The sequence below is a fragment of the Lepidochelys kempii genome, chromosome 3, assembly GCF_965140265.1.
Source record: "Lepidochelys kempii isolate rLepKem1 chromosome 3, rLepKem1.hap2, whole genome shotgun sequence".
NCBI lineage: Eukaryota > Metazoa > Chordata > Testudines > Cheloniidae > Lepidochelys > Lepidochelys kempii.
This window is the reverse complement of record NC_133258.1, coordinates 113,739,617-113,811,705: the sequence shown is the minus strand read 5'-3', so window position 1 is coordinate 113,811,705 and position 72,089 is coordinate 113,739,617. Positions and strand designations below refer to the sequence as shown.

Here is a 72,089-nt window from a genome sequence, read left to right as displayed (position 1 = left end):
AAGACCCTGGAAAGACAGTGCACCTTTGAAGAGTAAAACATAGACCAGGGCCCTAAAAGTTGTAACCTTTACCCTCCTGCCCCTCTAATGGGTCTCAAACATGACATAAAGGGAAAGACTATTATCATAAGGAATTGGGGCATCGGGGCAGAGGAAAGAAGGTCAAAGAGTGACCCACTTTTAAAGCCCATTCAATCTTTTTGCTCTGCAGAGACTGCCAATTATTGCCAGTTGTGATTGAAAAGTGTTCACATCAGAACACATCATTAGCAACTTCATGGAGAGAAACACTTCAGTTCACTGAGCCAATGGCAAGATGTAAAACAGAAACAACTGACTTCAGTGGGGCTCAATGCAGGCACAGGACTTTGTCTACATGGAGATCATTGCAGAACTGAGGTCATTGATTTCAGTGTCATTATTAAGGAGGCAGCTACACTTGATCTACTGTAACTACATAATGTAACCAGACATTTAACAATGCCACTGAGGTCAGACTCAGGAAAAAAGACTAAACAGCATTAGATGAACTGGAGGTTTAAATGACCCATGTGTGAGGATGCAGCTAGCTGCTTTTCCTTTCCTCCACCCCCTCCTGTTACGAAGCCAATGCAATCTGTTTAGCTGTCTTGCTCACATTTTGGAGGACAGGACCTAGAGTATTATTCTAGGATCACTCTCTGATCCATAAGGAGAGATGGAAATACACACTTTCTTTATGTCCAGTGTCTGACAACAGATAGAACAGAAAGAGAGGATTTTAAATGAGAATAAGAAAGCCAATTATTATGGATGGCTGTGGTAAGCAGTTCCATGGTAAAGGAACTGCTGAGACAATACCTTCTAGTACAATTCATAGTATATTCTGTGTGGAACTGTGCAGTTAGATCAGAAATCATAGCTGAAAGTGAACTTCTGCCTTAAAAATGGCTATACTGAATTTTAAACTGCACTTTTCCTCTTGATCAATGTACATCTGTCTGGTTAGCAGTTCATGATTGAAATCCACCCACACATACCCTCCCATAACAAACATCTCCACCTACCATCACTTCCAGGTTAGTCATAGGTCAGATGAAAGGACCTTCCTTCCCACTGGGCCATGCAACAGATCATGACTCATTGAACACGTAATAGATCACTTGTCTTCATCTCAGAAAGTGACCTGTAGCAATACAAACACATAATTAGGTTTTGTATCAGTGGAACTCCATCAGCAGTAAGTACATAGCTTAGCTCAATATCTTCGGTGCTTCTCTTGCTGTTCCCCCTTGGAACAGCCATTAACAGCTTATGGGAATTTTTGTTTGGTACTACAAATTCATGTTCCACTAACTGTTTTTAAAAAGAGGTTATTTTTAAAAGCTACATTTATATGTTTGTTAGGAATCTATCAAACAAATTAAATATTGGGTGAAATTTTTCATAAAACCTAAGAGTAAGACCAGCAAATGAATTGATTTCACACATTTCTTTTAAAAAAGATTCTAACAAAACAAATGGTTTTCAAATTAATAGACATTTCTCTGCAGTGTCTGAAAGCCAAACATGGCAGCAGTAACACACTGGAAGTGAAATTGACTACAAATGAAAGAGAAATTGACTTCATTGATTTTAAATTGCCTAAGTTGAGGGAAATGCAAAAAACAAAATTGATCATTAATATTGACAAGTAAATGAAACTTTAAATTTTTAACTTTTATTAATCCAAAATTTTTGGTAATATTGGCAAAAATTTATGTATCAACTTTATTTAAAGGAACAATTCACTTAAAAGTTATTAACTAAAGCATAGAACTACATGTTATAGTATGATTTTAAGTCTTTGGCCTTATGCCTGTCATCACAGACTTCTCTCCACACACTAGTTTGCTTTGTACAACATTTAGATCTGGATCCAGCTTCCATAAAGTTAAGTCTAGACCATATTGTTTACATTGTCCCCATTTCCTACTTTAAGCTTTTTAGAGGTGAGACACTTAGTTGTCCCTTCTTAAGTTAATTTAGTTTATGAATAATATTCTTCAAAGGTGGATCTACTGGTCATATAGAACTTCAGTCTTCACAAGCAGCTTCTCAGACTCTCTAGTTTATAAGCGGTTTATTTATAGCAATATACACAATGTGATCTGGTGCTTCCTAAGAAAACTGTGTGGTATCAGTGCAATTTTATGCCCTGTGTCTTTCCGGGTGACAACTCCTACCAGGATTTCAAAAGTAGATACTTTAACAACAACAATATACAGTATATCAGAGTGACTCATTTTAATCAGCTGAAAAAACACTTCCCTTATCCCTTGATGATTCATTTGATTACGTTTCAGTAACAAAGTATGAAAGTCAGAACCTTAGATCTTTCAGCCATTCAAACTCACAGGTTTGTGCTGTAGCTGTACTGCCTGCCAAATAATTAGTTTCTCTCCATTATTCCCACTCTGCAATCTAACAGAACAATACAGACACCCAACTCAGTACATTTACCCTGGACTTATCATTATAACTTCTACATTGCCAGATGCCACACTCAGAATCTCTGGAATCCTGAGCTTTATGGCTCAGCTCCTTCATCACCTAACGCCTGGGTAATAGAAGCTTGAGAAGCATCAGGTACAGTGGCTGCAATAAGAGCAAACCTCCATGGGATCTGGCACCTGAGAACTTGTCAAAAGATTAAATGTCAGTAATTGTGTGTGTGCACAAGTTTGTTTATATGCTTTGATGTGGGAGGGGAAAAAAAGGTTGATGTCATTAGTCATTTGTATAAAACCACCATGCTGGCCATGCTAGAGAGACAAAAATGAAACATGGAACTGGAGCTGTGCACTAGTTCCTTAAAAAAGGTGTCCGCACAGAGCCTGTTCCAACACTGATAGGAAGCTCCCATTGCTGTCAATAGGTATTAGATCAGGCTCATGGTGAGAAGTTGTATTCATTCTTCCATCAGTCTGTTACAACTGAGTTTAGAATGGCACTGGGCAAAGCACTTGGGGAAAAAAAAAAACTATGTAGGAAACAACCATTCACTAGCCAAGTGATAGACTAGGTCAGCAGTTCTCAAACTGTGGGTCGGGACCCCAAAGTGGGTTGCAACTCTGTTTTAATGGGGTTGCCAGGGCTGGTGTTAGACTTGATGGGACCTGGGGCCGAAGCCCAAGCCCCACCACCTGGGGTCAAAGCCAAAGCCTGAGGGCTTCATCCCTGGGTGGCAAGGTTCAGGTTACAGCCCCCCGCCACCTGTGGCTGAAGCCCTTGGGCTTTGACTTTGGGGGGGGGCCCAGCTCGAGGCAGAGAGACTCAGGGTTTGGCCTGCTTAGGGCGGCAGGGCTCAGGTGGTCTTGGGCTTTGGTCCCCCCTCCTGGGCTCATGTGGTAATTTTTGTTGCCAGAAGGGGGTCACGGTGCAATGAAGTTTGAGAACCCCTGGACTAGGTCACCAAATGGGTCTATTCTCTACCTCTGCTTCTGTTATTCACTATGGAAACTGTACGCACGAGTCAGCTGTTCCAAAGCATGTTGCACTAAGGAAGACTGAAGTGTTTAAAAAAATTCAAAGGGGAAGGGGGGAACTGGAGGTTAGAGGGAAATTACAGTTTTAAAAAACATTCAGGAAAAGTGGAAAAAAAACCCATAGAAAGAGTTCCTTTCGCTGAACAGGACTATTCACTGTTTTATACTCAAGCAATCTGTCTTCCCCCAAAGGACATATTTGCAGTCTAAAACTATACAAGGAGACATAGTCCTATTCATACTGTAGGGCCATTCATGAAGGATATTATAAAATATTGGCAACTGCCTCTCTTATATCCTAAGAAGGTCAAAGACATTTATTAAAATTGGTCCATTTGAAAGTGAAGACCTCCAGACATGTTTGGAGAGGAAATAAGAACTATTTTCTTTTATTGCAGTGTGGCCTCCTCTTGACCATATACCTTTTAGAAAAAAAAACACAGCTTTCAGTTCCTGTGCCACTCTGGGGATATTAAACACTTTGTGCATTGTTTCATGCCTTGCCAAGCAGCTAGCATCTCAAAACCTCTTCTCCCCAGCCCTCACATGGTGCCAAAGAGTATCCAGCACTCAACCACCAACCTGTAGCAGTGTGGAAAACATTGAACCAGTTGAAAACCTTGGTACTGAAAGAGAGGGGAGATTTTAGAGACCTCTTTGCTGAGTGACTGAAAATGCCTGCTGAAGAAACTAAAACACCCATTCTTTTGGGATGGATCCTCAACTTAGTAAAAGATGCTTTTATAAATATTTAAACTTGTTGCATTTCTTCATCAAAGCCCCAGTGCAGCAAAGCACTTAAGCCCAGGCTTAAGTCCCATTGAAATTCAAGAAAGACGAGATGGGTGAGGCAATAGCTTTTATTAGACCAACTTCTGTTGGTGAAAAAGACAAGCTTTTGAGCTCCACAGGACTCTTGTTCAGGGTAAGAAGAGCCTGGAGCTCAAAAGCTTGTCACTTTCACCAACAGAAGTTGGTCCAGTAAAAGCTATTACCTCACTCACCTTGTCTCTTTCATATCCTGGGACCAACATGTCTACAACAACATTGAAATTCAAGGCACTTGCATGTATGCTTAAGTGTCTTGATGACAACGATCCTCAAACACAAACACAACTCCTTCATTACCCAGCTAGCACAAACAACACGTTACAGCCAACAAGTACTCATCTAAGCAGAATACAAGCAGGGTAGGCTATATTCATGTTACAAAGCCTGGCCCAATTTTGAAAAGTTGGGGTTCCAGCCATCCAGAGCACAAAAAGGGGGATAGGAGAGAGAAAAAGGAAATCAGACTAAGATGAAATGGAGCCTGACTCACAGAGAGAACAGTACTATTTCTACCTGGATTGGATGGGGATGGGTGGGGGAGGTTCTTCTAGGTTCCAAAGCTTTACTCTTCTCTTCTCCTCCCACCCAAGTGGCTTGACAATAACTTCCCGCAATCTGCTCTGCATGAATCTGCAGCCAGGGTGGATTAGGAGATGACAGGCTTTCCTACCCACTTTCAGATGTCACCAGCTTCCAATTAACAGATAAGAGTCTGTCACTATGTTATCTCTTCTCATCCCCTGCCACCCTCTCTGGCAGATCTTGTTCCTTTGCTCCCCACCGTAAGATGGGTTTGTGAGATATGAAAGCAGAATAATTTTTTACACAAATTGAAGAAGGAACTGGGGAGCCTGGCCTTGTGCCTAAGACTGGGAGAGCAGAGATCTGGGTTCTCTCCCAACTTTGCAACTGGTTAACTTATGACCCGGTGCAAGTCACTCAGCTGATCTAGACTTCTGTTTGTCTTTCTGGAAGACAAGGAAATCACCTCCTTCCCTCCCAGCGGTTCATTCACTAATGGTAATTTAGCATTGTGAGATCCACAGATGGGAACCTCTATAGAACTGAAAAGTCCCATTACTATTGTTAGAGTGTTCCTACATTCACCATAATGCCCTGAATCACCTTCTCTCATGAGAGGGTGCTCTACTGGGGTGGAGGGTGGAAGGGCAGGAAGACAATGCCTTAGGGTTTTCTTAGGAACTTTCCCAAACCACAAGGATCCTGAGAATGCTAATACCTTCTGCATCTGATCCCAGGGGACTCCATACACCTGCAACTCCCTGACAACATGGCTCCCAGGCTACCAAGTTTCTCCCCACCTGCATCACGGTGAGTTTCCCCAGGTTCGAGGGAGCCATAGAAAAGTTAAGCCAGCCCAAGGCTGCATTAATTCCCTGCTAGCTTTTCCACAATTTCAAAGCAGAGGTAACAGTGCATTGGGGTTGACCGATCCCGCTCCACTCCACACAGGAACTGGGAACGGGGATCCTCTGCAGACCTGATATTGGCCAGAAGATCTGGCCTAGAATCTATGTGAAATAATTATAGGGGTACACCAGACACCTGAATGCAGATACACTTCTCTCCCCTTTGCAGTGACATCAGCAGTTCCCAGACAGGAGTAGAAAGCATGGACGTTTGCCAGTTTCATGTGGCCCGATACTCACTCAGAAACAAGCATTAATGTGACATGGTTGCTGTATCAGCAGATTTTCTTATAACAGTTCTAACTAGAGACTTTTCCTGCAGGATTTACCCACAAGGTCATCTCTGCACAGATTGCTGCTACTTCTGCAAAAGCTTTACACGTTTTAAATGACAGAGTGTCTCCATTGGGTCAATGGCTAGGGAAGGATGGGGATCAGATACATTGGGAGTTGGAATCTAACCTGGACCCTTTGTGTTTGCCTTCCACCAAATGTAATTAGTAGAAACCAGGGGCAGATCTCTGTCAGGATCAACCACTCAGCACCGTGAAAGGTTAAGAGCTACATTTTCAAAAATGATGAAGTGCAGGTGCGTAAGAGAGAGAAAGCAGGGGCTGACCATCCATTTTGAGAAGGAAGAACGTGGGGACAAACTCTCTGATCAAGTGCACCAAAATTTGTATAAGTGCAGTATGTGATGTACCAATGCAACCAGTTGCACCCAGCAAAAGTGATGGTTTCTGGCTTAACACGAATAATGCACCCACAACAGGAGGTGTAATACCGGCAGAATTCCCAAGCTCCTGGTCACACTGTTTGACCAAGAAATATTTCCTCCCAGTGCCATCAGAAAGGACATGCATTTCAGAACCCATCCCCAGCATCAAATACCAGCTATAGGAGAAGCCAAAAAGGAAAGATAAAGGAAAGACAGCTGTCTAGTACCTCTTAGCTGAGCTGATAACTGATGGATCCTGAAAATGAAGAATCATGTGACCAAATATGACGGGGTGTGTCTCACCGGCTGGCTGTCTTGGGGATTAGCTCTGCCTGCCAGTGCGCCCTCTTCTGGTGGTATCTCGCTGCCATCACTTCTGCTCCAGGACCCACATCACACCCAGGACTGTGGTGTCCTCTACAATGACACAGCCCTCCGGCCGTGTCACACTCTGTTCTCTCTCCTTCCAGGGGACCTGCAGTCCGCTGTCCAGTCACTTCCCTCAGTGGCAACTGCAGCCAATTGTCTGGCCACTTCTCAGTGGCAAGTGGGGGAAGGGAGTGGGAAGAGACCCAGGCCTGCCCGCTACTCCGGGTCCCAGGCTAGGGCCCCTCTCAATAGCTGCCACTGACTGCGTCCCCTCCAACTTCCCAGTTCATTTCCTTGGGCCACTTCCCTGCAGCCCCCAGGACTTTCACCTCAGGGCTTAAGTCTGCCGGTCTTGGCAACTAGCCAGGAGTTCTCTCTAGCTTCCTCAGTTCCTGCTGGTGGCACTGCTCTGCCCAGGGTGTTGACACGCCTTCCTTGGGCTAGGAGCCTGATCTTCCCTCCTCAAGCTCCAGGCAACCATTGAAGCTGCTCTGCCCTGCAGCTCTTCTTATACAGGCCTGCCAGGCCCTGACTGTCTGCTCCTCTCAGCCCTTCCTGATTGGCTGGACTTCACGCAGTCACCCTAAGATGCTATTAACCCCTTAGAGCGCAGTGTGGGGTAGGCACCCCATCACACCAAAGTATATTCCTGGAATCATTTGGCAAGTCAAATAACCAGTAAGAGCCCATTTATTCTGCAAATATAACAATATTTTAGCACAACTGGCTGCACGGTTAATGTTGGACAACATTATATTTGCTAATGTGGATGGGAAAGGAGGGTTCTCTAGTTATGTTATAGAATCCTAGGTGTTGATCAGAGTACCACCAAGCACTTACACTGGCATTTGCTTTGGAGAGATGTACCAAAACCCCATGATTCAGATGCAAAAATGAACGTTCCGCAATGGCTAGGGTGAGTCAGTGCCATCTGTCTTTCAAATGGCACCAACATTCCCTTTCTCTAAACTCATGATTTGAGCTGTCAGAGGCCAGGTATATTGGCCCCAACTATTGGTGAAACAATCCATGACCTGTCACAGTTAATGGATTCAGTATCAGAGCAAGACAAATACTGCAAAAATGTTTCTGCAAATACAGAAAGCAAGTTAATTTAATAAAGTTGAGTGGCCACTTGTGCCCCTTCCATATTCACATTCCATGAACATTCCCTCTGTCAAACTTAATAGCACGAATGTTCACAAAAATAAATTTCAATGCTGAATGCATGTTTGATGAAATTAATTTTTAAATTTCTGTTACTCATGGTAGCGTGCTCACCAACCATGGAACCGTCGAAAAAAAATCGGGCGGTTTACCTGCCTAATTACAGCTACGCAAAATAGCTTGAATTTTGAAGATTACGTATTGAATGTTTGCAGTGATCTGTTTGCCTTCAATATACAGAGTGAAAACATTCAAACACAAAAACTGAATAAATTCAAATAATGATTAAATTCAAGGAAATTAGAATTTGTTTGCACAAGCAGCTACCTTCATTAAATAATTCATTTCAAATTGTTTGTTCAGCTCGCATCAGAAGGTGAGAGAATTAAAAACCCAAAGGGAGAAAATGTCAGGGAGATGATACAACCTGTCAATCTCAGAGCTATTTATGTCTACACATACAGTGCTGCAGTGGCTCAGCCAGACCAATGCAGCTGTGCTGCTGTAGCACATCTGGTGAAGACACTCTGTGCAGACAGGAGAGAGCTCTCCCACTGGCATAATAAAACCACCTCCCTGAATGGTAGAAGCTATGTCGGTGAGAGAAGCTCGCTCACCGACATAGCACCATGCAAACAAGCGCTTATGTTGGTGTAGTTTATGTTGCTCATGGGGGTGGTTTATTCACATCCCTGAGTGACATAAATTATGTTGACATAAGCTGTAGTGTAGACATAACCATAGTCTATATGGCAAAGTGACACTAAGGATCCATTGCTACAAGTACATGTATCTTCACAATATTTAGCTCTTCAATAAACATAGTCATGAGCTGTAAGAAAGTGCCAGAATGCAGATTGCATTGAAGTTGTGGATTTTAAATATCATCCAACAGGACTACATACAACTCAGACTCATTATGCTCAAAGCAGGCTGCTGGTTGGAATAATGCCCAGTGACCTTGTAAAATTACGTAATACTGGAGGCCTTCTCAGGACTTTGTCAGGGACCACAATGTTTCCCCCCCACGACTGTCAAGAATTGGAACATAATCCCAGGAAATCCTGTACTATTGACAAAAGATGTTGTCATTGTAACCTGCACTTTACAGCTCCCCCTCAGATACGATTGGACATTTCCAGATGAAGTCATTGGAAGTGCACGCAGCATGTCTCAGCGCTGAATGGTGATCTCTAAATATCTTCTTATTCCTCTAACGTGAAATGCCAAGAGGTAGGAACAACACAGGATATTTATTCTACACATCCCGACACCAGTATGACAGATCATGCAGCCAATCCCAAATAGTCAGCTACTGTGTAAAAATACAATTAATCAGTTGACAATGTGTTCATTAAAACGGCTGCAGACTCGACCCTGACTGAGAGTGAGAAATGCTAGGCTGTACCAGTGCTTGTCTGACCAATCCCAAAATAATGGCCTGGATCACCACCCCTATTATGGTAAAAACCTATAGGAAAGGATTTAGGGGGATGCAATGTCCATAAAGAGCAGTTGTGGAGTTGCTCCCCGGCCATCGCTGGGCCAGAAAGTGAGTGAGAAAATGATTCTGAAGCTCAGCGGTCAGGGCACCCACCTGGAGAGTGGGAGCCTCTGGGTCCAGTCACTCAAATTATTTATCCAAGTGGAACAACTTCAGCATGAAAGATGGAGGAAGCCCCACATCAAAATATCCCATAGCCCAGTGGTTAGACCATCCTATGGTAGGAGATCCTTGTTCAAATCCTCTTTCCTTTCAGGCAGAGAGGGGGGAACTGAACCTGGGTCTCCCACATACCAGGGAAGTGCTCTAGCCTCTGGGCTAAAAATTATATTTTGGGCACCCCCACCTCTTCAGTGGAGGCCAGATTTTGAACAGGGCCCAATCCAGTTGGCAGCCTCTGAGTATGCCTACCAATTGGGCCTCATATGCGACTTAGGGAAGCAAACACCTATCTTTCCTTGTTTCTTAGATTGCTCTGGGCCTTAGGCAGGCAATGGGGAGGTCAGATGCCTAGAGGGTGGCAGCATTGGGCATGCCCAGAAGCAGAGACATAGGTGCCTAAGAAACTTTTACCTTGATAACTTATACTCCTGGGGGAATTCTGTGCCACTGTGCAATGCAGAATTTCACAGAATTCCGTTCCTCCTGCAGAATTTTCGCCTGCCACTATGGGCCGCTGGACTCTACAGGCCTGGCTTTGCATGAGTAATTGGACATGGGTGAGACCTCAGTTCTTGGGAGACCGGATAAGAGAGGTAAATGGATCAGCAGTCCGGAAGCAGAATGTCTGTACAGAATGCTAAGATAAGGGGGAACACCCAGGGAACCATATACAATGGACAAGATAAGTTGGAAATGCAAAGAAGAAGTAAAGAGTAAGTTGTGCCTGGACAGCATGTGGGCAGAGCGTGCTGTACAGAGATTGGTTCCTACAAAGTGACCAAGCCAATTCAAAAATGCGTGATGCAATGTAATGTGTACAAGTAAGTAAAGGAAGACGTTTGCTGTGTAATTTTGGATGTCTGGTATGCCCTATACCCACACCCTACAATTAAGCGTGATCAACTGAAGTGTAGTTTGATTGTATGCCAATAAAGAAACTTCTTTGACGAGTTTGGAGTCAAGCTCCATTCTTAGAAACAACTGAGTGGATAAGGTCTCAGAAGCCACCCCAAAACTCTCTACAGCTTACAACAATGCCACTACAGTGCCTAGGAAGATTACCGCAGTATTATTGGCATAGGATCTTTCAGGTCTGTTAATTAGCTTGGGGAATCAAATCTATCACCTCCCTCCTCCTTCTCCTCCCTTCCACCCAAAGCCATAAATTTGTTCTTTTCTTTATCAAACTTACAGTGCTCAGACTTCCCAGACAGACTTTCCTCTTTAGCAACTATTTCACTGGTAGAATGAAAAATGAGTTCTACTTTCCTTGCAAGCCTGCAAACATTTTTCCCTTGTTTGTCTGCACGGCCCATAGTGGCAACCAAGCAAAGCATGCAAGAATCAGTTAATCAAAGTACAATACAAGTAACTTACAAAGATCATACCTACCTAAGCATCATTCATGCAGTATTGTAAGTGTCCTTTTGCCCTATTCATGGATGATGCCTTTTACTGTACTGTTCCAGCCAATGGCTGTCTCATACTAATAAGTTACTGTCCTCTTCATGAAAGACAGGACAACAACAGACTATAGATGAGGATTATTTACCATTTTGTATTAAGTAGAAATCTGAAATCACCCTTGGAAAGAACCAAAATGCAGAGCAAATAGCAGTCAACAAGGATTTTATGTTCCCACCTACATGTTTTGTTCCCCTCTGTGCACAGAGTTCATTGCTGACAGAGTGTGCATGACGTTAAAATATTTCTGAAGTGTTTATCCACTCCTTGTTGGCCTCCTACATTTCCAGTATTCTTTCAGTATCTATGACTTTTACGGGAAGAACATGTGCGTGATTAATGAGCACACAAAGACAAGGCTTAGGCACATACAACACAGATATGAAATCTGGAAAAACGATGTGTGCAGCAAAAGTGAGATCAGGAGATCATTTGTGTTTCAAGGACTACTTTGTTATTTTTTTCTCCTGAGTTTCCTATGTGGACTACTCTTTGCACTCAAACATGCTTTCCAGTAACCATATACAGAAGGATAAAGAGAGGCACAAAGATGTTAAATGATTTGCTCAAGGTCACAGAGGGGTCAGGAATAAATCTCTTGGCTCCAAGTCTTGGGTCTTAACCACCAGGCTATCTTCCAACCTCAACTACTGTACTTTGTGTATTACATCTACTGTCTACCATTAAAATGTACAGAATGTGTGATGGGAGTTCATGTAGAATTCCTTAGCTCTTAAGGAGGGGCAGAATCTTTTCAAAGGCACAGAAGGCAGGTAGGCAACCAGCTCACATTGACTTTCAGTGAGAGCTGGGTACTAGCTCCCTTAAGCCTCTTTCAAAATTCCAGCCAACATACACTGAGTACTTAATTTCTCAACTTTAACATTATGTTAAAGATAGTTTGCATGTGTCATAAATATAAAGGGAAGGGTAAACACCTTTAAAATCCCTCCTGGCCAGAGGAAATATCCTTTCACCTGTAAAGGGTTAAGAAGCTAGGATAACCTCGCTGGCACCTGACCAAAATGACCAATGAGGAGACAAGATACTTTCAAAAGCTGGGGAGAGGGAGAAACAAAGTCTCTCTGTCTGTGTGATGCTCTTGCAGGGGACAGAACAGGAATGGAGTCTTAGAACTTAGTAAGTAATCTAGCTAGATATGTGTTAGATTAAGATTTCTTGAAATGGCTGAGAAAATATTCTGTGCTGAATAGAATGGATATTCCTGTTTTTGTGTTTCACTGTAACTTAAGGTTTTGCCTAGAGGGATTCTCTATGTTTTGAATCTAATTACCCTGTAAGGTATTTACCATCCTGATTTTACAGAGGTGATTCTTTTTACCTTTTCTTCTATTAAAATTCTTCTTGTAAGAAACTGAATGCTTTTTTCATTGTTCTTAAGATCCAAGGGTTTGGGTCTGTGGTCACCTATGCAAATTGGTGAGGATTTTTATCAAGCCTTCACCAGGAAGGGGGGTGCAAGGTTTTGGTGAGGATTTTTGGGGGAAAGATGTTCCCAAACAACTCTTTCCCAGTAACCAGCTAAACGTTTGGTGGAGGCAGCGAAAGTCCAAGGGCAAACGGTAAAATAGTTTGTACCTTGGGGAAGTTTTAACCTAAGCTGGTAAAAGTAAGCTTAGGAGGTTTTCATGCAGGTCCCCACATCTGTACCCTAGCGTTCAGAGTGGGGAAGGACCCTTGACAGCATGTCTCATTGTATCCATATACCCAAACTGTATTTCACCCCCGGCCTCCTCCCATTTTAGGCCATCTTCAGAAAAAAGGCTGCTCTGTTCTAGCTCTTAAGACCACTGAAGTTTGTAATATAAAGGAAGTTACGTCTTAAACTATTTACTTAAAGCCATAGGCCTGATTCTCATTTACAGCAAGGTTGATTTACACTCTTTCTGGCAGTGGAAAGGAGTCTTAAATGAGTGTAAATGTACCATTTTGCCCACTCTAAAGCCCGTTTACATAGCCAGAGTGGCATAACATTGTTCTTTAGTGTAAATGAGTTTGCATTGATTAATAGTAGTAGAACAGTGGAGAAAATGTTTAACTGCAGATAATGTTTTCCATAATTAATTAACTGACGATAGCAGCATCCAAAGAGAGGTGAATGCCATCACAAGTAGGGAAATCACTCCGAAAGATCTTTCAGTCACGTGGCAGAACTGTAACATGGGTCATCACCAGCCATAGCACATCCAGGCTGAAATGGTTTATGATGTACATTTACAAGTGAAGTCTTTTGAATTAGCTAGCATTGGAAAAGTTTGTGTGAAGAAATTGGCCAGCTGCTATTCTCTAACTCCAAATAGGATAGATCTGAAGAGATTTGAGTAGGAGTTGTCATAAATATAAAGGGAAGGGTAAACCCCTTTAAAATCCCTCCTGGCCAGAGGAAAAATCCTCTCACCTGTAAAGGGTTAAGAAGCTAAAGGTAACCTTGCTGGCACCTGACCAAAATGACCAATGAGGAGACAAGATACTTTCAAAAGCTGGGAGGAGGGAGAGAAAAAAAGGGTCTGTCTATATGCTGCTTTTGCTGGGGATAGAACAGAAATGGAGTCTTAGAACTTTTAGTAAGTAATCTAGCTAGGTATGTGTTAGATTATGATTTCTTTAGATGGCCGAGAAAGGAACTGTGCTGAATAGAATGACTATTTCTGTCTGTGTGTCTTTTTTGTAACTTAAGGTTTTGCCTAGAGGGATTCTCTATGTTTTGAATCTAATTACCCTGTAAGGTATCTACCATCCTGATTTTACAGAGGTGATTCCTTTACTCCTATTTACTTCTATTTCTATTAAAAGTGTTGTAAGAAAACTGAATGCTTTTTCATTGTTCTCAGATCCAAGGGTTTGGGTCTGTGGTCACCTACGTAAATTGGTGAGGATTTTTACCAAACCTTTCCCAGGAAGTGGGGTGCAAGGGTTGGGAGGATTTGGGGGGGAAAGACATGTCCAAACTACGTTTCCCAGTAAACCCAGTTAGAGTTTGGTGGTGGCAGTGGATATTCCAAGGACAAAGGATAAAATTAATTTATACCTTGGGGAAGTTTTAATCTAAGCTGGTAAAAGTAAGCTTAGGAGGTTTTCATGTAGGTCCCCACATCTGTACCCTAGAGTTTAGAGTGGGGGAGGAACCTTGACAGGAGTATAGAGGTATAAGTGGGCACTAGGGAGACGAGTGAAAATAAATGGGAAATATATTATACAAAAGAATAACCGGGCCCTTTCTTGGTTAGGATGTACCGCAGAGGGGAAATAGATGATGATGCTTTAATAAATGTCTATGTGACAGTCTGTTTGGGTGACTAACTCAAAGCCCATCTATATTTAGTTTATCTACCAAGCATGAAGTTGAAATGAAATTATAAGGATTTATAGTCACAGGAAAATGAAATCTCAAGTGATTTAACAATATGCCAATTTTTTAATTACTGTGCAAACCCTTTTTGACCTGGCACCCAAGAGCCCATGTTTCAAGTAGTGTAATTATGCCATCTAGTGGTCTCAAGGTAACAACAATTAATTCAATTCTTGTTAGTGCATTATTTTGCACATTTCCTTGTTGACAATTAGAAGCAGATAGAGATGGAAAATCATTAATGCTACACAAAGGACAATTGAACAGTTAACTGACAAGTGCCAAGGCTTTATTTAGGAAAATAAATTGGAAAATAACTAATTAAAATCTAGCAACTTCTTCTGACGTTTAAATAGTGCTCCAGTTCTTAAAAAGCACAACAAACATTCTTAAACAGCTTTGATGTTCAGAATCTAAGATGCATGGAGAAAAGATCCATTTATATATTTTAATTGCCATTGCTTATGGAAAGGTAGTTTCGGTTAAAAAAAATTACAGTCATGTAGAGTACAATCCTATTATTATAAAGGCTGCTTCACACAAAATAACCCACTGCATAGATATTTTTTCCCCCAACCCAACTACTTGATGCCATGGGATCTTTGCAACTTGAAACCCATAGGTTGGAGTGAAAGAGGTACAGTTTCACTATTGTGGAGTGGGTAGGAAGCGTGATGACCCTTCAGTCAGGAGGTGATCTTGAGTTCTGCAGGGAAAATTCCATAGACTTTGGGCCTTTGTGCAGTAGGGTGTTCCTCCATGCTGCTCCTGGGTCCCTGATCATAGCTGGTCCACTCCACCTCCCACATCCAATAGGGTTTGAAAGCATGAATAGTAGCAGGTCAGCACTAATGTGTCTGAATTCTGAAGTGAATTTTGATTCTATCACATTTGCAACTCTTTCACATTTGTTTTCCACAAACATTCAAGCATTCAACCTTTACTAGTACAAATACACATGAAAAACTAGTGTTTAGCTATTTGATCATAAAATCTGCAAATTCACTCTGGATTAGTTACAGAGGTCATGTAAAAAGAAAAGGAGTACTTGTGGCACCTTAGTTGCGAATACAGACTAACACGGCTGCTACTCTGAAAAAAGGTCATGTAGTATTGCTTTTCTACACTGATTGGATGACTTGTATCTAACCAACACAGCACAAGGTTAGAATATTGCAATCAAATTTACCAAGGACACGGTGTTATCTAATTACAGCATGAATTGCAAATTGTATGTTCAGTTGCAATTCAAATGATCCACAGAACATCAATTATGTGCTAAAGAAATTCATTAATAATTCTGAGTAATGACTAAATTCATGAATTTCACTGTTCATTCCCGGACAATTTACCAACACAAATCGGAAGGTAATACTCACCAAATAAGTTATTCAGTTCTATTCAGAGGAGAGGAGGATGGTTTCATGCTGAAAATTCACTGCAGGCACTTAAAGTTGACAATTGATGGGTAGATGGTTTGCTGTTTCCTTATTACACGGCTCATAACTGTCTTGCTGCTACTTTGTGCTTTTTCTGATTGTTTCTTGTACCAAGGTGCTGTATCTTGTCTTAAGTTTTAATTGTAAGCTCTTTTGGGCAGGGACCATCTAATACCATCTCATACTATGTTAGTAAGAGACAGTCCCTACGGTAGTTTGAAGATCTCACTATTGTGCAATCAGCTATACTTTACATGCACAGGATTTCTTGTGAGTTTTGATTAACAGAATATTTACAATTGTTTTATTCAAAGCGTCTTAGCTATCAGACATGTGCTCTTTAAATGGAAATAGTTTGCACAGGGAAACTCTTGTCTTACTGAGTTTTGAGGGCTGAGCTCCTAACCATAAGTAGGAAACAGTCACCACCATCTACTGTAAACATGAGAGTAATTTAGCTCTTTGGGATATGTCTACAGGCTATTTCCTCCCATTGTTTAAAAAACAATTGTGTACTTCCAAATTGCTTCTACAGGACAGTCTAATTTGGATGATCAATTATAGGTACACTGCTCCTAAACCTAAGCATGGCATTTAAAGATAAGCATCTTTTTATTTATAAGAAATGCAGAAATTTTCACATGTTGGTATGATTTAGCATGTTGAGAGTGACCCATTTATCTGTGACATCAGCCTAAAGCTCCTACAACTTGATAGCCCCACTTGATCTTATTAAGATTGCTCATGGCTTGTTACTCCAGCCGTAAATCCAGAGGAAAACAAATATCAATTCTCCTTAGACCAGCATCTCTACATTCATTTCATGTTCACTAAGCCTGTTACTTAAGAGGATTATTCAATTTTTTTTTACTGTGGAAATGTGGCACCAGAGGGGTTTGACTTTTCAAATCTTCTTACAAAGATCCTTCCAAAATAGCCACCTTTGGTCCTAAGTTTACGTAGAACTTGTTCCATTATAAAGATCAAAAGAAGAATTGTAGTTGTATTGCCAGTAATCAATTTAGCCGAATAGGATTTTACCTTCTAACCCTTGTGAAGTAAGGTTCTTCTCCTAACCCAGTGCTACCTAGCATAGGCATCTTGACATTTAAAAGAGCGGAGAAGCATCCTGCGAAATTTACACTTACCAAGATGTTCATAGTTGTGGTTCTATCTGATGGAACGGGTAAATAGAAATAGATCTAATAGATAAGGCATTGGTGGGAAAACTCAGCTTTGTACAGAAAGTTATCAATGGCAATAAACAAACTTTGGAATGGAAAGGAAGCGGCCAACGGCAGGGGTAGAGAACAAGTTCAATAGTGAGAATAGAATTTAAAAAGTGGGGGGGGGGCGAGAATCTCTCTCATCTTTTAATACAAGATTTTCTTAGTCTTGGTGATTTATTGTTTATCATTCTACCCTTGGCATTGTGCCAACACAGGTTTAAAATGGGACAGCTCAGCCTGTCCATTAACAGAAGGTGGTGGGATCCAAAGTGACAAGCAGCGTTACATAACAAGGAGCAGCTGGGAGCTATGTCTGCTGTCTGAGCCACAGCAACGGGTCACTCACGTCTCCTCTCGAAGTCTCCACCATGGAGGTGGGAGGGTCCCAGAGCTCAGGCTGCAGCCCTAGCCCAAATGGCTAACACTAGTTAAACAGCCCCTTCGCCCGAGCCAGCTAAAACAGGCCAGCTGTGGGTTTTTAACTGCAGTGTAGACATACCTTAAGAGAACAGTTCAACACAGTTAACAGGCATATAATGGCACCTATATTCTTGAAAGCTATGTTTTGTCTTTTTGTAGAAGGGGGACAAGCAGGGGAGACAACACACTACTTTCTGTTCAGACATTTAGCAAGACCCAATCCCTGCCCTGAGAAGCTTACAACCTAAAAAGACAAGTGAGAAATGCAGAGTTGAAGAGGGACAAAATATTCACAGTTTTATATATATATATTTATATAACCTATCCTTCTCACTTAGCCATTAGTAATTGGCTAATTACTTGTAGGCATCACAGCAGAGGTAGGTCTGAGGGAGAAATTTGAAGAAGGAGGTGATTTTATTAAGCAGTTCAGGGAGGGTCTTCCATGCAATTCACTGCTAATGGAACAATGCATTGGATGGTAGGTAGAGTTTATGAATGGCGCTGAGAAGATATTCATATGATTAGTTGCTGATACCCTGATAGGGCTATTGGGTTCCTTGTGGTGTCTGACTGTTATCTAAGCTATAGTATCCATTTCACCTAATTACTGTTCCACTTTTATAATAACTCCTACTCTATCAAGTTAGTCAACCACCCTCCCTTCAAAGCTCAGTAGTCTCTCTACCTTACTAGCAGTTAATCCAAAAAGTTTCCTGGGGAGGAGGGAGAAGAGTCTTCAAAAAATTTCTTCTTCCCTTGGGGCTTTTTTTCCCTAGAGTGATTCTGTGTCTTCCAAGAATAGTGTCTCCCTAAGAAAATGGGAGCTCTTCCTTTCTAGGAGAGTGCTTGAAACCTCTTGTAGGTGACTGACCATTCAGATACCACTCAGATATAATTCTTCTATGCCTTATGCCATTGCATACTACAGCTGGAGTTAGTAGTGGTGATCAAGTAACCATCCTTTATATTCTAGTCTTCTGATGATCTGTTATTTGCAGTGGAACTCCAGCAAAAGGGGAGCTAGTGTTAAAGACACAAAATTTGGTCCAGATTTAAGCCAGTCCTAAGGTTAGAGGTGTTTTGGATCCCAGGTTTTGTTTCTCTGATGAGTTTTAAAGGTTATACAGTAGGTTTAGTAAAGCTTTTGATACTGTCTCGCATGACCTTCTCATAAACAAACTAGGGAAATGCAACCTAGATGGAGCCACTATAAGGTGTGTGCAAAACTGGTTAGAAAACCATTTTCAGAGAGTAGTTATCAGTGGCTCACAGTCATGCTGGAAAGACATAATGAGTTGGGTCCTGCAGGGATCCGTTCTGGGTCCAGTTGTATTCAATATCTTCCTCAATGATTTAGATAATGCCATAGAAAGTACACTTATAAAGTTTGTGGATGGTACCAAGCTGGGAGGGGTTGCAAGTGCTTTGGAGGATAGAATTAAAATTCAAAATGATCTGGACAAACTGGAGAACTGATCTGAAGTAAATAGGATGAAATTCAATAAGGACAAATGCAAAGTACTCCACTTAGCAAGGAACAATCAGTTGCACACATACAAAATGGGAAATGACTGCCTAGGAAGAAGTACCACAGAAAGGGATCTGGGGGTCATAGTGGATCACAAGCTAAATGTGAGTCAACAGTGTAACGCTGTTGCAAAAAAAGCGAACATCATTCTAGGATGTATTAGCAGGAGTGTTGTAAGCAAGACACAAGAAGTAATTCTTCTGCTCTACTCTGTGCTCATTAGGCCTCAGTTGGAGTATTGTGTCCAGTTCTGGGTACCACATTTCAGGAAGGATGGGGACAAATTGGAGAGAATCCAGAGAAGAGCAACAAAAATGATTAAAGGTCTAGAAAACATGACCTATGAGGGAAGATTAAAAAATTGGGTTTCTTTAGTCTGGAAAAGAGAACACTGAGGGGGGACATGATGACAGTTTTCAAGTACATAAAGGGTTGTTACAAGGAGGAGGGAGAAAATTAGTTTTTCTTAACCTCTGAGGATAGGACAAGAAGCAACAGGCTTATATTGCGGCAAGGGAGGTTTAGGTTGGACATAGGAAAAACTTCCTGTCAGGGTGGTTAAGCACTGGAATAAATTGCCTAGGGAGGTTGTGGAATCCCCATCACTGGAGATTTTTAAGAGCAGGTTAGACAAACACCTGTCAGGAATAGTCTAGATAATACTTAGTCCTGCCATGACCTCTGAATGTCTCTTCCAATCCTATAATTCTATAGCAGGCCTATCTACTCACAATGGGCCCTTAAGGTTATAAATTAGAACAGCATTAGAACTGCATTGTGATGCTCAAATCCTGGGCTGACACCCTGGCATAGCAGTACATTTTGGAAATACTACTTCTTGTTTCAGGAAAAGATTGAAATATGCTTTTATTTAAACACATTCTTGGTATAAAATGAATCCTACATAGCTTTACAATTATTCCACTTGCACATTCTTGCTGGGTTATTCAAAAGAGCACAGTCAGTCACCCAACTCCTCAGTTCCTCTGACAATTCCAGCTGGTAGTTAGTACTTCTAGTGACTTTGTTTTCTAAATACATCTTACAATAATAAGTATTTAAATTCTTTGTTTTGAAGTCAGCCAGCCACTACCCAAGTTAACTGACACTTCACCCTGGGTTAAAACATAGTGACTACGGCTATACTTTATACTCTTATGAAACTCTACAAGCTATAGCTATGTATTTCTGACACCTTTCAACGCATAAGGAGGTCTTGTATTGTTTTCCAATAATCTATTTATATTATGCATTTGATCAACATTTATATTTGTCTGCATTGCAATTATGGTGAAGTAGGTTTTCTATATACATCACCTGTACAGTAACATGACACAAAAAACAAAAATTTTGAAATAAAACACATATTCTGAATCTGAATCTGCTACTGAATTAACTCTGCAAAGCATTTGAGGATATAACTTGTATGAAAGATTCTATACCAGCAGTTCTCAAACTTTAGCAACCCAAGGACCCCCATTTTATTTAAAATTTTTCAGGGACCCCCAAGTTCCCCCGTTCAGCACTTGCCCCACCCCCTTCCCAGAGGCCATGCCCCTGCCCTGCTCCTTCTCTGAGGCCCTGCCTCACTCACTCCATCCCCCACCACTCTCCCTTGCTTGCTTTCCCTCACCCTCACTCACTTTCACCAAGCTGGGGCAAGATGCAGGAGGGGGTGCGGGGTGCAGGCTCTGGGAGGGAGTTTGGATGTAGGCTCTGGGCTGGGGCAGGGGTGCTGGAGAGGGTGTGGGCTCTGGGAGGGAGTTTAGGGGCAGAAAGGGGTTCAGGCTCTAGAAGGGAGTTTGGGGGCAGGATCTGGGCTGGGGCAGAGGGTTGTGGTGCGGGAGAGGGTGAGAGGTGACGGCTCCAGCCAGGATATGCTTACCTAAGGCAGCACTTACCTCGGACAGCTCCTGAAAGCAACCAGCACAACCCTCTGGCAGCAGCTCCTAGGCAGGGAGGTTAGGGGGTCTGCCCCTGCTCACAGGCATTGCGCCTGCAGCTCCCATTGGCTGCAGTTTCTGGCCAATGGGAGCTGTGGAGTCAGCGTTCAGGGTGGGGGCAGTGCACTGACACCCTCTGCCCTGACCCAGGGGCTGCAGGGACATGCCGGCCACTTCTGGGAGCGGCACGGAGTCAGGGCAGGTAGAGAACCTGCCTTAGCCCCACTGGACTTTTAGCACCTAAAATCTCCTGATTTGGCTTCAATAGCCTCTGGGAGATTGCACCTGATTCCAGGAGACGCTGGGAGGGAGGGGGAGAAGTTGATCAGCAGCGCTCTGGGACCCCCAGAGTACCCTCGGGGACCCCCAGGGGTCCACGAACCCCAGTTTGAGAGATGATGCTCTATACAAGATAAGAGTTGCATCATAATAGTTCAGATTGGTAGTAGCTAAATAAGGCTTAGGATAAGAATGGCCATACTGGGTCAGACCAATGGTCCATCTAGCCCAGTATCCTGTCTTCAGACTGTGGTCAGAGGCAGGTGCTTCAGAGGGAATGAACAGAACAGACAAACATTGAGTGATCCATCCCCTATCATCCACTCCCAATCACTGTCAGTATGGTTCTACTACTTAATCATTTTGAATTGCATACATTTTCAATAGTTTCATAGTACCCTCCTGCTGAAATGTTAGAGTCAATTCTCATATTTTAGGGTGTCCAGGCATATAACTGGATAGAGGGAGGAAGAAAGATGGGTCAGATGGGGCCTATTTATCTGAGAAAGTCATATGAAGTAAAGTGGACTCTTTAGAACCCACCCCATTTCCCCGTGTTTATAAAATGCACCTCCTTCCACTCTGGTGAAGGTGCAGGAAAGCTCCTTTCATCTTCAACCCCTTCCTCCCCTTGCAAGGCTGCTCACGGACTAGCTACTCTCTGACTCTTCATCTCTCTGTGCCTCAGTTTACTCATTGATAAAGCATGGATAACCATTTGCTTAACTCACCAGGACACTGAGGTTCCATTCTTATGTAAAGCATATTGAGATCCTCTGGGGGAGAGAGTACATATACATACAAAATACTGTTAATTTATCTTATGGGCCAGAAAACTGACCAATTAAAACCTTGCAACACCACTGAATTGACCTCTCTCCAGAGCACATTTTCACACTTAAGCTACCAGACCCTCATTAACCTGAGTCAGCAGGTGCTGTATATTATTAACCTTATTTAGTCCTTGAGTAGGACATGTGAGCTTGTGGTAGAGAGCAGCCGTAGCTTTACATACTGGAAGAGATTGTTTTTAGTGTTTCTTTTCCCTGCTGCTAGTTTATAGTATTCTTGACTTCATGTACATGCTCAAGGCTAGACAAGAGGAGGCTCAGGCTGCAACCAATAAAGCCAGTGAAGATTTCTACAGAGAGAAAGAATTGGGCTGTGCTTGGAACCAGAGCCTGGTAAATAGTGCAGGTAGGAAAGGGGTAAGCCCTGGAAGCAGTCTCTAGGACTCACCTTGCATCACTGGGAGAAGTAGCTACTAGCCCAAGATTTCTTTGTATCTTTTTTTTCTTTACACCATTCCAACTGCCAAAGCTGCTGTTCACCTGCAGGGTGTCCTTAGGAGTGAGCTGGTGGGGAACATGCCTTTTTTATAAAACAAAGTAGAGGGGGCAGGGTGAGTGAGCTAGCCCTAGTCCCAACGACAACTGATTATACAAATGTCTATTGCAAGCTGCAAATTGTTATATTTATGGCTTTGAGCTAGTTGGATAGTTTGAAACATACTAAGCCTGGAGAGGTTTGGGCAATTCACAGCACAGGGCATGAGACTGTCACAAAAGTAGCACTGGAATTCGACAAGTAGCTGGGGATCACCGCTATGGAGTTGCACCTGGACCATGTGTAATCAATCAGCTGATTAATGCAGACCCTACATTTAATGTGTACTTTTATGACTATCAATTTCTTTTAGCATCTGCATTCACTCTTCTATAAATAAAAATACTGTGTAGCAAGTGTTTTTAAATTGGGTTGCTGCTTGGGACAACTCTAGTGGCAACAGTCACTTTGGACGATAAAATGAACGAACATACAAACCACCCAGCCTGTGAACTCTTGTCTCTGCCTTCCAACCACAGCAACAGCCTTACTCATTCACTCGCAATCCTTTTCTGAGGTGGCTGGTGTGGGAGGAGCTTTCCAAACCAGTCCTTGTTTTTAAAGGCTTTTAAAAGGGTGCTATAATGAGTTTCTTCCATAAACTCTACCCAAGTCACAATACTTGCCTTAACTCTGGTCATCCTTCCTACATTCCCTATGTGCATCTGGAGTTCCCCCTTACATCAGAAAATGAAGCCAAGACTTGTACCAATGTCCCTTTGACTATAGTAGAATGGTTGGATGGATTCCCTCTGCTCAACTGGTATCGTGATTGCCTGAAATGCAAACTGACCCCCCACTATTAATCCCACTCTCTATTCTGTATGCAGTTCAGACAGTTACATACAGTGCCACTTAATAAATATGTAAGCAAAAGTTCAGCTGGAGCAGGCTTTTACTCAGTTCACAAATAAAAAGGCTGCTAGATGGACCTATGGGTGACAGTGGACGAGAAGCTGGATATGAGTCAGCAGTGTGCCCTTGTTGCCAAGAAGGCCAATGGCATTTTGGGATGTGTAAGTAGGGGCATTGCCAGCAGATCGAGAGACGTGATCGTTCCCCTCTATTCGACATTGGTGAGGCCTCATCTGGAGTACTGTGTCCAGTTTTGGGCCCCACACTACAAGAAAGATGTGGAAAAATTGGAAAGAGTCCAGTGGAGGGCAACAAAAATTATTAGGGGACTGGAACACATGACTTATGAGGAGAGGCTGAGGGAGCTGGGATTGTTTAGTCTGCAGAAGAGAAGAATGAGGGGGGATTTGATAGCTGCTTTCAACTACTGAAAGGGGGGTTCCAAAGAGGATGGATCTAGACTGTTCTCAGTGGTAGCAGAAGACATAACAAGGAATAATGGTCTCAAGTTGCAGTGGGGGAGATTTAGGTTGGATATTAGGAAAAACTTTTTCCACTAGGAGGGTGGTGAAACACTGGAATGAGTTACCTAGGGAGGTGGTGGAATCTCCTTCCTGAGAAGTTTTTAAGGTCAGGCTTGACAAAGCCCTGGCTGGGATGATTTAGTTGGGGATTGGTCCTGCTTTGAGCAGGGGGGTTGGACTGATGACCTCCTGAGGTCCCTTCCAACCCTGATATTCTATGATCCTATGGAGGAGGAGGAAGGGTAGTGCTCTGAGAGTGAGGGGCCTGTCTCTGATCCCTCAAAGTCATGCCTCTGAGCAGAGTTCCTCTGGGCATGGCCACTGACTCCTTAGGTGCCTTTAAAGAGCAGACTGGGCGCTGTCAGAAACTCTCTGCTGGGTGTCCCCTTCTGCTTCCCAGATTTTTAACCTTTGGTCTTCACTCCTGTTCCTGTATTTTTATTTGTTGTCCCCAGTATTTACTTGTGGCCTGGGTTCAACAGCTCCTCCCGCTATGTTGAGGGACTAGACCTTTAGGTTTGGATGGGCCAGGCCCATCATCTTCCAGTAACCACAACAGGACAATAAGGCTGCTGCCCTGGCCCTTAAGACCCTTCCTGGTTTGTGTTTTACTTGTAAACACAGCAAATCTAGCCAAAGGGAGAGGTCCTCTATCTGTCTTTTTGCTCAAAAGATGTGATCTTCAGCTAGCAGACAGCACATGCTGCATTGCAAATTCAAGATTCAAGCGTGCCCCTCCTTCCCAACCTTGGAAGCACCAAGTGATCGTCACACTTCACACCTTTAAGGCTTCTCCTTATTCTTTCAGCAAGCGCATGTGCGCCCCATCCATCCCAGTCACATTTTCGACTGAGAAGCAAGAATGTTACAGATCTCTCCAGAATGTGGAACATGGTAATATGTAAGAGAGGCAGAGGGACAATGAAAAGACCTTGTGAAGTATGAGTCATGACTGAGTATAGGATAATCCCCACCATAGTGAGGTGGCGAAGTCCTACAAGGTGGGTGGGATTTTTGAAAGTACAGTGATGGCCTACGTCTTCCCTCACTGAAATTTTTCCATGGACTTCAGTGAAAGCAGCACTCAGCTTTGGCCTACCTCTTTCTTTATATGCTGTTCTGCTTCTTTATTTAATTTTTGCTCCTTCATTTTTGAGCTGAAGTGGCTTATGCAGAGTAGCTCCACAATCAGGCATTAAGGATTCAATCCCCTCTTACGCGGCCCAGCCCTTCCATGCGGGGTCTCCTCTGTCTGTACAGCAGCCCCACCAGAGGACAGGGTTGGGGGCAGTACGGCCAAGCCGGAGGAGCTGCCGGTGTGGGGCCACCTGGTAGCCCCACGTTCTGCTCCTTTTCCTGCTGCAGTTCCCGGGAGAGCCCTGCGGGTCAGGTTTCTCCTGGGAACCGCAGTGGGGAAAGGAGCAGAACACTGGCAGCGCCACTGGCATGGGTGTACCACCCCCAGCCCTGTTCTCTGGCAGGGCTGCTGTACAGATGGAGGAGACCCTGCGTAGAAGGGCTGGAGGCAGTACAGCTGTGCTGGAGGAGCTGCTGGGGTGGGGCCACTGGGCGGCCCCATCTTCTGCTCCTCCTGTGTCTTTCTGGTACGCCACACCAACTTTAAATGTCTTGCTGGTACGGCGTACCAGACTGGACCGCCCTACTTGCATTGCTGACTGGCAGTTATTCCCACACAAGTCCTGCCTGACCCACCTGATTGCCTTCTATGATGAGATAACTGGCTCTGGGATATCAGGAAAGCAGTGGATGTGATATATCTTGACTTTAGCAAAGCTTTTGATATGATCTCCCACAGTATTCTTGCCAGCAAGTTAAAGTATGGATTGGATGAACGGACTATAAAGTGGCTAGAAAGCTGGCTAGATTGTCGTGATCAATGGCTTGATGGCTAGTTGGCAGCCGGTATCAAGCAGAGTGCCCCAGGGGTCAGTCCTGGGGCCAGTTTTGGTCAACATCTGTATTAATGATCTGGATGGTGGGTGAATTGCACCCTCAGCAAGTTCGGAGATGACACTAAGCTCCAGGGAGAGGTAGATATGCTGAAGGGTAGGGATAGGGTCCAGAGTGACCTAGACAAATTAGAGGATTGGGCCAAAAGAAATCTGATGAGGTTCAACAAGGACAAGTGCAGAGTCCTGCACTTAGGACGGAAGAATCCCATGCACCGCTACAGACTAGGGACCGACTAGCTAAACAGCAGTTCTGCAGAAAAGGACCTGGGGATTACAGTGGACAAGAAGCTGGATATGAGTCAGCAGTGAGCCCTTATTCCCAAGAAGGCCAACGGCATATTGGGCTGTATTAGCAGGAGCATTGCCAGCAGATCGAAGGAAGTGATTATTCCCCTCTATTTGGCACTGGTGAGGCTATACCTGGAGTATTGTGTTCAGTTTTGGTCCTCCCACTACAGAAGGGATGTGGACAAATTGGAGAGAGTCCAGCGGAGGGCAACAAAAATGATTAGAGGGCTGGGGTACATGACTTACGAGGAGAGGCTGAGGAAACTGGGGTTATTAAGTCTGCAGAAGAGAAGAGTGAGGGGGGATTTGATAGCAGCCTTCAACTATCTGAAAGGGGGTTCCAAAGAGGATGGAGCTAGGCTATTCTCAGTGGTGGCAGATGACAGAACAAGAAGCAATGCTCTCAAGTTGCAGTGTGGGAGGTCTAGGTTGGATATTAGGACACACTATTTCACTAGGAGGGTGGTGAAGCACTGGAAAGGGTTACCTAGGGAGGTGGTGGAATCTCCATCCCTAGAGGTTTTTAAGGCCTGGCTTGTCAAAGCCCTGGCTGGGATGATTTAGTTGGTGTTGGTCCTGCTTTGAGCAGGCGATTGGACTAGATGACCTCCTGAGGTCTCTTCCAACCCTAATATTCTATTATTCTATGAAAGGGAATAAGCTATCATGGTATAAGACACCTTTATACTAGTATAACTATTTCAGTGGAAAAAAAATCATACCCAATTGAAATAGTTACACCAGTGCAAGCACAGGCCGGGCGTTAGAGAGATCCCAGAAACTCTATCAGAAAGTTGAGTTTACCATCCTTACTCCATGCTAACAGCTTCTCAAAGGCCAAACTTTCTACTGGGTGAGATTCAGAAGGGGGTTAAGAATCAAAAAGTTCTGAGCTTCAACCAAGCACAGTAAGAAACTGAAAAATGAAAACATTTGAAAGTGTCTTGTAGGGAACAACCTTGAATTGGCAGGGAGCTGGACTGGATGATTTAACAGCTTTGTGTTTTCCAGCTACACTTTGGATTTCCCAGACTTTCATGTATTGCTCACTCAGTACCAGATTTTCACAAGCTCCGTAGTCTAGGTTCTGAGCTGTTTTGAAAACCTGGCCATAAGTGTGACAAGGTGAGCTGCTGGGTGCTGAGCTCTTCAGAAAATACAGACCCTCTTTTTTACCTTGGTTCAAATTTTTAATGGATGACTGAATATAAAATGAAGGCCCCGCCCCACAAAATGCCTGGGAGACCTTTCCACCAAGCTAATCTCTGCCCATATTAGTTATTAGAACCAAACAAGTTGAAAGCCTTTAATAAGAGTAAAACCACTGTAGATGGAATGTTTCATTTTATTTAAGAAAGTCCTGCAGGAAAACACAAGAGCAAAATTTCTTATCTTCCAATTTCACTTCTGTCTTAAAAATGATAGCATAGTTGTAGAATATTGGCAGATCTAAGCAGGCTTGGCATAACAGCAGCATTAAACACGATTGAAAAGGTTCTCTCATACAGTGTCATCAACAGTTGTAATACTATCAAGATGTTTGTATTTGGATTGATATTTTTCTGTTTTTTCACATGTGCTTTGCAGTGTCAGAGGCTCTTTGCTGGATGGAATTTTCAACAGAGTCATTTCCATATAATCGATGAACAATTTACAGGCTCATTTTCTTTTTGATGTGTTAATATATTAATTTCCAGAGTCAAAGAATGGAAAAAAGAGAACAGTTTTTGTTTTTTGACAGTTCATTTTGTGTTCTCTCTTTTAACCACCACCATATAATATAAGATCTTGCTCACACACTGGTTTAATTAAACTGGTTCAGTTAAACAAGTCGAAACCTGTCCGTGGTTCCACTTATTTCAGTTTAAAAAGAACTTTGGTTTAGCTTAAGTCAACTGGGAACAGGTTTAAGCTAAGCCGAAATGTGTGTCCATACACAGCTTTGTGCCAACGTAACTATACTCCTTTAAAAAGTAATTGAAGTCACACCAGTACAACTTTTCCCTGTAGACAAGGCCTTAGTTTTGTGTAGATTAAACCTCTTCCTAATAAATTTAAACTAAACCAAAGTAAATCTGGTTTAGACCAAAATAAGAGAATAGCTCAAATAAATTGTTTATGAATGACCACATATATGGCATTTGACATCAGTTAAAAGCCATCATATTTTTACTGCTAGGGAGGTGCTCTGTTGCAGTGGTTGTGGGGAAAGGGGAACATGCTTGCATATGTGTGCAGGAATTAGATGGCTTTGTAAGGAAATTATTAAAGAGCTTTATCTTAAGACAACATGCTGGCTTCCTAAAGGTCCCCTGACCTTCTTATTTAACTCTCCAGTAAAGCATCTGCATTGTAAACAGAATGACAAGTAAATTGTTAGCTGCTAGACTTTGTATTGTATTTTATTGGAAAAATGTGACTCCTCCTCCTATGGAATTGTGATATAGTAAAATATGGACTGTCCTTGTAATGAAAAGCTTTCAGATCAATACATGAACAAGAGAAATGCCCAGAAGAGGTTGGATGTTTAGAAATATGCTCACCCTTTTTAGTGTAAGAGGAGGTGGGCTCCCTAGCCAAGAAGCCAGAATTTTTAGCCAGGTTCTTTGAATATTAAACAGATCCTGAAGAAGTGCTGTACGATGTAGTATGTTAACATTTCATTGTAACTTTGTCTTAGTAAAAGATTTCAAAATGAGACTGTCCACACACATAGTCTTGCATGCGTTTAACAAAATCAGTTTAAAATGAGAACTTCAGTTAAGCTGGAGCACCTGTCTGTGAAGACAAACCCAAAGTCAGTATTGTGGTTTACTCTATGGGACCCTCCCACCTTGCAGCGTCCTGGAGCCTGGGCTTCAGCCCAAGCCTGAATATCTAAATTGCAATTAAACAGCCTCCTGGCCCGAATCCAGGTGAGCTGGCATGGGTCAGCCATGGGTTATTAATTGTAGTGTAGACATACCCTCTATTTGCTTCACTAGGGGCAGCAATGATGGGAGCACTAGCATAGACAGGGAACCTGCATTTTCATTGTCACGCCACCTAACTGTCCAGAGCACATGTAGATGACACCAGTTAGACCATTGTGGGTGCCATGTCTGCCCTAGATTTCCCCTAATGGGGGCTTGCACCAGTTGCAGCAAAGGAAGGAAGTTTAGAGACAATGTCTAGGTTAGACAAGGCCTCCAAGTATCTTGGTTAAGCAGAAGTAATACTAACATATGTGAAGATATCCTCTTCCACTGCAAAAGATAATGCAGCTCTTGGACAGGGGATTTTTGACTGGGGTACATCAAGCAATGTACAAACTGCTTAGTCTTCCACCCACTCTCTGCTAACCTCTCTGCTGCCTTGCTCTGCTGAAACCCCCAAAGGGAAGATAAGTGTGCAAGTGCCAATCAAAAGATATCAGGATGAGGAGGTTCTTTCCAATTCAGGGAAAGAGTCACTCCCTAATGGGGAGAGGAAACTGAAGCGATAAAAGCAACTGAAGGGCTATTGTGCATATCCCCTGGAACAATCAACCAGGCTCATCAATAATAGCAGTTGTCAGATTCACAGCGCTTGATTGCTTGCTGCTATTACTGGCTGCAGCCGCTGCAATTACGAGTGCTAAGAAGGCATATGGGTATAAACAGCCAGATCCACAGGTACGCTTAAGAGGACAAAGATAAGCTGTGTATAATAGACAGAGAGAAGCAGCATATTGTGGGCTTTACAGTGTTGCTTTACAGTCAGCATTTTAGTAATTTCTTTCCTTAGTTGTCCCATGCTCATATAACCATCATAAAGTCGTCCAGTGGCTTTCGTGTCAAATCAGGCACGGTGGCGTCTTTGCTGGGGTACCCAACAGGGAGCAGCAAGAGTAACTTCTCGTTTGTTGGGCGTTGGAGCAGCACCCTGAGGCGAGGGCCACAGTTCAGAGGCGTAGAGGTCACTGTGACCAGACCGACGTTCTAGAATGAGACAGACAAACAGAGGCAAGGTGCAGTTTAAACTGAATGAAATAAAATTCAGTCCTCTGAGTTTGTAGCTGACCTTCCATGCCCATCTTCCTACTGTACAGTCCAAACATGTTCACACGCTTCAAACCTTTAAAGCTCATCTCTAACGTATTTGTAGCCTTACCAGGAGCAAAAGAGATTTCCTACCCTACTTAAAATAAAACACACCAGGCTGCTGGGCAAATGGCACATTCTGCTCCTCCGCACCTCGCCACCACTGATTTTCAGAGGCCAATTCTCACTCCAGCCCCTGCACATGGTTCCAGCAGCCTAGAGGGCAGTGAAGGAGTCAAAAGGAACTCCTCCACTGTGGGAGTAGCATAGGCTAGCATAAGCAGTCCTATGCAGCCTATTGCCTCGCAGGCCTCAAGGTAGATGAGTCTGGGAAGGGACCTAACCTTAGTACTCAGTGTTACGGGGATTCTGAGCTAAGGCAGCTATGAGGAGGCTGCTGGAAGTTAGATCAATCCTGTGGGCTGCTCAAACTTACATCCGGGGCTTTTCCAGTTCCTGCAGCAGCCCAGAATCCAGAGGGCACAAAGGTGACTTAAAGCTTTTCCCCTTTCCCCAGGGGTTGCATCTTTAGTGCCATGCCTCTCAGGAGGTGCCAAACAGGATTAGCCTGTCATCTTCTATGAAAATGTTGGGGGTGTGGGTGGAATGGGAGGTGGTTGTTTTTAAAAACCCAGAGCCATTCATTAAACCCATTCACTTATTCCCCAGTCCTCCCATATAAAATCCCACAAGGAAATGAAGCATTACACCAAACACTCAGATCAGATACTAGACATGACATGAGCATACAGCTCTCATTGATTCAATGGTAGTTGTGCATGTGGATTTCAGCGGAACATGGCCCAGTCCTTAATTGGTTAAGCATTCTGGGAGTGCTTTAGAATGACAGGGCATATACTAAGTTTAAAGGAGAGCCAGTTTTATGGCATTTTCACAGGTTGCACCTCCTGTTGAAATAGCCTGTCTAGTGCTCTGAAGAGGCAGAGTGCTAGCTGAAGTAGTGCTAAGTATTGTGGAGTCACAGGGCTGGCTCTCTTCTGAAAGAGTATAAAATAATTTCTAGAAGCTGGGCCAGTGTCAGATTTGCCACTGGGCCAACGGGGTTCATGCCAGGGGTACCATCCAACGGGGAGGCCCCGGAGAAAATCCACTGCTGGGTGGTGGAAGCCCAGAGCCCAGTCACAAAGCCAAAGTTCCCAGAGCCCAGAGCCCCAGGAAACCCCCGCAACCTGACCCTGCTCCATGGCCACGGTGCCAGGCAGGGGAATCTTGTGCCCCAACCCCGCTCCCCGCCAGCAGCACCAGGCGGGGTGGGGAAGCCCCTCCCAGTGGCCCCTGACCCCGTCCCCAGCAGAAGCCCCCAGGCAAGGGAAGCCCCAGCACCCCCCACCTGAAAGAAGCCATGGGGCAGCAAGGGAAGCCCCGCACTCAGCCCCCCTGCTGTGGCCCTGGGACTGGAGGAGCTCTCACTCCCCGCTGAGCCCTGGGCTGTGGTGCCAGAATGGAGAGTCTCCAGTCTTGGGGCTGCAGTGGGGCGGGGGTGGGGGTGGGGGGGAGGCAAAAAGGAGCAAAATGGGTTTCGGGGCTGCAATAAGGGAGGGGAATGGAGGGGACCCTGGGTGGAATAGGAGTGGGCCCCGGGGAAGAGGCAGAAAGGGTTGGGGCTGTGGTCAGGGCTACAGGCAAAAGGGGTGCGAAGGGGCCCCTACTTGCTCTGGCCCAGGGCCCCAGGAAACTTTAATCTGCCTCTGAGCTTGACAAGTGACCCTGAGGAGCAGGGCCACTCTCGAGCTGGCAGGGAGCATCGAGAGTCAGGCTGGATGAGGCATTGGCTAAGGTGGTACTGGAGATAATCTGGAGCCTGATTACACCCACTAATTCTGACTGGGAAAGGGAGCAAGGTGTGCAATACAAGTCTCTGTGGCTGGGGACGATGGCTGACAAACTAACTCTAGAGACACCTAGAGTAATTTAAGAGCAGGATGTCTGTGAGTAGAGGAGAGCACCATGCCATTGGGGGACATAAAATGCAGGTTCTGCCCTTTTTCCTTTAGCCACATCCTCATTGCACCCCCTTTGTATGCAGTTACATGGAGGGGGAGTGGAGAATCACATAGGGTATGTCTACACTGCAATGTAAGACCAGGGTTAGCAAGATTCAGATCAGTTGACCTGTGTTCGAGAACCCAGGGCCTGAGCATCTACACTGATTCTTAATCCTACTTTAAGAATTTTCTAACCTGGGGCTCCGGCTTCCACAGTGCAGCATGCAGCCCCGAGTCAAACCGACCAGATCCCAGACTCCTAGCACTCTCCCGAAAAGTGATAGCTCTGGCCCTTTGACTGGTGCACTGTGGGAAAACTGTACTGCCCACCCTGCCTGTTACAGGAAGTTATAGGCAGCCAACGCAGCCTGCCAACCAACATGGAGGAGACTTCAGAAGTTTTCTTGATTGTACTTTCACTCCTGTGTCAGGAAACAGGCAGAACTTCCATGAGGCACTAGTGGACATTTTGGCAATGTTTTCTGATCCACCAAAGGTGTGCGACAGAGCTTTGGATGGAGCAGGAAGAGGAGGAGGAAGAGTAACCTGGCATGGCAGGCTCACACTAGCTGATGCTGCCTGTTACACTCCGTATAGCCACTGATGCCCCCTACAAAGATTGGTGTATCTGGTGCTGGGCCACAAGCACAGAGTGGTAGGATCACATTGTCATGGAGACCTGGGATGACAGCAGTGGGTTTCTTTGCATGAAGAAGCTACATTTCTGGAGCTTTGTGAGCAGCTTGCCCCAACTCTTCAACCTAAAAGCATGAGAGCACCTTTGCCAGTTCAGAAGCAGGTTGCTGTCAGCAGTCTGGGGTAGCTAGCTTCCAACCAGAACGTGGTCAAGCAGTTTGGTGTTGGAAAGTTGACAGTGGGTACAGTAGTGGCAGAGGTTTCTGAGGCAGTCAGGCATTGGGTTAACTCCAAGATGGCGGGCATACAAAGCTATTCCTGGGGTAATTGCTGGCTTTGAGAGAATGGGGTTTCCAAACTGTGCCAGGGCCATTGATGGGAGTCGTGTGTCCATAGTTTACCCTCCTCAAGGACCTTGTGAGTACATAAAGTGCAAAGGGAACTACTCCATTGTTATGCAGGCCCTCGTGGACCACAGAGATCACTTTATGAATGTCAATGTAGGCTGCATTGGGAAAGTTCACAATGTCAGGGTTTCTTACAGATCAGGAGTCTACATTCATGGACAGGCTGGGACACTATTCCCACCAAATGACATGGTCAGAAATGTAATTACTGTCCCTACCATTATTTTGGGGAACCCTATGTGCCCACTTTTGCCTTGGCCTATGAAACATGCTCTGATTTCAGAGGTCCTGACAAAAGATGTTTTAATTATACGATGAGCAGATGTAGAATGGTTGTCTGAATGTGCTTTTGGCAGATTGAGATCCCACTGGAGATGTCTACAGAAATGTTTAGATGCCAGTGTCATCAGTGCTGTCTGCATTACTGTACCGTACTGTGCTCTTCACAATCTTTGTGGAGCCAGAGGTGAGCCATTTCCCCCTGAATGGACCTATGACAGTGAGGGGCTGCTGAATCAGTGCCCTCAGCCAGAAAATGCACCTACCACAGCTGGCGCGGGTGAATCCAGGCATTAGAAGTCAGGGATGCTTTGTGCTCCCACTTTATGGACTTGCCTGGCCCCATGGAAGAGGGGGAATAGTACTCTATGAATGTGCTTTTGCGGTGGGAGGTATGGGGCTAATTGCTTTGGGGTGGGTTCAGTGCTTGGGGGGTGGGGGCTTGATTGCCATGCAATGTACTTATTAATGACATGACCACTTATGAAATGGGGGTGGAGGATAAGTCACAATATGTATTCATATAAGGAAGTGCTGGGGGGAGGGATAGCTCAGTGGTTTGAGCGTTGGCCTGCTAAACCCAGGATTGTGAGTTCAATCCTTGAGGGGGCCATTTAGGGATCTGGGGCAAAAATTGGGGATTGGTCCTGCTTTGAGCAGGGGGTTGGACTAGATGACCTCCTGAGCTTTCAACCCTGATATTCTATGATTCTAAGTGATTGAAGAGTGCATTGCTGTACCTAACTGTATAGAGGAATAGTGTTTGTTTATTAATTCCTAATTGTTCCCAGTCATGTGTTTAGCTTTATTATTTCAATTCATGATTGTATGATGAGATGCAGTGATAGCAATAAACTTTGATGAGATAAAAGGCTTTATTTATAAATGTGTCAGAACAGTACAACAGTCACCCATTGCCATGCAGGTGACTTCCCATACAACATCTAAACAGTTACAAAAGAACATTTCCAAAAAACCAGGAACTGTGTAGCAAGTGCCTGGTCCCACACTGAAACACTGTCCTCTAGCTGCGCAGAAAGCCTCAGCCTTCCTCCTGCCTCTTGGCATGCTTTTTCCCCAGTCTTAAGTCCCTCTGTTTCTGGTACTGGCCTTGCTTGTTGAACCATAAATTCATCATGGAAATGCTTTCTCTTGGAACAAAGTCCAGAAGGTACGCTGGGGCCAGGCCTGAACTACACCGTCAGGGGTCGAGCTGTGGAGGTACAGCAGCCGGTAGAGGGGGCCTGAAACAGGGGGCCTGAAACGGGACAAGACAGTGTCACTGTCTCAAAAAGCTCAGGGGAGGAGCACAGAATTAATTCTTGTAACATTTTAGGTCCTTGAAATTCCACATATCAAAATTGAACTGCAATATATTGTGAAAGGGATGTTTCATTTCCCTGGACACGGCCTGGTGAAAGTAATGCAGAGACAATGGTAAGTTAAAAATTCTAATCTGTTTACTGTTTTGCCACAGTAAGGCAGTCTGTGACCTTACTACAAAAATCTTTTTCTGTCCTTTCAAGCCTTTCACATTTTGGAGGCCGTAACTGTTCTTGCGGCAGCATATTGGAAAAGCTGATGGTAGGAAACCTGCAGTGTATGAAGCTGGAGTATTCCAATATAACTGAGCAGCACATCTATGAGTGGACACGGCTGGATTTCCAATTAAGCACAGTAGACACATGCCTGGGGAGCCAGCATTCATGGGGGCCTAAAAGTTAAGTGCATTAAAAGTTTCATTTTTTATGGAAAACACGAAGGTCAGCTGTAGGCAGGGGGTGGGGGTGCTGAAGATGCTGTGCCTAGGGGCACGTAAGGTGTAAATCGCCCTGTGAGTAGAGTGGTCTAATTATCTACCAAAGTGGCCTTGGAAAATACGCCCTTCCCCACAACCGGACTACCTATCTGGGGTTCCTGCTCACAGCTATCAGCACCTGGGATTGGGTCAGAATTCATGAGGAAATCAACAGGCTGCATTAGCTTCCACAGGGCTTACCCTGTTATGGCTGCATAAGAACACAAAGAACTCCACAGCCTTTCTCCTCCCCACGCTCACATTTCTTGGCAAAAAGTCAAACCCCAGTCAGACTTGGGATAGATGATTTGTCACTTATGGACTTCCTCTAACTGAAATGGACTAGTTTTGAAAATGGATCACGTTTTCCCAAACACACACATACACAGTTTCCGGGAAGGTCCATAGGCCATTGATTGATTACAGAGCAGTAAACAAAGGCATGGCAATATAATGTTATTTTTAAGAAACAGGAGTGGCCATAGCAAAAATCGGTGTCTTTCCAATAAAAATACTTTTTAGAGCTGTTCTTTACTATTTGCATTTCCTGGTTGCCATTTTGAACTCCACATGAGGGGGAGGGGTGCGCCAAGGCACTGTGATACAATCTGCCATTGGCGGCTACAATGAGCTTCTCAGAACTTTTGCATTGATCTATATAGTGGAAACCCCTCCTGTAGCAATAAATATTAAATTGGAGCCAGACACTTACCAGGCTCAGGGGCGGCTTCTGTCCCTTCCATATCTGCTGCTGTTCCTTGAGGGGGCATCAAACAGCTCCTCAGAGTATGGACCCAGAAGTTGCCACTGATCCTGTTCCAAAGTGTGCTCTGGGACCCGCCTCAGCAACAGAGTGACTTCATGGTCCTCACTCAGTGTCTGCTGGCTCCCATCACTCCCCACGCTAGATTCTGCAGCTGGCAGGTCACATCCAAGCTGACCAGGCCATTATGCACCACAGTTTACTCTGTCCTGGGTGCAGTGCCAGGCTAACACCTCATAAAACAGGCAGGGTGCCAGTGAGTTGCGGTGTGGATCTGATCCCTGGTCTTCCGGCATTTGCTCTTGAGCTGCTTAATCCGCTCCTTGCACAGTCCAGTAAATTGGCAAAGCTGCCAGTTTCTTTGCAGTTTGCTGGTATGCATGGTCACTCTTGGTACTTTTACTAAAGTTTTACCACAGTTTTGTTGGCCTCACACCAGAGATTCACCAAAGCTGGCTGTGCTCCCATCACCATGAAGCAGTGCACTTTGGAAGAGGCTTGTTCTGTTCAGTCTCCATTGCAAACACAGAAGGCTCCCAGATGGTGTTTGCAGCTCAGTGAAGACAATGGAAAGGTTAACACTGACTCACTGAGCTGCTGCTGTGCACCAAGAGGAATGGCTTCCATTTTCAATTGAGTTAATTGGAGATTCTTAGGATAGAGGATAAAGGCAGTTGTCCCATGAGATTGTTGGATACTTTTGGCAGTCTCCTCAAGACCTGAGTCAAGTGGGGCTGCATCTACCCTGCAAAACAATAGGGCTTGAACCATGGGTCACGGCCTGTCATAGGCTCAGACCCTCCACCCTTGTTGGGTCCTAGGTTCGAGCCAGAGACTGAGAGATTTGTGTGTAGACAGAAGGGGTTTTTGGCTCAAGCCTGAGTCTGAGCCTGGCTTACATTGCAGTATAGACATACAGTACCCATACACAGTTGCAGAGGAGCAACAAACCAGGGTTACAATTAAATCTCGTGCACTGCTCCCTCCTCAGATTTCCTGCTGTGACGATTTTCCTTCAGAACGAAGGGGTTGGAAAAATTTAGACTAAAAGAGAAGAGTCTGGTAATGCATTGGCTTGCTGTTATTGTGCTCCATTAATGATTTAACAGTTTAAAAAAATCACTATTTAAACATTTTTGTATACATTAGACATAAGAACTAGAGTTAAATGTTGAGAGACTAGTCAAACAATCTGATTGTCCAGTGTATACAGTTCAGAGCTTTAAACTTGTTAGAAATAAATTCATCTTTAGAAATGCCTTGAACAAAACAACAAACTGCATGGGCTGTTAAACAAAACATATGCCTGCTTTCCCCCGCCCCCCAAATAACGGGCATAGCAACACTAAAACTGATCTCAAAGTAAGACTGTCCTGGGGATTCATGAAAGGAAGTTGTGTTATGATAATGGCATATCATTTTAAGACTGACATACTGGTAACCTGAGAACCCTAGCATCATTATTAGTGTAGTACGAGAGTTATGAGTGCTTAAGTTGGTATCTACTGCAGCTCTATTAATAAGACAGTATTAAACCTGTATGCACCTGAATTTATTGTCTAAAAGGAGGTGCAAATAAAACGAAGCACATTGCTTAAATTAAGTTCTTCTTACTGTTAGCCAGTATGGATGGAGAAAGATTTACCTTCTCAAAGTTGGGCCTATATCTAACTAGTCCACAATGTCATTTTTTCCATAACAATGCATGCTATCAATAGATGAACATTTCAGCTTCAAACTTTCACTTGAGTGATTTTTTTATTTTTATTGTTTTTAAAATAGCAAGTTAAGCTTTTTCAAACCTCAAAAATAAGATTTGGGTTTAATCCAAGTTTGGGGCAAAGGTTCAGTTCTATTCTTACCCAGCCCAACCCAACCCTAGTTTATACCAACTCTGACTGTACGGCATGCTGTCAGCGTACCTGCAGTGCAGCGAGGAGAAGACCACAGGCAATAGAAACACTGATCTCATTGTAGTAATGGGTCTTCTTTTGGCCATTTGGAAGCATCCCGTACACCTGCTTAAAAATGAGGATCAGGTAGGGAGCTGTATCCAGGTATACTTTTATCCAGTTTGTTCTGCAAAAAGGTGATTTTTGAAGACATTTATTCTGCTGTCTCATTGTTTTCACTATCATATATATGTGTTGGCTATAAAAGGTTGGTACAGATGTACAACAGCTATAACAGGTGTTTTTTAAGCTACTTCTTAGTTATTGATCTTAAACAACATTTAAATGAAGTTTGTTGGATGTTTTCCTAGAAAAAGGTCTGAATTAGAACCCTGGGTCCCAGCACTCTCAGTCTATGGATGGATGAGAGAAAGATTTTACTTGCCTGCTCTCTAGTGTGCAGTTGCATGAGAATATAGTGCAGATATATCCCCTCCTACCTGAGGACTGACCTCATGAGCACTCACCCACAGGCACTGGGAACTAAGACAGTGGCATGATTTTCAGAATTTCTGGGTTCCTATAACTCCCACTGTAGTCAGTGGTGCTTACTGGTGGGCCACGGACTTGGGAACTTTGGATAAGTTTTAAAGCTATTTTGTGTAGTACATGTCCATCTAACCTAGATCATTGACCTGTCCTTGTGTAGGTCATCTCTTTTGTGCTTCAGTCACTTTGGTTCCATATATGTTGTTATAGGAATTTATGAGATGGCCTAAAAGGATATATAAAAGAGAGCTATTTCCTCCTATTTTCATGTATATCTCATCTCATTATGCAAAGAGAGAGATATTTTAATTACATACATAGTACACATCTAGTTTGATCTTGCACCAGCATAATTATTACCACTGTAATAAATAAATAAGTGTACATGAAGAACAATTGATCCCCACCCACTTTATAACAGCCCCTAACATATCTGAAGACTTATCAGGTGCCCCCTCAGTCTTCTTTTCCTCAAAACTAAACATGCTTTTTGAAAAGCCTTTCCTCATTTTATCATTTTTGTTGCTGTCTTCTGGACTCTCTCCAAAGTGTCCACATCTTTCTTAAAGTATGGTGCTCACAACTGGACACAGTACTCCAGCTGAGGCCTCCTTCCCAGTGCCAAGAAGAGTGGGACAATTATCTCCTGTGTATGACATACAACACTCCAATTAGCCTTTTTTGCAACTGTATCACGTTGTTAGCTCATATTCAATTTGTGATCCATTATAACCCCCAGAATGCTCAAAAAGGCTAAAAAAAAATAGGATTTTAAACTGAGCTGAATAATTCTGTTTTTCCTTGAAGTAAGAGGAAAAACAAGCAGTGCTAGTGTGAATAAAATTCCCTAACAGGCCTTTTCTTTTGTCTTTCTTGCTTGCAGTTAAATTTATTTATTTACCTTGCCCAAGATTTGTAAAACTGACTAACAATTTTGGGTGGCTCAGTATTCAGGTGTTCAGCTTGAGACACTTAATGGGCCAGTTTTGACAAGGTGGGTGCTCATCCTTCTATAAAAATCAGGTTCTTTCAAGATGTCTCAAGTCAGGCACTCAAAACTCTCAAGTCACTTTTGAAAAATCTTGGCCCGTTATTTGCCTTGATTTTTGTACCTCAGTCTCTTCAGGTCATTAACCCATCGGTCTCCCATTCTTTTCTTGTAGTTTATTTCCTCCTCCTCTTCGATGATCTCCCGAATCCTATGTTTTACTTCAGGATCCTGCACTACCACAAAGGTCCAAGGCTCAGTGTGTGCTCCACTTGGAGAAGTTCCTTTATGCAAATAAATGCAATAGTTAAAAATCAACCAACAAAATGCTAAGGGAAAATAAATGAAGAGTCAGATCATCTTTCTGGGGGATACAGGACTGAATTACAGAGCAATAAGAAAGCAAGCTGACCAAATGGGAAAGAAGGTATTCATATCCATTGATGTTGATAGTCTCAGTTCATTCTCTTCATGGAGGAAAGCCTAAAGTTCCTGTTGTAGGGCATGCCTGTGCTGTACTGCCTCCTGCAGCATCAATGTGGTACTGCACGTACTCGCTGCCTCACTCTCCTTCTATAACACTGATAGAGGGGTATGCACAGCTGTTTGCTCCCGCCAAGTATTAATACATACTCTGGGTTAATTAATAAGTAAAAAGTGATTTTATTAAATACAGAAAATAGGATTTAAGTGGTTCCAAGTAGTAACAGACAAAACAAACTGAATTACCAAGCAAAATAAAATAAAACACGCAAGTCTATGTCTAGTACGGTAATAAAACTGAATACAGATAAAAACCTCAGCAGTTCCAGTAAGCTTTCTTTTACAGACTAATCTCCTTCTAGTCTGTGTCCAGCAATCACTCACACCCCCTGTAGTTACTGTCCGTCCACTTCAGGCACTCCTGATGCTTGTCTTAATTATATCTGCCTTGGGCTTGTTTATTACAAAACCTCCTACAATATGATCCATAACAAAAAGTTCCAAATAGTCTCAAAAGGTTCTTCTGGCTTTCAAGATTCCTCTGAAGCCTGCCCCTGAAATCCTGTTACCAGACCCCTCAGGGTTACTCTCAATCTTTATTTTTCTCCTTAGGAGCTGGGTAATTCAAGCAGTTGTTATACCTCAGCTGACCCCACTTAATCCTCAGACTCAGAGGGTTTGGCAGTCTTCTGCTGCTGATGTCTGTTCCCTACTAATTGAGGAGCCTTCTTAATTCCCTTCAGTATCTGCAGGCACCTGTACTGCTATGAGGAAGGAGGCAGCATTTATACTGGTCACCTTTTCCCAGCTAATCCTCCATTGGCTGGGAGAGAGGGAAGCCTTGCCCCACCCTCTCTGCAAGGCTCCTGGCCCCAGGTCCCTAAAGAACAAGGTTTCGTCCTAAACCATTCTTACTCCCAGGACCAATTCTCTCTCAGTATCTCCGAGTTCCTTGTATCTATAATTGGACCTTTTAACTCTTGAAGAGCTACACCAGGTGGTGGGATAGACTATCACTAGGCAATACTGCCTTTAAGAGGAGACTACGCCATCACAGTTCTGATCAATGTCAGACATGTTAAATCCACTGGTTAGTTCCTATCTAATGTCTGTTCCAATTACTGTCTTTAAATGAGAAGAAAGAATTTAGATATTTTTTAAATTTCATACATGTAAGGTGCCTGTCAGCAGGCATCTAAGTGCCAAATAGTAATGTATTAAATGTACTAATGCAATGTATTAAAATCAAAGTAAAGCATCAACCAGCCTGAATATATAGCCAATTAAAACCAAAGGCTTTGTTTGGCTTCAGGGAAAAAATGCTGATGGCCTTCGGGCAAACCATCCTAGCAGCCAAAAGGAATGAGTTTCCAATTTACACAAAGAATAGGAATATTAGGATGCAAACATCTGCCAAAGAGCATACAGGTTTGATCTGACAGACCCAAAGGCAGCTGGCACATGTAAGTGTTTACGAAATCTGAATTTGTTCACTCAGTCCTGATTGCCATGCACAAATACAGTGGAAAGAGTATTTAACTGGCTGAAAACGAATAAAATCAAAGCTATAGAATATACACATTTTGCAAGACTTAAATGCCTTAAAGAAGTAAAGTGGGTATAAAAGAGCTTGATCAGATCTTCATATTGACTGAATGGACTGTGCTCCCCTGCCCCTCTTTTAAACAGTTTTAACTGTTTGTAGGTCTTAGAAACAAATGACCATTTGCTAATCAAAGCCCTGCTTAAGTTTGAGATACACCATGAACAAACTATTTAAAGATACCACTCTTGCTCCCAAATTAAATGTGGTTTATCAATTACTTTGTTTCTCCTGAGAGTCAGACAAGAACTGATGTTTGTTTTTTCCCCTTTCTCCACTCCTCAAAGCTTTCAGAGAACTTCATCTATGCTGCAAGCTTGTTCATTTTGTTGCATGTGCCAGAACATGTTCAGTTTTTTAATGATTGCCAGCTAATTGAAATACATCACCATCTTCTTAAATGCAGGTACAGTAACAAAACAGCTCACAGATTTTTAAACACGGAAACAATCCACTGCAAATAGTGGCTGGGATCTCTGTATTAATAATCCTGCTTGAGGCTGCTGAAACCTACTCTAATCCTCCTCACAATTTTAGGCTTTACTAAAAGCAGCCAAATTCTAGGACAAGATAAATAATGGGGGTCAAATTCATCCCCGACTGAAGTCAATGGGATTACAGCGGAGTTGAGTCTGGCCCTGCAGTAAGAGACTGACACACAGGAGTTCTGGCAAAGAACTAAAATGTATTTCCCAATCCCAGCCATGTGACCTTGGTTAGGATTCCAAAGGTTACCCTGGTAGTCACATTGGTGCTATTCAAGTGTTTCTGAATACTTATTCAGTGCCGATTCAATAGGCCTGCATTTAAAACTAGGAGCATGGTTCTAAGATTTAATTCCCTATGTCTTTCCATATCACTCTTATCTTATGCATTTGAGGAGCAGGAGACCAGTGCTTCTGTCACTCTCAAGAGATTCATTCATTCAGTACCATACCTGCTGCTTTGATGACATTATTAATGACCTCTCTGGGGACTGGCTCATTGCTTATAAATCTGACAGACCGTCTCTTATTGAGAAGCTCATAAAATTCCTTTGACCTTTTAATCATTTCATCCTCGGAGTAACGCTCAGCAGAGAAAGAGACATGTGCAATGTTTTCATCTAATCCCTGCCAGTCGCCATCAGCATCTGTAAAGAAGGAGCAGAATGCATACACTGTGGTAAGGATTTTCTTCTTGCTGGACGAAGCCATAAATATATTTGACATTAATCACCGTAATATGTTTTAACCTAAATTTGTACCTGTACCTCACTGGAGAACCAGAATTCCTAGCTGCCAGATGACCGAGAGCATTAATCTCCAGCTCTAGTTGTAAAATGCACTGAATAAAGAGGCTGTTTAAAACAAATGACCAGGAGCATTCCAGGTTCTAATCATGCTATAGCCACTGACTCCTTGTGTGACCCATCATCAAGTCATGACCTGTTGTGCTTCAATCAATGCATCCAGAAAACTGGGTTAAAGAATAAGACCTTGCTGTGAAAGAGAGAATACATTATAGCGAAGATTCAGCTAAATTAACAAAAATAAAATGTGAGTGCTACACTTTTTCCCCCCGAAGCATACCCCTAAAAGGTCAAATGAACAAAGTCAAGAAAGGGCTATTTACAAACATGTGAAATTTCCTTTTGGGGCTGATTGCCAGCCTCTGTCCATGGTCATGTCTCATACTAAAGGTGCTATAATGCAGAGCTCAGTTCAAATGTGACTTTGTGGTTAAGGTCTGTGGTTTCACAGTGCTTTTTCTGTGTGACAGCATTGGGAGAGGGAAAGAGGGGCATCTACACTTGTGACAAACCCATACTAAACTGGAGATAAAACATTGATTTAAAATGCTTCCTGCTAGCATACATTAACACACAGCTGGCCTGATTCTCTACTCACATCTGTTTACACAGACATAACTTTATTGACTTCTTCAGTGAATTTATTCCTAATTTGCACTTGTGTAGGTGAGAGGAGGCTCAGGGCCAGTTTGTTTGGCTGATGGGAACTAGTCATAACAATTTTAGCCTGGGCCTGGCCCAAATCAGCCAAGCAAACTGTGCTTAAAGATGTTAATAATAATTCCACCAACTTAGTCTCATCCCTAATGGATCCAGAAAGTAGAAAGTGTGACTTAAAAAAACAAAACAAAAACAAAGGATTTTTAACTAACAAGGTTTTTTCTAAGTTGAACAAAACACAGAAAAGAAGACAGAGTGGTAATTTTCTTATAATGTTTTTGTGTCTGCATTATTGACTACATCAGCTCATGTACTACCGGTCTCTACCTCTTTCCCTTTCATAAATTCATAGATATTACGGTCAGAAGGGACCATTATGATCATCTAGTCCGACCTCCTGCACAACGCAGGGCACAGAATCTCACCCACCCACTCCTACGAAAAACCTCTCACCTATGTCTGAGCTATTGAAGTCCTCAAATCGTGGTTTAAAGACTTCAAGGAGCAGAGATCCTCCAGCAAGTGACCCATGCCCCAGGCTACAGAGGAAGGCGAAAAACCTCCAGGGCCTCTTCCAATCTGCCCTGGAGGAAAATTCCACTCTCCAACCCCAAATATGGCCATCGGCTAAACCCTGAGCATATGGGCAAGATTCACCAGCCAGATACCCAGGAAAGAATTTTCTGTAGTAACTCAGATCCCACCCCATCTAACATCCCACCACAGGCCATTGGGCCTATTTACCATGAATAGTTAAAGATCAATTAATTACCAAAATCATGTTATCCCATCATACCATCTCCTCCATAAACTTATCGAGTTTAATCTTAAAGCCAGATAGGTCTTTTGCTCCCACTGCTTCCCTTGGAAGGCTATTCACTCCTCTGATGGTTAGAAACCTTCGTCTAATTTCAAGTCTAAACTTCCCAATGACCAGTTTATATCCATTTGTTCTTGTGTCCACATTGGTACTGAGCTTAAATAATTCCTCTCCCTCTCCGGTATTTATCCCTCTGATATATTTATAGAGAGCAATCATTTCTCCCCTCAACCTTCTTTTAGTTAGGCTAAACAAGCCAAGCTCCTTGAGTCTCCTTTCATAAGACAAGTTTTCCATTCCTCAGATCATCCTAGTAGCCCTTCTCTGTACCTGTTCCAGTTTGAATTCATCCTTCTTAAACATGGGAGACCAGAACTGCACACAATATTCCAGGTGAGGTCTCACCAGTGCCTTGTATAACGGTACTAAAACCTCCTTATCTCTACTGGAAATACCTCACCTGATGCATCCCAAGACCACGTTAGCTTTCTTCATGGCCATATCACATTGGTGGCTCATACTCATCCTATGATCAACCAATACTCCAAGGTCCTTATCCTCCTCCGTTACTTCTAATTGATACGTCCCTGGCTTATAACTAAAATTCTTGTTATTAATCCCTAAATGCATAACCTTACACTTCTCACTATTAAATTTCATCCTATTACTATAACTCCAGTTTACAAGGTCATCCAAATCTTCCTGTATGATATCCTAGTCTCTCTCTAAATTGGCAATACCTCCCAGCTTTGTATCATCCGCAAACTTTATTAGCACACTCCCACTTTTTGTGCCGAGGTCAGTAATAAAAAGGTTAAATAAGATTGGTCCCAAAACTGATTCCTGAGGAACTCCACTGGTAACCTCCCTCCAGCCTGACAGTTCACCTTTCAGTAGGACCCGCTGTAATCTCCCCTTTAACCAATTCCTTATCCACCTTTCAATTTTCATATTGATCCCCATCTTTTCCAATTTAACTAATAATTCCCCATGTGGCACGGTATCAGACGCCTTACTGAAATCTAGGTAAATTAGATCTACTGCATTTCCTTTGTCTAAAAAATCTGTTACTTTCTTAAAGAAGGAGATCAGTTTGGTTTGGCATGATCTACCTTTTGTAAAACCATGTTGTATTTTGTCCCATTTACCATTGACCTCAATGTCCTTAACTACTTTCTCCTTCAAATTTTTTTCCAAGACCTTGCATACTACAGATGTCAAACTACCAGGCCTGTAGTTACCCGGATCACTTTTTTTTTTTTCTTAAAAATAGGAACTATGTTAGCAATTCTCCAATCATACGGTACAACCCCTGAGTTTACAGATTCATTCAAAATTCTTGCTAAAGGGTTTGCAATTTCATGTGCCAATTCCTTTAATATTCTTGGATGAAGATTATCTGGGCCCCCAGATTTAGTCCCATTAAGCTGTTCGAGTTTCGCTTCTACCTCAGATATGGTAATATCTACCTCCATATCCTCATTCCCATTTGTCATGCTACCATTACCCCTAAGATCCTCATTAGCCTCACTAAAGACTGAGGCAAAGTATTTGTTTAGATATTGGGCCAGGCCTAGATTATCCTTGACCTCCACTCCATCCTCAGTGTTTAGCAGTCCCACTTCTTCTTTCTTTGTTTTCTTCTTATTTATATGGCTAAAGAACCTTTTACTATTGGTTTTAATTCCCTTTGCAAGGTCCAACTCTACTTTACTTTTAGCCTGTCTTACTTTATCCCTACATGTTCTGACCTCAATAAGGTAGCTTTCCATGCTGATCCCTCCCATCTTCCACTCCCTGTATGCTTTCTGCTTTTTCTTAATCACCTCTTTGAGATGCTTGCTCATCCAGCTTGATCTACAACTCCTGCCTATAAATTTTTTCCCCTTTCTTGGGATGCAGGCTTCCAATAGCTTCTACAGCTTTGACTTGAAGTAATCCCAGGCCTCCTCTGCATTTAGATCCATAAATTCTTCAGTCCAATCCACTTCCGTAACTAATTTCCTTAATTTTTGAAAGTCAGCCGTTTTGAAATCAAAAATCCTAGTTGCAGATTTATTTTTATTAATCCTTCTGTTCAGTTTGAACTGAATTAGCTCATGATCACTTGAACCAAGATTGTCCCCTACAACCATTTCTTCTATGAGGTCCTCACGACTCACAAAAACCAAATCTAAAATGGCATCCCCTCTAGTCGGTTCAGCAACTACTTGATGAAGGAATCCATCAGCTATCACATCTAGGAAAATCTGAGCCCTATTATTATTAGAATCATAGAATCATAGAATATCAGGGTTGGAAGGGACCCCAGAAGGTCATCTAGTCCAACCCCCTGCTCAAAGCAGGACCAATTCCCAGTTAAATCATCCCAGCCAGGGCTTTGTCAAGCCTGACCTTAAAAACCTCTAAGGAAGGAGATTCTACCACCTCCCTAGGTAACGCATTCCAGTGTTTCACCACCCTCTTAGTGAAAAAGTTTTTCCTAATATCCAATCTAAACCTCCCCCACTGCAACTTGAGACCATTACTCCTCGTTCTGTCATCTGCTACCATTGAGAACAGTCTAGAGCCATCCTCTTTGGAACCCCCTTTCAGGTAGTTGAAAGCAGCTATCAAATCCCCCCTCATTCTTCTCTTCTGCAGGCTAAAGATTCCTCTTTAGGTCTTATAAATTACACTGTATACATGCATCACACTTTTAGAAGAAATGGTGAGTGCATTTAATGAGAGTATATTGCCAGAATCAGGCTTCACTAACATAGGACCTCTTCTATATAACTGTAGCACACTCTTGCCAGTGCTAATGATCTCAGTGGATGATTAGGGCAACAAGGGTAAGAACAGCTCACTTTGTTTTGAATGATCCTTGTCTGTTACTGTAAATTGGCTTTATATGCATCTTTACAGAGCAATTTCACTTGCTTACTTTCCATTATCACAAATCTCCACTGATCTTAACATCTGCTCCAGAAAAAGACTTGCATTTCTTCCCGACTTGTGTCTTAATGGAATATGGCAATAGTTAACTGGGAAAGATTATGAAGAGACAAGGTGGGCAAGGTAATATCTTTTATTAGACCAACTTTTGTTGGTCAGAGAGACAAACTTTCGAGTGTACACAGAGCTCTTCTTCAGGCCTGAAGAAGATATTACCTCCATCCACCTTGTCTCTCTAATATCCTGGGACCAACACAGCTACAACAACACCGCATACAAAGATTACGAAGACATTTCAGAGGTGATCTGTATATTAAGATCCTGAACTTTTAATAGTTAATGGTGGACTCACTAGTCTGAACTTGTCTCAGCAACAGTCTAGATGTAGGTGGAATAACTGCAAAAATTTCAATGAGTTGGAGGGGTAACCCTTCTGCTCGTCAGAGCTGGCAGCAACAAGGGCCGGGTTCAGTATCTAGGGGTTCCATTCCAAAAACACGATGCAAAACCGGCTCGAGCCCCCACCCAGTGACCTGGGACAAATATATACCACCCCTGCTGGGCGCCTCCAAGAGGCAATACTTCCCCTCTCGCAAGCACAGACTCTGAGTGTAGCAAAAAGTCTTTTAATAACAGAGAGAAACAATGTGGCATTATGTTGGGGAAACACCACCAACAGGATTCATAACACAACCTATGAGCAAAAAAGCCAACCCAAGCAAATTGGGGCGTGTCCTTTCCCTTTGGCTCTTGAGTCCAGCAACCCAAAAGCACCCAAAGTCCCAAAAGTCCAACGATACAAAAGTCTCTGTCCCTGGTCAGGGCAGCCCCAAAGTTTGAAAGTTTATCTGCAGAGTTTTACCTCCCAACCTGGGTGGAAATGGGGGGTGTTAAGGGGCACCTTACATGGTCCAAGGCTCACCTCTCCATAGGACTCCGCTCTGCCAGCTGCCCCCATGAGCTGCTCCCGGCATCTGACAAATTGCTCTGCTCTGCCATATATCTTCAGGCTCCCCCAATACTTAACACAACACTCAGTGATTTCAGCTCTTAGTAAGTTTAGCTCTTTTGTGATTTCGGTTTGTACTAGGGGAGCCTCAGTAATGGTGCACCATTAGCCCAAAGTTAATTCAGCTCAGCAGCCTATAACTAAACTCCTAATAGAATCAAAATTAACTCTGATATTCCACAATGGAGAGAGGAGGAAGTGCAATTAGCATGTAAGGCCCTCAGCAGGGGCCCCATACCACCAAGTATTAATACCTGTCCCCAGCCTCTCTCCATTCACTGGGTTTTTGGAACGCATGACCCTTGCCTAGCGAGTGCTGCTTAGTTGATGGTGAGTCCCTCCATCATAACAAAAGGCCAAGTACAGTTCCACTGTCCTTGATTCACATAATCAGGATAACAACAGTTTATTCCTGCCCCAATAACAGGGAAACTGGGGCTCCTACAACGGCCAAAGTGACCATCTAGGCAGGGTGAGTGTGCCTGTGCAAATGAGATCAGCCGCTGAGGTTCTTTTCCACAACCCACCATGACTCGCCACCAGATGTCAGGGTAGAGCTCATCCTGACTCTGCTTACAGAGGCAAAGCATTTTGGCCCAGATTTTTAAAGGCATTTAGGTGTCGTAATGCCTAACTGATTTAGGAGGCTAAATCTCATTTTCAAAAAGGATTTAGACACTTAGGAGCCTAAATCTCATTGATTGGCAATTGGATTTAGGCTCATAAGTGTCTAAATCCCTTTTGAAAATGAGATTTAGTCTCCGAAATCAGTTAGGAGTTGAAACACTCTGTGCAGCAATGTCTAAATACCTTCAAAAATCTGGGTTTCTGTTACTATGTACTGCAGCTATGAAATTCACAGTTTCTTGCTATAAGAGGTGCTCAGTCTCTTTCATTGTTCATGGCAAGGTTAAAGACATATGTTTACCATAGCTTTCAACAATACTGAAGTGCTCATAGTGCTACTTTGGTAACAGAACAGTGCCTTGGAACATGGCTGTGACGGATGCAAATAGCTATTGTAGATGTAGAGAAGAAGAAAATCTCACATGCCTACAAAATCTACACAAATGAGGAAATTTCTAGGGGGATAGAAATAGAAGAGCAATCAGATCTGCTGTGCTGATACCCGTGACACTAAATGAATGTACTGTGTGCCTTCCACTTAGCAAATGATTGGTATTCGGATGGCTCCAAGCAATATTCTTCTCTTAAACTGGAGAAAGAACAACAACAAAAAGCTCCGTGGCATCTAACCTTTTCACACTCTGCAATTTAATTCCATTAAGCAGCTCTGGTGAGTCCAGCCAAGCAGTAAAACTAACTGTACCTAGTCTGTTACTGCTCAAAAGGTATGTCATTTTCAAAGCACTGCACCATTTTTAGGCTCACTGGATGGATGGATGGATGGATGGATAAGCAAGTGCTAGTGCTAATGGATACAAAGAATATCACTTGAGTCTTATGGGTGCTGATTCAGTAAAAACACTACCTATGTGTGGTTTGCTTTATGTCCAGGCAACTTACCCCCAGTTTATTAAAAAATTGAGAGTCATGGTCCAGTATAGACCAAGTTTGTACTGTATTGAACTGTAGGGCCCCACATCTCTTTTACTTCTTGGTTCACAGAAGATGACCCTGTCTCCTTCTTCTGCCTTGCTGTGTGCTAAATAGCAGCTGTCACTTGTCCATCAAACTAGCATCATATTATTTTCCCTTCTTTCTTTTGCAACATGTGTGTTCTCTTGCTCATGACACAGTAAAGCAGCTTCAGTGGGGTTGAGTGGCTTCTTCCAAGAACCAGGAAGAAAAATGAAACTTAGGGCTTGTCTACATAAGGATGCTCAGGAAAGTTTATCGGAATTAACTAACGTATGGTTTTAAAGTGGATTAGTTAAACTGCATTAAACCTCTGTGAGCATTCTCTTGTTCAGAATTAAAATGGCCTCAATTTGGTTTAGTTTAATCTCTTAGACAATAAACAAGCAATAATTTTAACTAGGAAAACAGAGTTATCATAACCATATTTTTTCACACAAAGTGGGGACAGCGATTCCAGATGCCCTCTGACTGCAAAATTGTAACATCTTATTGATATTTTCTACACCTATGTTGGTATTTTCACCAAAATTCATTCCCATCTGATGGCTTTTGTTTGATGGGTGTGAACTGGATAGGCGGTCTCAAACCAGTTGCTAATGTCCACATCACAGAAAACAGCAGAAATAGCTCTTGCAGAGTTGAGGGTTTGTAGCAAATAAATTAAAAATATTCCATCTGGGTTAAAAGAAATAATAAAATAAAAGACACTGCGTTCTACCTCTCCTTGGCCTTGTCTTCACTAGGAAAATTAAGACCCTTAATTCACAACCAGTACAATGACAGACAGGGCCCACCCTGGGCAGTGGGGAAGGTAGCACTTGAGCCCTGTTTGGACTACAGCCTCCTTCATTGCTACCACTGGTGGAGAATTGCTGGTCAGTTTTTCCGGTGCAGTTTTACACCAAGCTGCTTCTCAAATATGGTTGAACAAGAAGCATAATAAATTTTTTTTTCCAAAACTGTAAGACTTTATTTTCCAAGTCCCTTATCTTAGACCTGGTCTCTGCTTGGAAGTTTTACCAGCATAACTATTTTGGTTAGAGGTGTGATTTATTTATTTTTACAAAAATAGCTGTAGGCCAGGTCTACATTATGATTTTGTTGGCATAGCTATGTCGGTCAGAAGTTTGAAACAACCCACACCCTATAGCCAACACAGCTAACCAGCACAACCCCCACTGTTGTTGCAGCTATGTGGATGAAAGAGAGCTTCTGTCAGCGTAGCTAGTGTCATTTGGGGAAATGGTGTTATTATGCTGACAGAACTCCTCTCAGCATAAGTTGCATCTACATGAGGGGACTCTGCCAGTATTGCTCTATCAGCATAGCTATACCAGCAAAGCATTTGCAGTGTAGGCAGGGCACTAGTGTGAAAGCAGCTATACAGATATAAAGCACTTTTATACTGATACAACGGCATCCACACTAGGGAGGTTGTACTGCTTTAACTATACCAGTATAGTTATAGCAGAACAATTTCTAGTGTTGACAACATCTTAACACTACCTGGTTCCATTCAACTGAAACTTTCCACAGAACAACTTTTCCTTTAACTACAGGTCAAACAGGAGACATTTCAGGTAGAAATGAGCCTAAGAAAGTGAGTGAAGCTATTTAAATAAAATATAGTTTATAATGGAAACTCTGTTAATAACCAGGGACTCTGTTCCTGCACCTACTGAAGTCAATGGAAGTTTTACTACAGATTTCAAAGGGAGTATGATCGGACCTTTAATTAAGGCATTACTAGCTCAATAAATCACTACAGGGAGGGCCATGTTCTGATCTCAGTTCTATGTAAATCTCTGGGATATCCCTGAAGCAGAGCAGAATTTGCTCAGAGCACATTGTGGCTTTGCTCTTTTAACTTCTCTAGAGATAAAAAGAGGTGCTTGCCTGGCAGAGACGTTGGACTTTAAGCCTCTGTCAAGGTTCCTTCCCCACTCTGAACGCTAGGGTACAGATGTGGGGACCTGCATGAAAACCTCCTGAGCTTAGGTTAAAACTTCCCCAAGGTACAAACTATTTTACCGTTTGCCCTTGGATTTTCGCTGCCACCACCAAACGTCTAACACCGGTATTATTATTATTAGGAAAGAGCCCATTTGGAAACGTCTTTCCCCCCAAAATCCTCCCTTACCTTTACACCCCCCTTCCTGGGGAAGGCTTGATAAAAATCCTCACCGATTTGCATAGGTGACCACAGACCCAAACCCTTGGATCTTAAGAACAATGAAAAAAGCATTCAGTTTCTTAAAAGAAGAATTTTAATAGAAGAAAAGAATCACCTCTGTAAAATCAGGATGGTAAATACCGTTCAGGGTAATTAGATTCAAAACATAGAGAATCCCTCTAGGCAAAACCTTAAGTTACAAAAAGACACAAAAACAGGAATATCCATTCCATTCAGCACAGCTTATTTTCTCAGCCATTTAAAGAAATCATAATCTAATGCATATCTAGCTAGATTACTTACTAAATTCTAAGACTCCATTCCTGTTCTGTCCCAGACCCTTTTTTTCCCCCCCTCCAGCTTTGAAAGTATCTTGTCTCCTGACTGGTCATTGTGGTCAGGTGCCAGTGAGGTTATCCTAGCTTCTTAACCCTCTACAGGTGAAAGGGTTTTTCCTCTGGCCAGGAGGGATTTTAAAGGTGTTTACCCTTCCCTTTATATTTATGACAGCCTCACAGCACATAGAATCATAGAATCATAGAATATCAGGGTTGGAAGGGACCCCTGAAGGTCATCTAGTCCAACCCCCTGCTCGAAGCAGGACCAATTCCCAGTTAAATCATCCCAGCCAGGGCTTTGTCAAGCCTGACCTTAAAAACCTCTAAGGAAGGAGATTCTACCACCTCCCTAGGTAACACATTCCAGTGTTTCACCACCCTCTTAGTGAAAAAGCTTTTCCTAATATCCAATCTAAACCTCCCCCACTGCACTTGAGACCATTACTCCTCGTTCTGTCATCTGCTACCATTGAGAATAGTCTAGAGACATCCTCTTTGGAACCCCCTTTCAGGTAGTTGAAAGCAGCTATCAAATCCCCCCTCATTCTTCTCTTCTGCAGGCTAAACAATCCCAGCTCCCTCAGCCTCTCCTCATAAGTCATGTGTTCTAGACCCCTAATCATTTTTGTTGCCCTTCGCTGGACTCTCTCCAATTTATCCACATCCTTCTTGTAGTGTGGGGCCCAAAACTGGACACAGTACTCCAGATGAGGCCTCACCAATGTCGAATAGAGGGGAATGATCACGTCCCTCGATCTGCTCACTATGCCCCTACTTATACATCCCAAAATGCCATTGGCCTTCTTGGCAACAAGGGCACACTGCTGACTCGTATCCAGCTTCTCGTCCACTGTCACCCCTAGGTCCTTTTCCGCAGAACTGCTGCCTAGCCATTCGGTCCCTAGTCTGTAGCGGTGCATTGGATTCTTCCATCCTAAGTGCAGGACCCTGCACTTATCCTTATTGAACCTCATCAGATTTCTTTTGGCCCAATCCTCCAATTTGTCTAGGTCCTTCTGTATCCTATCCCTCCCCTCCAGCGTATCTACCACTCCTCCCAGTTTAGTATCATCCGCAAATTTGCTGAGAGTGTAATCCACACCATCCTCCAGATCATTTATGAAGATATTGAACAAAACCGGCCCCAGGACTGACCCTTGGGGCACTCCACTTGATACCGGCTGCCAACTAGACATGGAGCCATTGATCACTACCCGTTGAGCCCGACAATCTAGCCAGCTTTCTACCCACCTTATAGTGCATTCATCCAGCCCATACTTCCTTAACTTGCTGACAAGAATTAGAGGAGGGATTATTGCTTATTGTTCAAAAGTGAAAAAATCCTACTGTATTAGGGGGATGTTTGTTGTGTTATAGATACAGTAAATGGAGGAAGGTTGTCTAAAAATCTCCCTTTTTCTAACAGGACAAAAATATCTGTTTGCATATGAAAGTTAAATTTAATTTGACTCTGAATATTTTGAACAAAATTTTAAGTTGGCTCATTTTAAATTACTGGCATTTAAAAAAAAAAAAGAAGCAAGTAAAAGAAAAAATGTAAAACATTTTAAATATGACCCGTTGGCACTAAGGTCCCTCTTGAAGGACTTATATCTTTTTTGCTTATTTAGAAAATGTACGTTTTAAATTGATGGAGACATTCATAGTCAAAGTGCCACACTGAGAATTCACAGATCATCACTTTAATTGGCCACGGGGATTTTAATTTGCCACAGTTTAACTAGAATATTCAAGCATAAAGTGATAAAAGGAAAGGACTTTGTTAATTTTGTAGGGGATTAGTTTTTACATTGTGTAAGGAGGTTAAGGTAGATGAAGTGATTATTGTAAAAAGTTATAGATAATTTAGGAAACAGTGACTACAACTTAATGAGGTTCCATTATTGAGATTTTGGATATACATACTAGTAAATAACAAATTTATTTGGGCATAAGCTTTTGTGGGTTATAACCCACTTCATCAGACACATGGAGTGAAAATACAAGGAGCAGGTATAAATACATGAAAGGATGGGGGTTGCTTTACCAAGTGTGAGGTCAATCTAATGAGATACATCAATTAACAGCAGGATAAGGAACCCCCATCCTTTCATGTATTTATACCTGCTCTTGTATTTTGACTCCATGCATCTGTGAAGTGGGTTCTAACCCATGAAAGCTTATGCCCAAATAAATTTGTTAGTCTCTAAGGTGCCACAAGGACTCCTCGTTATTTTTGCTGATATAGACTAACACGGCTACCACTCTGAAACCTGATACTAGTAAATGAAACTTGAAAAGGCTTGTGAAATAGATAGATAATGTTCATTAGCAACAGACAGAGGAGCAGAAAACTGGTTGAAGTTTGAAGAATTGGAGACATGGGCTCTGGGAGAGCATGTATCATTATGAGATAAAAACCTAAATATAAAACTTTAAAACCACAATGGCTGAAACAGTAGTTTACATCAAATGAGAGTTTTTAAAAGAGCTCTAAAAATTACAGGGGGCAAAAATCTGCAGCATTAGTTTAAGAAAAAACAGAGAGAACTTAGAAAGTATATTCAAAGAGCAAAAAGGAGGAACTGTATATTTTGTGCACATACACACTTACATACCAATACTGCATCAGGATCTGCTAGCATAGGCCAGAGACCCCACATAAGTACAGAGGCCTTGGCTAGCGGTTCCAGTGCAAAAATCAATGCCACATTTTGTAAGTTCAAATTCTCTGCCTACCTATTTCTTGAAAAATCTGACCCCCAGCATACTTCCAAGCAGATCCCAGTCCTACATTCCTAACATAATGAGAGGCAATTTCCTCTTCTTTAGCCCCCTCTCACAATTATATCTCAGAGAAAATCTGACCCACAATTAATTACTTTATTTAAGCTAATCGTGTTGCCCAGTACTTGCTACTTTGGGATGGTCTGACTTATTCTGCCAGAGGTAGAATTTGTGATCTCTGTACTACTCGAAGTACTACAGTGCATTGTAGCAGCAAAGCTATGTCGCAGACTAACTCTGTCTAATTAGTCCAGAGGATCGTGTCTCCCCTATTCATACCAATAGATGAAAATTAAACACAAAAATGCAAAGTAGAGTTCTGTTTTCCTTACCTTCTTCCTCTACATGAAGGTCAGTGCTGTCTCTGAGGTCGTCATCCACCCATGGGCGAGATTCAGATTTATTTTTAGTTTCACTCTTCCCTTTCTTCCTGCTTTTCCTGTTGCTTTTCAGTATTATCCCAATCAAAACACATATAATTGCTATAAAGACTGGGGTCAGGGAAGAAAAGCGGTCCATGACCTGGAGTTTAATTTAGAAGGATGCACCTTCCCTTACACTGACAGTTTCTTTCCCAAAAAGAAAGAAAATGGGGACTGGTTGGAGGGTGATAAGCAAAAAGGGGTGGAACAAAACGTACAGTGAGAAAGGGGAAAGTTCAATACTCTGGTTCTGTTGTTTTCCAGACTCAGGCAAACATTTCTTTTGGCTGCAACTCTGTAGCATACCTCATTTGCTGGCATCCTCTTTAAAATCTGACACAACTGAGCAGTTTTCAAAATGCTGGCTCTCTCTCCCCGTGATCTTAGCAATGTCTTTTCAGTGTCTGCATCATAGTTAGGGAATGGTGGGAGTCCTGGGGCTCCCACAATCACACTTTCTTATTTTGTTTTCTATTGCCTTTCTTCTGTTTTTGTGCAGGAGCAAAGCCAACTTTATTATTTATTTACCCATTTATTTAATATGGGAGGGGTAAAGTTAAATTGGAGTTAAACTGCTGAATATAATTTTAACGAGTACTTGTATACCATGACTAAATTTGTCCACTTCTAATGAAGTGAGGTAAACGAGCTTCTCTTCCAAATACTGTTTTTCCTTTATTTATAAATGCAATCTCTACATTGCTGGGGAGGCAGCTATATCCCCCCATCTCCGTCCCCTGCCCCTCTGCCAGTCCTAGTTGTCTACACCCACGTTATGGTCTTGTCTTCCATTTGTTTTGTTTCTTTATTTCAGCATTGCCAACCCGAAGCATTCAAAAATTACGATTCAGCCTCCCATCCCCCAAAATTAAGAGATTTAAAAAAAAACTGTAGGTTTTTTATTTGTTTTCTGAGGGTTTAGTTTTCAGCGTTTCAAGCTTTTTTTCTGCAACCCTGAGGGCTAGAAGCTAATTAGAAAATAGATTTTTAAGGTGTCTATTTTTAATTCCTTTAAAAAAAATGCTAAGTGTTGTTCTTCTCCCTTTGAGGTATAAAAGGATCTTTTGAGCGGGCCAGAGAACACCACTCAAACACGCTTCAGTGTCTCTACCCCTCAAGCTCCTATGCCACAGTCTCTTTCTGCCTAATGCTTCCAAGTCCTGGGAAAAGCCGTGTACCATTAACAAAACAGCGATACTGACCACACAAAATGTGCTGTTGACTGCAAAAAACCACAAACCGACTGGAAAAAAGAGACACATATTCTCTATCGCTTTTGTTAATTTCTTTCAGTTACATTAATCTTAGGGCTACTTGTTATAAGATTAGCTCCAAAGCTGTCAGATGGAATGTGATTTTGAAAGTTGATGATGTCTATTTAAGATGGCTAATGATTAAAAATTAATAATTAAAAAGATTAAGTATGGCAGTCTATATCTGGGAAAGCAGTGACTCTGAAAACGACTTAGGGTCATGGGGGATAATCAACTGAACATGAGATCCCAGTGTGATTATTGGATGAGAGGGGTAGCATTACCTCTGCATATGCTGTGCTGGGTTTACAATGGCTCCAGTGGCTCCGTGGAGCCAGGCCCATGCTCAGAAGGGGCCCCGGCCTGCTCCACTTGCACTGCGCCCCGAGGCCCCGCTGGCTCCCCCGCCCACAACTTGATCCTCTTGGCCTCCCGCCAGCTGGCGAGGGCTCCTCTCCGCTCCCTGGCCCCACCCCCTGCTCCTCTCAGCCCCCTAGCTGGACCCCAGTCTCTGCTTCTCACCACCTGTGGGGCCCTACCTCTCTCCCTGGAGCTGAGCCACCTGGGACTGGTGCAGAAGCATCGCCAGTCTCAGCCAGGTATGTGTTGGGGAGAACAGTGTAGAGGGTTTGACTGGGCCCCTCCAGGCAAGTGCGTCTTGAGGGACCCCAGCTGGGGCAGGTCCTGGCCTGGCTGATTGCGCCACTCTCGAGGGGTTGGAGCGATTCGCAGCCCTGGGACCATACCTGGCTGCACTTCCAGCTCAGCCCAGCAGACACAGTCACCTCCCAGCAAGGCTGGTGAATATGGCTGGGAGGCAGGGCTTGGGGAGTGGGTCTGTGGGGAATCTGAGGGGGTGCTGGGCAGTGAAGGGTCAGGGATGCTCTGTGTGTGTTGGAACACTAGAGAGTGGGGGTTTTTAGGGGGTGCTGGGCAGTTGTGGTGGGTCTGTGGGCAGGGGAGCGCTGAACAGTGGTGTTGTTGTGCAGGGCACTGTGCATTTGTGGGTGGGTCTGGGGGGGCGCTGGGCATAGTGGATCTGGGGGCCCTCTGGCCATAGGGAGTCAGGGGCTGTTGGGTAAGGGGAGGCTGTGTGGTGTGGCATAGGCCCACCCCTGAGGGAAAGGGGCATGCTGGCAGCACAGGGCCAGACAGGCCACTGTGCATCTGGCAACTGCTGGTTTGTAAATAGTCCCCTCCCATTGGGCGGAGCAGAGATGGGCTGCCCCTGCCATGCCATGCCCCATTGCCTTTGGCTAGCCCCTTGCTCTGGGGACTGACCTCCCTGTGCTATGCACCATTGCCTCTATGGGGGCCCACAAATATGTCTGGTGCCAGGCCCACAAAAGGTTAATCCAGCCCTGTGCATATGGCATTAATGAGACCATCATTGGCATACTGTGTCCGCTCCTGGTGTCTACACTTCAAATAAGGATACTGGAAAACTGGAAAGAGTTCAGAAAAGTACAAGAATGACTTGAGGTCTGGAAAAATCTACCTTACAATGAAAAACTTTTCAAACTCAATTTCTTTCACTTACAAAGGAGAAAGTTAAGAGAAGTTTGACCATAATCTGTAAGTACCTATATGAGGAGATTTCTGATAGAATGTTTTTTAATCAGGTACAAAAAGGCATAATAAGATCCAATGGCTGGAATTTGAAAGTAGACAAATTCAGACTGAAAAAAGGTGCACATTTTTAACAGGGAGGGTAACTAACCATTGAAGCAATTTACCAAAGGATGTGTTGGATCCTCTGTCACTTGAAGTCTTTAAACTAAGACTGGCTATCTTTCTAAGAGTATGGCTGCACTGTGGGTAGAAAAACAAACACTAGCTCTGCTTAAGCTAGCATGCTAAATATAGCAGTGTAGCCAGGGGTAGCACTGGTTATGGCTTGAATGAATCACCTCACCACAAACCTGCCCAACCAACCATGGGTATATTCTTGGGCAGGTAGCCCGAGCTGCTTCCAGTGCTACCCGCCAACTACGTTGCTATTTTTAGCTCACTTATTTGACCAGAGCTAGTGCAAGTCTGTCTATCCAAGTTGGGAAGCATGCTTCCATTGCAGTGTAGACGTACCCTAAAAGATAAGCTCTAGTTCAACCAGCAATGATGGGCTTGACACAGGAGTTACTGGGTGAAATTCTATGGTTCCATAATAGTTCTCTCTGATTGTAATATCTGCAAATCTGTGAAAATTTCCTGTGGAGGTTGCAGCTACCTGGCTACTTCAGAAGTACATGCTGAGGTAGGGAAATGGCTCATTGTTCATCACTATTTTCAAAATGTGGTGTTTTTGTCTTTGTGAGGGTTATAAAATGATCTTGAGGCCAGAACATGGGTCTGGGACCCAGGACTCTCAAGTTAACTTCCTACTTCTGCCTTGCCCTCACTGTGTGAACCACTGGTGGTCTGGCTATAACTCAGTTTCCCCATCTTTAAAAAGGAAGATGGTACTTGCCTAGCTCACAGGGATGCTGTGAATCTAAAATTAATCAGTTTTTGTGACGTATATTGAGATCCTTAAATGGAAGATGCTAGAGAAGTGCAAACTATTGCCCTGAGAGCAAACAGTCCTTCTCCCTGCCCCCTGGGTAGCCTTGTGAAATATGAAGGAAACTGAAGCACACACAACCTTCATGAAAATATTACAGAAATTCCCACTTTGTCCCATTCTTATAACAGAGGGCAACAGGAACTAAAGTGGGGACTGCAACACCTTCCAGAAAGCTGAGGGACCAGGGGCCATGTTCCCAATGGACTCCTATTGGAGCTACCACAGAGAGGAATTGCCCCAGAAACCAAACAGACAGAAGGGAGACTATGAGAAGTCCTTTACTGCTGAAGCTCTGAGTTAAGAGCCAGGGGGTTTTGGGTTACTAAAGTTACTGGTATGAAGAACAGACTCGGGGAAGGGACTATTCAGCCTGCATAGACTTTGAGGGAAGCGTCTGGAAGGTTTTGATTTGTTTTATTAAGAAGGCTTAAAATAAAAGAGCTAACCCTGCTGGAAACTGCTTCACTGGATTCCTTAAGAGAGCTCAGACAGAATTACCCCAGGGAATGAGCTGCCTAAGCAGAGGCAATACCTGGTCCAGCAGGAGGTCCAGTGCTATGAGATTGGTCCCCAATCTTGTACAGTGCATAACTTTCCTCATTTGAGTAATCCCTGGAATAGTCATGTAAGCAAAGATGCAAACAGTCATACATGTGTGTACGATTAACATCAGGACAAGTATTTCAGTGTTGTCCTTAGGGGAGGCAATTTGGCCTAGTGCAGTGGTTCTCAAAGCTGGTCCGCCGCTTATTCAGGGAAAGCCCCTGGCGCACCGGATTGGATTGTTTACCTGCCGCGTCCGCAGGTTCAGCCGATCGCGTCTCCCACTGGCCGCGGTTTGCCGCTCCAGGCCAATGGGGCCGCTTCCCGCAGCCCCCATTGGCCTGGAGCAGTGAACCGCGGCCAGTGGGAGACACGATCGGCCTAACCTGCGGACACGGCAGGTAAACAAACCAGTCCGGCACACCAGGGGCTTTCCCTGAACAAGCGGCAGACCGGCTTTGAGAACCACTGGCCTAGTGGACAGACCACTGGATGGGGACTCAGGAGATCTGAGCTTTACTCACAGCTCTAGCACTGGGCTGCTGGGAGACCTTAGGCAAGTCACGTCACTTCTTGGTGCCTCAGTTTCCCCATCTGAAAAAATGGAGATAGTGATACTGGACCTCCTTTGCGGTCAATAAAACATTTTGAGATCTACCGATGAAAAGAGCATTACATTATTATTGGTGGTGTAAGGAGAAAGGATTTATGAGATTTCTCCCCAATGGAACCTATTCTTGATAGCTTTGAATATTCATACGCATGCAGACTCACAAGTAGAACAATTTTTTGTGTGTTCTGCAGCTGAGAAAGCATTCTAAGGAAAGAGTTAATGGTAAATAAAAGAGGCAGTATAACCTGTTGAATGGTAGTGTTTTTATGAATTACTTTTTTGATACTGAGAAATCTTGTCATCATCTCTCTCTTTTGGAACAATTTTGACATTCTCACAGGTGATGGATTATTTATTATTCCTTTGTAAACCAGAGAAATACAGCACATATTGCATTAAATCCCCTTCAGTGTTAATTTAGGCAGAATCCATAGTCACAGTCTCACAGAATTCCCACAGTCCCCTGGTTTATTAAAATCTGATTTAGTTTCATTAACTCGACACACAAACATTCAAACTATAAATGCAGAAGTACACTCAGGGACTGGGTGGGGGATGACAACAGTCAATTTAAAACATAATTTGGATTTTCATAGCATCTTTCATAGCATGCTGTAGGGATTTTCTTCAATCTAAACTTCATCTAAAACTTAACAGTTACGATCATGACAGGCAGTACCAACATTGTCCTGGTTTATGGTTACCATTTATGTTCTAAACCCTGAATTTCTACTGCTGATTTTTTTTAAACCAGTCATAAACTAAAAAAAAAAAAAAAAGAATCACTCTGGAAAAACAACTTTCCACACACACACACAAATAAAAACTAATCAAGCTCTTTTTCCCACACGCTGGTAAGGATGAAAGACTTATTATAATTTTCTATTTTGAAACACCCAAGAAGTGCTGAGATACTTGTCTTATGGAGACCATGTAAGAACCTGGTTGGATACCTACTGACCTTCATATTGCAAGCACTTGCCAGGAGTGATTTCTTTTCCGTTTCTTATTGAATTCTTTGCTCATTTTTCTGTTATGAAAAGAAAACAAAAGTTTAGTTAACCAGATATGGCTTTGATTTCAAAGCAGATGGATTTCAAAAATGTTTTAAATATGCGTAATGAGCAATGGTCATTTACAGGCTTCTAGTGAAAGCAGAGCAGTCTTTCAGCACCCATCCAAGGGTTCTAAAATTATGCAGATCTCTCCCAGCCTGTTACTCTTCAGCATGCCCTCCCACCTCTACCTTCTTCATAAGCTTAGCATGCCCCTCTCATCTTTCTCCTCATTCACCCATTAATTATTCCACTTCCTTCAAGAAAGCTTCATAATAAAATCAAAGTCTCCATCTCACAGCTAAGCCCAGTCAAATCTGTTGAACATAAGAATGACCATACTAAGTCAGACCAACAGTCCATCTTGCCCAGTAGCCTGTCTTCCAACAGTGGCCAGTGTCACATGCTTCAGAGGGAATGAACAGACAGGGCAATTATTGACTGATCCATCCCCTGTCATCCAGTCCCAGCTTCTGGCAGTCACACGTTTAGGAACACCCAGAGTATGCATCCCTGACTATCTTGGCAAATAGCCATTGATGGACCTATCCTCCATAAATTTACCTAATTCTTTTTTGAACCCAGTTATACTTTTGGCCTTCACAATATCCCATGGCAAGGAGTTCCACAGGTTGATTGTGCATTGTATGAAGAAGTACTTACTTATGTTTGTTTTAAACCTGCTGCCTATTAATTTCATTGGGTAACTCCTGGTTCTTGTGTTATATGAAGGGGTAAATAACACTTCCTTATTCACTTTCTCCACACCATTCATGATTATATAGACCTCTATCATATCTCTCCTGAGTCACCTCTTTTCCAAGCTGAACAGCCCCAGTCATTTTAATCTCATACGGTAGCTGTTCCATACCCCTCATAATTTTTGTTGCTTTTCTCTGTACTTTTTCCAAATCTAATACATCTTTTTTTCAGATGGGCTGACCAGAACTGCATGCAGCATTCAAGGTGTGGGTGTACGATGGATTTATATAGAGGCATTATGAAATTTTCTGTTTTATTATCTATCCCTTTCCTAATGGTTCTAAACATTTTATTAGCTTTTGGACTGCTGCTGTACATTGAGCAGATGTTTTCAGAGAAATAGTCATGATGACTTCAAGATCTGTTTCTTAAGCAGTAACAGCTCATTTAAACCCCATCATTTTGTATGCATAGTTGGGATTATGTTTCCAATGTGCATACTTTGCATTTATCAATGTTGAATTTCATCTACAATTTTCTTGCTCAGTCACCCACTTTCGTGAGATCCTTTGTAATTCTTCACAATGTGCATTGGATTTAACACTCTTGAGTAATTTTGTATCATCTGCAAACTGCCACCTCACTGTTTACCCTTTTTTCCAGATCATTTATGAATATGTTGAACAGCACTGGTTCCAGTATAGATCCTTGGGGGCGTTGCTGGTAACCTCTCACCACTGTGAAAACTGTCTGTTTATTTCTACCCTTTGTTTCCTATATTTCGACCTGTTAATGAACCATGAGATGACCTTCCCTCTTATCCTATGACAGCTTAGTTTAAGAGCCTTTGGTGAGGGACTTTGTCAAAGGCCTTCTGAAAGTCCAAGTACATTATAACAATTGTATCACCCTTGTCCACATGTTTGTTGACCCCCTCTAAAAATTCTAATAGATTGGTGAGGCATGATTTCCCTTTACTAAAACCTTGTTGACTCTTCCCCAACATATCGTATTCATCTATGTGTCTGATAATTCTGTTCTTTCCTATAGTTTCAACCAATTTGTCTAGTTCTGAAGTTAGGTGTACCTGCTTGTAATTGCCAGGATCGCCTCTGAAGACTTTTTAAAACATCAACATCACATTAGCTATCCTACAGTCATCTAATACAGAGGCTGATTTAAGTGATAGATTACATACCACAGTTAGTAGTTCTGCAACTTCTTATCTGAGTTCCTCCAGAACTGGTCCTGGTGACTTATTGTGTTTAATGTATCAATTTGTTATGAAACCTCTTCTACTGACACCTCAATCTGGGACAGTTCCTCAGATTTGTCACCTCAAAAAGAATGGGTCAGGTATGGGAATCTTCCTCAGATCCTCTGCAGACAGCTGCAAAGACTTAACCTCTCCACAATGGCATGGTCTACCTTGATTGCTCCTTGAGCACCTCAGTCATCTAATGGCCCCACTGATTGTTTGGTAGGCTTCCTGCCTCTGCTGTACATAAAAAAAAATTGCTGTTAGTTTGTGTCTTTTGCTAGTTGCTCTTCAAATTCTTTTTTGGCCAGCCTAATTATACTTTTACACTTGACTTGCCAGAGTTTATGTTTCTTCCTATTTGCCTCAGTAGGACTCAACTTCCAATTTTCAAAAATCATACATACCTCTGGGGCTCTCTCACCTGACAGACAATGCACACTGGGATACGTCTGACAGGAAAGCCCCCAAAATGTGAAAGATGTCACTGAACTGGTTATCCAGGTAGAGAAAGATTGGCTGTGTGAAGAAGAGTTAACAAACAGGGGTAGAAGGCTAGGAGATTGTGAGTGTCCAGGAAGAACCTAAACCCATCTGTGTCATGCATATTCCTAGCCAAAAGCTTTAGCTGAAAAAGAAGAGCTGGTAAACAACAGTAGGAGAATTTAGAGATGACGAGGTACAGGGGGCAGGGGTGTGGAAGAGAGGACAGCTTACAATGAAAGGGACAGCTTGATTGTAAGTACATGCTATTAAAGGTAATTGAAGTATGTGAGGAAAAACATTAAGAGCCAACTTCCATTTGCTCATGTAGTTGTGTCCACATTTTTTGAGCATTAGCTAAGCACAAAATGGAATTTGTACACATTACTTCGGTCACCCGCCTGTACAAGTGCTAGCGTTGCCATAACAAGCAGGTGATATGCTCAGAAATGTGCACGTAAATGCTTGCAGGCACAGTTTGTCACCTACACAATTTGAAACTGAGATAAGATCCTTTGACAGTTTGACCCTGTCAATGGGTTAAATATATATAAATATTTTATTTTAGAAAGAGAGAGTGGGAGTGTAAGGGTTAATGCACAGTGAAAAGTAAAGAAAGGGCATTCAAAAGGTGTAGAAGGCAAAATCCATCTATGTACATCATCAACTAAGCACTTATCCACTGAGGAGCAGATAGGGATTCATGTAATCTGTTAATAATCTAGTTCCCAGGCCAGTCAATGTAGAAAGACAACTGATTGAGAAGAATTGAAACCTGCCCTTCATCAGGTATTAGGATTCCTAAAAATATTATTTTAATAAGCTTGCCCAGTCCATTCTCCTGCCTCCAGCAGGATGCCAAAGCATGCTGTTTCTGAGCAAAGGTAACCCTACCCTCCTGCCATACCCATCCACCCACACACATGCCAACCAATTATCCAATCCCACACATGGGAGAAATCTCCCCATGACCCCTGGAGATATCTGCTTATGCCCTAAAGCATGAGATTTGATTATCTTTTTCATTATCTGAGTTCACATAGCCACAAATGTTATTAGTGGTTATAAACTAACTCTTTTAAAATGCAACAATGCAGCATGTAACCCAATTACGTCCTATGGAACTGAATTCCACAAGACAGCTATATACCACGTACGATAACATTTCCTTTCATTTGTTCTAAATATGTATCCCTTCAATTTCATGTTGCTCTTTATGTCCATATTACAGGAAAGAAGAGCTGAACCTGTAATAAACAAAATTATCAACAAACATCATTGCAAATAAAAACATCATTTAGGTTTTGTGGGGACATACTATTTATTATGAATACTAGGACAACAGGGAGGTATTTGTCCATAATGTTTGAGATTCCAGAAAGTTACACAAGTTTTAGCACAAGAGGTAATTTGCCCAATAATTCATACCAGGAATGTGTTATTTGCTAATTAGGTACCAGCGTTGCCAACATACATGCATGTGAATAACTTTTTGCATGTGAATAGTCCTATTGAAGACAGCGGGATTGCTTGGGTAAGAGACGTTGCTTACATGAGTAAATGTGTTCAGGATCAGGACTGTAAAAGATTTCAGTTAGCCAATCAAGAAGCAGAAAAATATCACATGACATTGATAAACAGTCACACAACACAAATTGCAAGTGGTCAAAGTGAACAGGTCACGAATAGTCAATAATAGCCTGAAAGTTATTTGGCCAAACTACTTGGTGAATATGAATAGAATAAACATGGAGTGATGTGATGCTGTTTTTACATAGTAACTTTTAGGGACTGAAGAACCACACTAAGCTATTAAAGTAAATCCATTTTCTTGTCTGAATACTGTTCGGTTACTCTTGTTAAGGGCCAGATTGCAATCTCCTTGACATGCCCACACAGGGCAGAAAGGGGATAAGGCACCCCCTTACAACCACGTGCAGGACACCTTTATTGCAGGTGACTGTATGAGGGAGACAGTAGCCTGTTTGGGGTTCTACGACCTCTCCAATGCAGATGGGTGGAGCCTTGGTCCTACCCCTGACCCCCAACATGCTGAGCCAGCATGGATGGGGAGTATAACCTGTGCCAGCTATAAAGCCATTACTGATTATCCTTTCCCCCAGAAATAGAGGGGAATAAAGGACCAGCCTGTGACTCCCTTGTCCCTGGTCTGCTCCTTGGGCAGGACACGTACATGCTGCCCCTTACTCAAAGCTGGTGGCAAAGCCACAATCAAGCACTAAATGAGTGGACTTTGAAAACAGTTTTCAGATGTCACATTAGTAGGGATAAATAAAGTAGTAACCGAATATCCTCTGTAGTGTGTACTACCACTGGCTTTTTTTATTTCATTTTTTAAGCAAAAGACTATTATATAATGCTTCAGAGAGGGGTTTCTATTTCTGTAGTCCTTAGATATTTTTTTCTGTGCTTAAACCCAGGGAAACAGCATTTCATCCAATACTGTTGTGACAAGGCTGTGGAACAACATATTATACAATATTTTAATCAGCATTTCAAAGTCAGAATTATTCTTGGGTACTTCACAGCCTGCAATAAATCAGGCACCCCCTTTTCTTTGATCATCTCAGAGTCACAGAAATGTAGGACTGGAAGGAACATTGAGAGGTCATCTAGTCCAGTCCCCTGCACTGAGGCAGGACCATGTAAACCTAGACCATCCCTGACAGGGGTTTGTCCAACCTGTTCTTAAAAACCTCCAGCGATGAGAATTCCACAACCTCCCTTGGAAGCCTGTTCCAGAGCTTAACTATCCTGATTGTTAGAAAGTTTTTCCTAGTATCTAACCTAAATCTCCTTTGCTGCAGATTAAGTCCATTACTTCTTGTCCTTCCTTCAGTGGACATTGAGAACACTTGGTGACCATCCTCTTCATAACAGCCCTTCGCATAGCTGAAGAGTGTTATCAGGTTCTCCCCCCCTTGCCTCCTCCATAGTCATCTTGTCTCAAGATTAAACATGTCCAGTTTTTTAAACTTTTCCTCATAGGCAGGTTTTCCAAACTTTTTATCATTTGTGTTGCTTTCCTCTGGACGCTCTCCAATTTGCTCACATTTTCTTTAAAGTGTAGAGTCCAGAATTAGACACAATACTTCAGCTGAAGCTTCACCAATGAGTAGAGCAGGACGATTACCTTACATTCAACACTCCTGTGTCCTGTTAATACATTGCAGAATGATATTAGCCTTTTTTGCAACTGCATCACATTGTTGACTCATACTTAATTATACCCCCCAGATCCTTTTCAACAGTACTACTGCTTAGCCAATTATTCCCCATTTTGCAGTTGTGCATTTGATTTTCCATTCATAAATGCAGTACTTTTTACTTGCCTTTACTGAATTTCATCTTACTAATTTCAGACGAATTCTCCAATTTGTCAAGGTCATTTTGAACTCTAATCCTGTCCTCCAAAGTGCTTGCAACCTCTCTCAGGTTGGAGTCATCCACACATTCTATAGGTACACTCTCCACTCCATTATCCAAGTTATTAATGAAAATGTCGAACAGTACTGGACTCGGGACAGACCCCTCCAGGACCCCATTAGTTACGCCCTCTAAATCTGACAGCAAACAATTCTTAAATACTCTTTGAAGTAAGGTCTTCAACCAGTTGTGCACCAACCTTATAGTAATTTCATGTGCACCACATTTCACTAGTGTGCTTATGAGAATGTCATGTGAGACTGTATCAAAGTCCTACTAAAATCAAGATATGTCTACAGCTTCTCCCCAACCATTAACCTATTAACCCTGTCAAAGAAGGAAATTAGGTTGGTCTGGCATGATTTGTTCTTGACAAATCCATTGGTTATTACTTCTCACGCTATTATCAGTTGGTATTTGGAAATTAGGCTGACCGGTTTATAATTCCCCACATCCTCTTTGTTCACCTTTCTAAAAATAAGTAATGTGTTTGCCCAGCTCCAGTCCTCTGTGACCTCATGCATACTCAAACGTAATTGTTAATGGCTTTGAGTTTGCTTCAGCCAGTTCTTAAAATACCCTAGAGTGAATTTCATCAGATCCTGCTAACTTGAATATATCTAACTTATCTAAATATTCTTTAACCTGTTCTTTCTCTATTTTGGCTCGCATTCCTTCCTTCTTATTTTTAATAATAATTGTACTATTCATTTAGTCACAATTAACCTTTTTAATGCCGGTGGAAGCCTGACCCGCTAGCCCGACCAAACCCCCCCACCCCGGCCTCAGCTGTGGCCTGGCCTGACTGCCCGCCCCAGGCTGCCCCCGGTGGGCCCAAACTCCAGCCTGCTGGCAGGAACCGCGCACCCCTGCCAGCTTAAGGGTAGAGTGGAAGGAAGAACAGGGCCTTGGGATGGAGAGTGAGCAGGGCCATGGCCTAGGTCAGGGGACGCTTAGCCTGCCCTGGCCTTCAATACCCACCGCCCATGTTCTCCGCTAAGTAGAGTTCCTTAGGTGCATCATCCTGGATCTGGTAAAACCTCATCTGGGAAGATTAGTTCCTAGACACTAAGGCTAAGCTAATGGATGCCTTATTACATATGAATTTCTAAACAGCAGTTCAGTTCAGTTTTTTTGTAATGCTTAGTATGATAGTTTCTCCTCTCTCTAGACTCCTTTTAGTTTCAGGGACAGGCCCAGGACTCCCTTTTTGGCCTAAGTTGAGATACAGCTTCCATCACTACGGTATCCAAGCACCTTCTAAAATGATGAACTGAACAGAGTTATCACTCTTGCCTTCCTCTAACCCACAAGATGGGTCTGCCTTTCCTTGTGTCACTTCCCTCTGAGATTCCTCTCTGTTCGGGTCTGAATCTGCCTCTGTACAGTTTCACGCACCCCAGTACTGATCACCCAAAGCTAGTGATGAGCAGTTGCCCTTCCTTGTTTGTCCTAAAGGGTCCCTCTGTAGCATCTCAGTAAGGCCTTCCCCAAACAGAATCCTTCCAGACTGTCAGGTAAATGATGTCTAAAACATTAATAGCCAAAATTACTTGAGTACAGTCACACCAGGGACTAATTTGTCCCAACTATTTCTTACTTGGGAGATGAAAACTGAAGTAGACTGACTACTACTTCATACACCCCTGCCCCCAATAACCAACAGAGCAAATAGCCTGCACAGCAAGTTTGCCTCAAAGTCAGGCACACAAGGGAGATGGTCAGCCACCACAGCCAAGATTTTCAAAAGCGACCAGTAATGTTAAGCGTCTCAGTACTGGGGAGCCAGGTGCTCAGCACATTCTGACTACAGGCCCCTTCAGAGGCTTGAGAGTTGTGCAGCAAAAAACAGCGGCAGCCAAAATCACCAGTCACTCTTGAAATCTTGGCCTATTCTTTTCAACCATGATTCCCAACACACTGGCAATCTAGAGCAGCAGCATGACAGAATCCGAGTGAAGACTTTTCCCTTTTCTCATCAGCCCAACAAGGGAAGCTTTCTTTCTCTGAATTAATGACCCGGTCCAGAGGCTTTCAACCACCTCTTTAGATTGGGCTACTCCCCGCCCCACCCCCGCCCCGGATAATCTCTTCTTTCACAGCCCTCAGCAGCAGCCACCCTGCATTCACTGGAGTAGTGCCAGCAACTGCAGTGCCTAACTAGTTCATGACTAGTCACTAGGGGGCATTAGAACGTTTTGCAGGCTGCACCTTCCCTCCAGGACAGAGAGATTGTAACCTCCACTATGCTTGTCTGAAGGAGAGCTGTATGGCTGGAGTTCTCCCAGGGTAGTACATAGCACTAACCTCAAAAGCAAAATGCTGGCTCCCCATCCCAGGCTGTTGGAACACCTTTGCCACAGATAACTGCTCTCTGTAATTGGACTGTAGCAGCCTGATTGAAAAAAACACATAATTATGAAGTGCCAAGCGGATTGTTCAGAACTTGCTACTCTGCCAGATATTGATTTAGGCCCAAGTCTGCAGATGGGCTCAGTTCCAATTTGGCTATCTCAATGAGTGACCAGCCAGATTATAGAAAGAGCTCAGTACAGTGGGAGCAGAGCTCTTTTGAAAACCCGGCCCTAAGTGTCACAAATGGTGTGGCTGGGTGCTGAGCACTTTGGGAAATCTGCTTTTTATTTAGGTGCTTATCTGGGAGTTGAGCTATTTTGAAAACTGTGAGCTGAGCACCTGAAACCTTGGCTCTGAGCTCTCTTGAAAATCGGACCCTAACTCGATAAGAATATAAATGCCCTGACCATGAGAACCTGAAACAAAATGTTCTCAGGCATTTTAGTTCTGGAATGAGAAGAATATTCTTCCTTTTCTTCAGTAATAAAAATGGAACAAGGATCTTGGAGGGTGGCGAGAGAAAGGATGGTTCAATCATTAGGCTGCTAGCCTAAGATTTAGAGGCTTGTGTTCAATTCCCTGCTCCACCACAGGCTTCTGGTGTGACCTTGGACAAGTCACTTTGCTCTCTGTTCTCATCTGTAAAATAGCGATAATAATACTTCCCTATTTCTTGCGGGTGTTGTGAGAATAGATATACTTAGGCTTACCATATTTCTCTATGATGAATACAGGACACCTGGTAAAATTATTCAAGCGAGTTCAACAGCAATCAATCAGAACTATGCAGTACAAACGTTCAAATTAATATCGAGTTGACTGAGCCCCTGTTAAAAAGGAATATTGCGTAGTTGGATTATTTTTATTTGTTTTCTTATCTTTAAGGCTTTAGGGTTCACACGAGGAGGGGGTAACACAAACATACTCTTGTACACCTCTCTCACACAGGGAGGGTGACTGACCAACCTGACCCTCCCTGCCCATTGCTCTCTGCCCTCCAGGCCTGGCTGGGGCCCCGGGACAGATCCATACCTGGAGCTACATCTTCCTGAAGCAATATGTGGCGCGGGAGGGGGAGCGCACAGGGTCACATGCCACCCCTCCCCAGATTTTTGCCAGGGTTCACACCAGAATGTGGCCAGTGGCAGCCTTTCAGCAGGAGGGAAGGGACGGGAGCTGCTTCCAGATGCTGGGGAGCAGGAGGGGGAAAGGATGACCTGGCCCATGTCTTTGCAGAACTCATCTCTTCCCTCACCCCCTCCATGGCTGGAAGCAGCTTGTCCCTTCCTGCTGGCACAGTGTTGAAAGGCAGCTAACACCTCCAGGCTGCTGCTGGCCACCAACATAACCCAGCTGCCAGACCACCGAGGGGGGGGGGCAGAATATGGACGAGCAGTGGGGTTGGGTGGGGAGGGGTGAAGGGGCAAAGCAGGGAGAGGACAGCAAGAAGGGGAGCAGGTAAAGGGCCAATGGGTGGGCAGCAGAAGCAACATGTAACTGGCCACCGCCTCGCACCTGCCCACACTCACTGGCCACTGCAGCTTGCATTGCGCAGCCAGTACCAGCTGGAAATGTGGGGGCAGAGTCCTGCTGGTTGAGAGACAGCACAAAGCAGGGACTGTGCCAACAGACTAGCAGGAGGAGCGGCCAGCCCTGCACCCTGCATCTTTTCCCTGCCATTAGCCTTGCACACCCACCCGCATTGTAGGCCACTGAACGCTGGTTGGCAGGCAGCTGGCAAGGAGGGATCTGGCCAGCAGCAGGACCCACCAGTACAGATGAGGGGGAGACAGAAAATATGCAACAATTTGCCCATTTTTAAGAAAAAGTCGGGACACCTGTCAGAGGGCTGAAATACGGAACTGTCCCTTTAAAAACAGGATGTTTGGTCACCCTAGATATGCTAAAAGATTTTCAAAAAGAAC

At 43.2% G+C, this 72,089-nt stretch overlaps 1 protein-coding gene across 4 annotated transcripts; it reads right to left on the bottom strand.

Moving 5' to 3' along the window:
* Positions 1–27,715: 27,715 nt before the first annotated feature.
* IYD (iodotyrosine deiodinase) lies at positions 27,716–56,071 on the bottom strand. 4 transcript variants are annotated; one of them, XR_012158086.1, is made up of 6 exons: positions 55,803–56,071; positions 42,791–42,985; positions 39,892–40,051; positions 38,261–38,417; positions 36,288–37,083; positions 30,261–30,347 (listed from the first exon to the last, which is right to left on the bottom strand). XR_012158086.1 is itself a non-coding variant. In XM_073337632.1 (5 exons), exons 1-5 carry the CDS (start codon positions 55,987–55,989, stop codon positions 30,165–30,167), a joined length of 882 nt encoding a protein of 293 aa, XP_073193733.1. In that variant the 5' UTR covers positions 55,990–56,071; the 3' UTR covers positions 27,716–30,164. The 4 variants fall into 4 exon arrangements, 1 of the variants encoding a protein (XP_073193733.1); XR_012158084.1 differs by lacking the exon at positions 30,261–30,347 and adding an exon at positions 34,645–35,491; XR_012158085.1 differs by lacking the exon at positions 30,261–30,347 and adding an exon at positions 34,645–35,035.
* Positions 56,072–72,089: the final 16,018 nt, after the last annotated feature.

What these genes read in the sequence shown, in the direction of transcription:
- IYD (XM_073337632.1), bottom strand. Translation starts at nt 55,989, where the DNA reads ATGGACCGCTTTTCTTCCCTGACCCCAGTCTTTATAGCAATTATATGT. An exon ending in TAATGTCATCAAAGCAGCAG is followed by an intron (nt 40,052 to 42,790) that starts GTATGGTACTGA and finishes ATTTGCATAAAG; the next exon opens with GAACTTCTCCAAGTGGAGCA. An exon ending in TTCTCCTCGCTGCACTGCAG is followed by an intron (nt 30,348 to 38,260) that starts GTACGCTGACAG and finishes GTCTCATTCTAG; the next exon opens with AACGTCGGTCTGGTCACAGT.